The sequence below is a fragment of the Pelodiscus sinensis genome, chromosome 19 (genome assembly GCF_052426305.1).
Source record: "Pelodiscus sinensis isolate ZL-2025 chromosome 19, ASM5242630v1, whole genome shotgun sequence".
NCBI lineage: Eukaryota > Metazoa > Chordata > Testudines > Trionychidae > Pelodiscus > Pelodiscus sinensis.
In genome coordinates, this window is record NC_143070.1 from 18,206,930 (window position 1) to 18,267,027 (window position 60,098).

The 60,098-nt window shown below is 50.0% G+C and overlaps 3 protein-coding genes and 1 long non-coding RNA gene across 9 annotated transcripts; 2 read left to right on the top strand and 2 right to left on the bottom strand.

Annotated features, from left to right (window-relative positions):
• The first annotated feature begins 580 nt into the window (after positions 1 to 580).
• LOC102449902 (C-type lectin domain family 2 member E-like) lies at positions 581 to 16,299 on the top strand. 5 transcript variants are annotated; one of them, XM_075913427.2, is made up of 6 exons: positions 2,447 to 2,585; positions 3,104 to 3,392; positions 5,902 to 6,015; positions 10,479 to 10,690; positions 11,535 to 11,638; positions 15,402 to 16,299. In XM_075913427.2, exons 2-6 carry the CDS (start codon positions 3,182 to 3,184, stop codon positions 15,586 to 15,588), a joined length of 828 nt encoding a protein of 275 aa, XP_075769542.2. In that variant the 5' UTR covers positions 2,447 to 2,585; positions 3,104 to 3,181; the 3' UTR covers positions 15,589 to 16,299. The 5 variants fall into 5 exon arrangements, with proteins under 5 accessions (XP_089626784.1, XP_089626782.1, XP_089626783.1 ...); XM_075913428.2 differs by having other exon boundaries at positions 10,503 to 10,690; XM_089770656.1 differs by lacking the exon at positions 3,104 to 3,392 and having other exon boundaries at positions 1,802 to 2,585.
• Positions 16,300 to 17,588: 1,289 nt separating this feature from the next.
• LOC142823291 (killer cell lectin-like receptor subfamily B member 1B allele C) lies at positions 17,589 to 33,123 on the bottom strand. Of its 2 annotated transcripts, none has more exons than XM_075914197.2 (6): positions 32,878 to 33,117; positions 28,994 to 29,092; positions 28,128 to 28,286; positions 25,329 to 25,483; positions 22,480 to 22,592; positions 17,589 to 21,429 (listed from the first exon to the last, which is right to left on the bottom strand). In XM_075914197.2, the coding sequence occupies exons 1-6, from the start codon at positions 32,960 to 32,962 to the stop codon at positions 21,306 to 21,308; spliced, it is 735 nt and encodes a 244-aa protein (XP_075770312.2). In that variant the 5' UTR covers positions 32,963 to 33,117; the 3' UTR covers positions 17,589 to 21,305. The 2 variants fall into 2 exon arrangements, with proteins under 2 accessions (XP_075770312.2, XP_075770316.2); XM_075914201.2 differs by lacking the exon at positions 17,589 to 21,429 and adding an exon at positions 21,790 to 22,142 and having other exon boundaries at positions 32,878 to 33,123.
• Positions 33,124 to 36,828: 3,705 nt separating this feature from the next.
• Positions 36,829 to 44,201, top strand: LOC142823295 (uncharacterized). The gene is made up of 4 exons (XR_012898561.2): positions 36,829 to 37,113; positions 39,074 to 39,161; positions 41,164 to 41,301; positions 44,082 to 44,201. It is a non-coding gene; the product is annotated as an uncharacterized LOC142823295 (long non-coding RNA).
• A 5,409-nt stretch (positions 44,202 to 49,610) lies between these two features.
• LOC142823292 (C-type lectin domain family 2 member D-like) lies at positions 49,611 to 59,345 on the bottom strand. Its single transcript, XM_075914202.2, has 5 exons — positions 58,996 to 59,345; positions 58,365 to 58,454; positions 55,213 to 55,421; positions 52,812 to 52,918; positions 49,611 to 51,289 (listed from the first exon to the last, which is right to left on the bottom strand). The coding sequence occupies exons 1-5, from the start codon at positions 59,075 to 59,077 to the stop codon at positions 51,175 to 51,177; spliced, it is 603 nt and encodes a 200-aa protein (XP_075770317.2). The 5' UTR covers positions 59,078 to 59,345; the 3' UTR covers positions 49,611 to 51,174.
• Positions 59,346 to 60,098: the final 753 nt, after the last annotated feature.

Sequence of the window (60,098 nt, forward strand, 5' to 3'; positions counted from 1 at the left end):
AACTCTGGCTACTCTCCAGTGCTCATTGTGTGATCACTGCAGTTCCTTAGGTTATCCACCTCCTGTGTTGATCATGCCATTGATACCTGCTCTCTAGGGCCTGGTCTCCCCCAGATGAACCACAGAGCTGGGGTTACCACCCCACCTGAAAAGCAATGCAGACACCAAACTACTTCAGCCCTGGGCCCCAAAGAGAAACTCTCCTCAAATAAATCTGCCTCATCCTGTGCAAAGATTATACACAGAGAAAGCTCATAAGTTTAGCTCTCTTATGAGAGCTGCAGTGTTTGTTTCCCTAGGTAACAATTAAACCGTTACTTACACTGGACCTGACAAGAAACAAGTGATTTTATTAAGTTGAAAGAGTAGGATTTAAGTGGTGCAAGGGAAAACAGATCAAAGTTACTCAGTTAAAATGAACAGAAAATGCACAGCCTATTATAGTCCACTTAAAAATAATGTGTGAGATGCAAATTCTTACCCTAAACAGCTGTTCTTTCAGAAACAGGTTTCAAATCACAGCCCGACCTCTTGGGTCTATGTTAAGTTTCCTTTAAAGTTCTTTCATATCCTCTTAGAATAGGGCAAGCATTTTCAAAAGCCAGCAGAAAACAAAAGGGGCTAGTTTCCTATACTTAAACAGAGTCTCCCCTGTGGCAGGTTTCTTTTGTTTTGCAGCTTCCATTCTCCTTGAAAAATTTTCAGGTACCAGATGGATTCTAGTACCAGGTGGTGTAGTCACGTTTTCCTGAGACCAATCACAGTTTGGGCTTACTGGGACAACAGATAAACTTAAAAACAGCAACAACAACAAAAGTCTGGTCGCACTTTATATAGACTAACAAAAGATGCAGATGGTATCATGAGCTTTTGTGGCCACAGCCTACTTCTTCAGATGACCAGAGTTAAGAGTTTAAGATGTGCATGCTTTGTTAGTCTATAAAGTGCTACCAGATCTTTTGTTGTTTTTTTTAAGTTTATCCTGTACAGACTAACTCGGCTACCCCCTGAAACTTCTGGGACAAAGGAGGCTGTTTACAGATGGTTGAGTTGGTCACTGAGCCAGGTTTCCGCTGGGCAGCCAGCGGCTCTCATTAGCACATGTAGAACTATAAACAGATTCACACTTCTTGTTTCTAATGTCACCTGCCAGAATGATGCATGCACAGAAACAGTCAACACTCTCGGGTCAACATTTCAAAAGCACCCGCCTGGCAGTGCAGTGACTAGGGAGCAACACAGCCTCCCTCTTCCCACCCCGCACCTGCCCTGATCCTGGGGTACAGTCAGGGTGCAGGGACTTTGCTGCTGCTGGCAAAACCCTCTGTAACAACCACCTAGCTCACAATTGGAGGGGGAGTCAGGTTAGTCTGTAGCTGCCAAAACAACAGGAAACCACCACTGGCAAGTGAAAGTGACACAAAACAGGGTTCTCTTCTCACATTTGTCCCAGAGTGCCTGGCTCCCCCACACCCCCACTGATCCTAAGAGAGGGGCAGGCAGGTTTCCTCTCTTCCACCTCAGCTTCTGCCCTGTGCTACTGGGTCCTGGCATCAGTGGCTCTGGGGTAGGTAGGAACATGGTAGAAACACACCCCTGACCTCATATCTCTTCCCCTGCTAACACGCTGCCTGGGTGTCTCTGTGTGGCAGCAACCCCCCCCCCCCCCATCCTGGCTCCATGCTGCTGGGGGAGCTGGTGTTTAGGTTCCATGGTGCATGGTGGGGGGGGCCGGGCTGCAAGGTGCAACTCTGACCCCCAGCCCCAAGAGTGCTTTACCTCTCAGGGGCCCCTGCCCCCCCTCCCCCCAGGGGCCATGGCTGAGGGGCTGGTTCCCAGCTCTGTGTTCGCTCTGTTCCGGTCACTAGGGGGCTGCCCCCCTTTTCCTTTTTTCTTCTGCCTCCTTCAAGCCTCTCCCCCCCCCCCCCCATCACTGTGTTTGCTTCCTGCTCCACCCTTCCTTATCCCAACAGCCCCCCAAGCCCGCTCTTCGCGGAGCCTAGTCTCTGGGCGCAGGGACAAGGGCGTTCCCAGTGTCCCCGGTGTGTTTGTGTGGGAGGAGGGGGTAGCAGGCTCAAGCGGACCCTCCTCTCCCCCTCAGCTGGGACAATGCACCGTGTTTCGCTCCCCCCCCCCCCCCCCGATCCTGAGCTGGCGCCCCCAGGTCCCGCCGGGCCGTGGCGGGGGGAGAGGATTTGGGCTTTCCAAGAGCAGACGCCGTTGCACGAAGCGTTCACGGCTCAGCCCGCTCCCGCTCTTGCAGGGGAAGCTGCGTGGAAAGAAGAACCAAAATAATCCCACGCAGCTGCGCGTTTGCAGAGACCTCAGCGCGCAGGCGCAGGGGCCCGGCTCTCAGGTGCGGGGAGGTGCGGGAAAAAAAGAAAAACGAGAGGAGCAGCCGCCGCAGGCTAAAGAAACTGCAGAGCGCAGATCCTGCGCAAAGCAGCTGCGGGCGGGGGCGCAGCGCAGCATAGAACGCAGCGCAGCGCAGCGCAGCAGCTGGCGGCCCCGGGCGCAGCTGGAACTCAGCTCGGGCCCCCTGCAGCGGCCATCGGCAAAAGCTCCGCTCCCCGCGAGTCGCTGGGGTGAGAGACGCCGCTGGGGCTGGAGGGACCGAGCTGGGGATGGGGCGAGGCAGGAGGCCCCCAAGTCCTGGCTGGGGGGCGGGGCCCGGGGCGCACACCCTGCAGGAGAAGGGAGCTGGTTTTGCTGCGGGCCCCCTGACCCGTCTAGTCCCCCCCCCCCCCCCACGCGTGTGTGCGGATGGCTGGGAGCAGTACCACTTCCCCTTCGTGCTAAGACACCCCGGCTGGGCGTCGCGGTTCCAACCCCCGCGCGTTCGTCCGCTCCCTCCTGTTCCTGGGGGGGGGGAGAGTGTAGGGCTCTGCTCCCCCGTGGGAGTGTGTGTCACGCGTGGGCAGGTCCTGGCCGAGGGGAGCCGATCCAGTCCGTGAAGCCCTTTGGGGGCAGAGGGGGATGGGATTTAAGAGGGTTTAACCACCATGGCACCGCCTCCGGCAGGGGCGAGGCTGCTGGGTTGGGACCCAGACCTCCCCCAAACTCCACCTCCTCCACCCCTGATCTATTGCATCTGGGTTTCCAGCGTGGCCAGAGAGTCCAGAACAGAGTGGGACAGATCCGCATCCAGCACCTGCAGCCTGGCCATCCCTAGCCAGGGACAATGGGACAAGCAGCAAGCTCCGCTAAGCGCGACAAGCCACCCAAGGCATTTCATGAAAGTGACTCCGGGGGGAGCAGCGAAGATTCCGGCAGCCGGGCACGGGCTGGGAACGGTCTGGAGAGAGACCCTGAGTCTGTCCCGGATGGGAGCACCCAGAGCCAAGCGCCGCATATTGATACTGATGGGCACCAAAAGACGGGAGGGGAGCCAGGTAATGGGGTGTCCCTGCCTGGGACCGGGCAGGAGGGACACAGACTGACCCCAGGGGACCAGCTTCTCAGTGGCAGTAGCAGCTTCCCAGCCCCTATCCTGTGGCCAGCAGGACCTGGATCCTCCCAGGACCCCGATCCCTGGCTCCCAGCGGCTGACTGGGGCACACAGCGCTGGGCAGGGGCTGTTTGGGCTGGCGGGTCAGACCCCCTGTGACAGCCCTGATTCCTCTCGGCCTGGCTTCTTCTCCCCCTTTGGCTGCATGGTGCCCGGGTGAGACCCCGTGTGCGGGGACAGACACTGACCAAGGGTGGGGGCAGCTGATGCTGGGTAAAGGGCAGAGCGAGCATGAAGAGGGGGAGCTCCTGCCCCTGGACCAGGCGGGTCCTTATCTCTGTGCCCTGGTGCTGGTCTGAGGGGGGAGGGGCTGTTCTGCCAGCCCCAGCCTGCCTGAGCCCCCCGGGCGCCTCTCCCAGGCGGGAAGGAGGAACTGACACAGTGATGGGCGTCTTACTGCTGGGGGGGAGGGGGGGCACATGTGGTCCGTGAAACGTTTTGTTTACGTTTCCCCATGCACAAGGTTGCCACATTTCACTGATTTTTTTTCACGTGTGTCGTTTCTTCTTCTGCTGGTGTTACTAAGCACATATGGTGGGTGGGGAACCTTTATTTGGCTGGGGGCCTCTGACCTGCAGAAAAATCAGTCAGGAGCTGCTCAAAAGTGAGGGGAGGGACACTGAAACCCAAAACCTCACTGAGGTGGCCCCTGACTGAGAAGGAGAAAGACCCTCCTCACTTTCTTCTGGCACAGCAGAGCCTAGGGGGGCCCAGGCTAGTAAATTTGGGGTGCTCCAGCCCTGCAGAGAGATGAGGGCGTGGCTAGACACCAGTACTGGCTCCCCAGTGCTGGGGGTGGGGTGGGGGATCTTCAAGCCTTTCGGGGGCTGGATCCAGGCAAGCCGGGGGCCACAACCGATTCCTGGGCCTTAGGTTCCCTCTGCCCCCGACACAAAGGTGGGGCTCATGAAATGAGATGGGTGTTGATTGCGCACCCCATTGGCTGGGAGAGCCGTGTGCTCCCCCTGCATCCAGTCACAGCGTGGCCACGGTCCCCCTGCACATTCTAGGGACGCAAGCACAGGGAGCAAAACTTGGTTACGACAGTCTTGCAGCCCCACCCACTAGCCTAGCTTGCCCGTTGCTGGATGGACAGACCGGGGCGTGTTCTAGGCCAGCCCCAGCCTGGGGGCAGCCAGTGAGGTGAGAGCCTGGGCAGAGCCCAAGGGAAGAGGAAGGGCTGGGACGACCGCACAGAGTGGGCCCGCACCGGCCCCTCAAAGTCGTCCAGCAGCCGAACCAGGTGGAGCCGGCTCCTGCAGGATGCCACCGTGGCGGGCCCAGCTAAGGAGAGGGCCAGTGTCACAGCTGATGGGGGCCCGAATGTCCACAGGCGGAGGGGCCCTGCTCAGTTTGGTCTCGAAGGGGGCAGAGAGGTGATGTAGTGGGGGTGCTGTCTGCTGTTGTAATCCTATCTTCTCTCTGGTGTTGCATCCACTGTATGTCTTATGGGGTTCTATGGGATCCTACTGTCCTATGTGGCTCTGTAAGGACGCTGTGTGGTGGTGTGCCTCAGTTTCCCCAGGTCCTGCAGCATGAGGAGGGGGAGGCTGGGTGTGACTCACTGGGGAAGTATGTGCAGTCTCTCACCTCCAGAGTCCCAGGTGACAGCAGATAGTGCCTTGGACCTGGGAGGAGGACAGTGGAGGAGGCAGGGCTGCCTGGGGCCAGTGGGGGACTGTGGGGGTGAGTCCGTCTTGGTTGGGCCAGGGGGCGTGAGGATGTTTTAGACCCAGGGTGACCAACCCGCTGCTCGTGAGCCGTGTGCGGCTCTTTGATGAAAAAATTGAAGCTCGCGATTAAATGTTTGTATTAAAAAATTATCATCAGGCTGGCTGCTCCGCACAAGGCTGCTCACGGCCGGGCTGCTCTGAGCCACATTCCAGCGTGTGCTCGCGGCTGCCGCTCTGCTCAGGCTCACGTCCCCTTTCCCCCCGCCCCTCACGCTTGGCGTCCCAGCCAGCGTGTGCTCAAGGCTGGACACTTGGCGCATGTGCCCCGCGCCTGCAGAGAGAGATGTGTGGCGGTAGCTCCTGGATCCGGGCATTAGATTGGGGAGGAGGGGGGTTGGGTTGGGGGGCGGGCAGTGCCTGACTCAGGTTCCCCTTTTTTGGTGCCAGTATGCCCTGGGGCAGTGTACCAGCACTTGTTTTCCCCCGGCTGCTTTTTTTTTTTTTTTTTTCTCAACACCTCCTCCCCTTCCCCTCCGGTACATGGCTCTTCACATTCCATCCACTGCTATTTTGGCTCTTGGTCTCCAACGGGTTGGTCACCCCTGTTTTAGACCAAGGGGGGGGGGGAGCCTCTTCACACACACACACACCCCCTGCCCAAGAGGAATAAGGTTCTGCCCTGGCTCCCATGGCCCTGCCTGACAAGTCTCTCTGTTTCAGATCGTCGTGGTAACTCCTGGAAATGTGTCTCCAAGGAATGTACCATCGCCCTCACAGTGGCCCTCGCCGCCACCTTCTCAGCCTCCATCGCTAGTATCATTGCACTCCTGGCAGGTGAGTTCTCCCTGCCCCTCTGTTTGTGCTTCCCCGCCCCCTGGAGCTGCCCCCGCATCTCCTCCTGGCCTGTCTGGCTCCCACCTCTGGGACAGAGGGTCACTGGAGGATGCTCCTCCCAGAGCTTCCTCCTGCCCCCTCCCTGGGCCCTCGCTGAGTAGTTCCTGTGCGCAGATTTCTGAGCAATGTGGCTCCAGGTCGCTCTTGGTAAGGGCCATGCACAGGCAGTGATATCCCTGCAAAGTGGGGGTGGGGGATGGATGAAGGTGCAGGGCTGTTTGCCTTCTGCATGTCGTCCTGAGGTACCAGTCTGTTCGCCTTGCATCCCTGCTTCGAGCCCACAGCCGGCCTGGGAGATGCTGCCCTGTCACTGCAATGAGCCGTGGGGCGCAGCACAGACACCCTCACTAGGGATGTTATGTATCCGTTAATCGAATAGTCGAGGAACCTCATGGTTCTTATTGGTTAATCGACTGTTCTATAGTCCCCGTGGGCGGGCCCGGCAGCCAGTGCGCTCCAGTCCTGAGGAGTCCACCTGCTACTCCGCGCTGCTGCTTCTGTATCAGCGGCCGCAGCACAGGGTGCCAGGCGGGAGCTGGTCCGGGAGGGGAGCCCTTTTAAAAACCAGCTCCCCTTGTGGACCAGCTGCCTGTTGCCACACACGGCTGCTTCTGATAAAGAGGCAGCAGCGTGGGGTGGCAGCAGCCCCAGTCTAGTGGGGATCTGAGCTCCCAGACACAGCATGAGCCACAACTGAGCGCAGCTGCCTGCCCACCTGGCTCCTAACACACTTTAAATGCAGAGCCGCAGCTAGGGTAGGTCCCGGACCCATCGCCAGCCAGGACTGAGCCGGGCTGCAGGTCAGCCTGCTAAAAAACTTACTGGCAAGGGGCGGGGGAAATGTGTGTCGTCTACAGCATGAGCCAATAAGCTTTGGCTTATTGGTTAATTGACTATGCACTTACATCCCTAACCGCCACTAGCCCTGCGTGGTACCCACCGAGTGACCTGGGAAGGGCCCCGCATTGCTAGTGACTCCCCGCTGCATAGACCCTGCTTCAGAACCAGCCACAGAGTCACTGTGGTGCAACATGAACAGAAAACCTGACGTGCACAAAAATGGCTGGAGGGTTTGACGTCAGACTCCTCCGGGCCCCAGCAAGCAGACATGCAATCTCCATGCCGCTGATTGTGAGCAGGAGTGATTCAGGGGAGAGGGAGGAGGAAATCACTAATATAGGGTTGGAGTGGGTTAGCAGTTCTTGCCATAGTGACCCTAATAATCCTGCCTCTGGTTATTGACTCATTGCACAGACTTTTCTCATAGCTCTGTAGGGTGAGTTATGGGCAGGGCTTGACAAACTATGTAATCTACTCGCCCGTGGCGAGTAGGTTACATCCTGGAAGAGCCGGGTTTGGGCGATCTGCACATGCGCAGAACGCCGGACAGCTCGGCTGGAGAGCAGGGCTTGCTGCAGCTCGGTGAGCCCTGGTTATGGGTGACCCGACTAGGGTTGCCAAATGCTTTCACAAAAAATACTGAATATGGCAGGAAAAAAATTGGCTAAGCAAAACAAAAAAAGGGGGGAGGGGCAAAGTTGTTGAGCACAAAAAATCTGCAAAAAAAAAAAGAGTCACTGCATCTTTAAATCCCCTACCACCCCAGATGTGGCAGAGGAAGAATGTCCCATGTGACCTTCCGTCCAATACACGTCCGGTATTTTTCTAGTGGACAGAGGCCGCAAATACCAGACTGTCTGGGCCAATCCAGGACACCTGGCAACTCCAGACCTGACTGCTGCTCTCTCTGGTGCTGAAAGGGTTACACCACAGTGCAGGCTTCCAGGGAGTTTCCTTTTAGCAGCCGTATTTAGGGGAAGAAAGGTCTGTGTGTAGGAGGTGAATCAAGTTATCACATTTGAAAATTAGAAAAGCCAAGGTATCAAACGATCTCAGACTAGCTGGAGACATAGAGGGTACCAAGAAAACATGCTACACATGCATTGCAAGCAAGAGAAAGACCGAGGACAGGGGCAGCCTGTTACTCGGGGAAGGAGGGAACCCAGAAAAGGTGGAAATAGCAGAGGTGCTTAATGATTTCTTTGTTTTGGTTTTCATCAAGAGGGTTGGTGGCCATTGGATGTCTAACGTAGTGAATGTCCCTGAAAATGGCCCAGCTTCAGAAGCTAAAATAAAGCAAGAGCAAGTTAAAAATGACTTACACAAGTTAGATGGCTTCAAATCACCAGCGCCGGGTGAAATGCATCCTAGAGCTCCAGGGGGCTGACTGAAAAGAGAGCTGAGCCTTTAGCTACCACCTTTGACAAGGCATGGAGGACGGGAGAGATTCCAGAAGATTGAAAAAGGGCAAACACAGGGCTTATCAATTAGGGATGTTAGTGTACAGCTGTTTAAACAATTAACCAACGTGCTTAAGCTTATGGGTTAAGCCAAATGACAACGTGCACTCCCTCCCTTTGCTGCCTCTGATACAGAGGCAGCAAGTGGGAGCGAAGATGGGAGCCAGTTCCTGCAGAGCCGCCTCCCTCCCGCGGCTGCCTCGAGGGGGAAGGTGCGTGTAGTCGTTTGGATCAACCGATAAGTCTAGCCTTTAAGACAGCTCCCCCCAAGTACCGGATCCTGCGGACCCACCTGACCCCACCCCGAGCTGCTGCCTCTGATAGAGAGGCAGCAGTGTGGAGGGTGAGGGAGGCAAGTGGGAACTGGACTTGCCAGTCTCTGGAAGGGTTTGGAGTTTGTTCCTCTCCTGGGAAGCCAAACGCAGAGCAGGGGGAAATGTGTCCCCACCCTGCGGAATTCCTGTTATAGCCAAGAGTGTTAAGCTGGACATCTTACCCATGAATTATTTTCCCCATGCTGCCTCCCACAGAGGAAGCAGCATAGAGTGGCAGGGGGTTCCCTAGGAGTGGAGCTGGGACCCCGCCCCCGCCTCCAGGGAGTATTTTAGTAACCATGTAAATGCTAAACATTGTTGTGGCTACACAATTACAAAAAACCACAATATCTAACATGCCTGCTGTCGAATGGCGGGGGAGTAAACACATTAAAATGATTCCACACCTGGATGGAAGAGATTAGAGGGGACATTGGTTGCAAGTGTTTGGGGGGCAAGGGTTAAAATTCAAAATGATCTATAAAAATGGTCTGAGATGAACAGGATGAAATTCAATAAATACTCCACTTAGGAAAGAACCCTCCATTGTTAGCCTACAAAAAAGGGAAGTACCTGTCTAGGTAGGAGTACGGCAGAAAGGGATCTGGGAGTCAGTGGACCACAAGCTAAACGAGTCAACAGTGTGGCGCTGTTGCAAAAAAAGCAAACATGATTCTGGGCTGCATTAACAGGTGTGTTTTTAGAAAGACGCGAGAAGTCATTCTTCCGCTCTACTCTGCGCTGGTCAGGCCTGAACTCGAGTATTGTGTCCAGGTCCAGGCACTACATTTCAGAAAAGATGTGGAAAAACTGGAGAGGGTCTAGAGCTAGAATAATGATGAAAGGTCTAGAGAACATGTACTGTGAGGGAAGGCTGAAAGAACTGGGCTTGTTTAGTTTGGAAAGGAGAAGACTGAGAGGGGACATGATAGCGGTTTTCAAGTATCTAAAAGGATGTTATAAGGAGAAGGGGAAAAAATTGTTCTCCTTGGCCTCTGAGGACAGGACAAGAAGCAATGGGCTGAAACTGAAGCAAGTTAGACATTAGGAAAAACTTCTTGCATGTCAGGATGGTTAAACACTGGAGTAAGTTGCCTAGGGAAGTTGTGGGATTTCCACCATTAGAAACTTTTAAAAGCAGGTCAAAGAAACACCTGTTGGGGTGATGTAGATGGATGTATGGTCTTGCTGGGAGGGCAGGGGACTGGACTCAGTGACCTCTCACCGTTCCACCCAGTCCTGTGATTCTTGGCCACTCGAAGTACTCTCCCAATTAGACTGTCAATTAACTCACAATTAGGCTTTCACAGTTGTGGCTGGCTCATGTCAGCTGACTCTGGCTTATGGGGCTTGGGCCAACGGGTGAGCTGCAGGGTAGATGTTTGGTCTGGGGCAGCAAATGCCCCCATCCCTCTGTGTCTGGCTCGGCTGGCTGGTCCCAGGCAGAAGGCGCTCAGTCTCTGGACGGGTTTGGGGTTGATTCCTCTCCGGGGAAGCCAAGCGCAGAGCAGGGGGAAAGTGTCCCAGGTCTGCAGGATTCCTTGGGATAACATCCCTGGCCAAGCGTGCTACTTGAATGCCTTACCCATGAATTGTTCTCCCCTGCTGGCCCCTGGTAACTGCAGCTGGGGTAGGTCCCAGACCCATCGCCCCTGGTAACTGCTCCTCCCTCGACCGGATTCCCAGCATCCTCCTGGCTGCCTCCTGCCCTCCCAGCACCTGCTGGGGGTTGTGGTGTCTCAGGTGCCGGGGCTGATTTCCCTGTGTCCCCCTTGTGTCCCACTCTCAGCCCCTGTGACTGTCTCATTCTCAGTGCAGAGAGCTAAACCTGCCCTTGCTGACGGGTGCCCCCCGGCTGGCCCCTTGTGCCCGGACGGCTGGGTCGGGTACCGTGGGAAATGCTACTCCTTCTCCGAGGGCGAAGGGAGCTGGACCGACAGCCGGAGCAACTGCTCTGCCCTCAGCGCTTCCCTGGCTGGGATCGACACCCTGCGGGAGCTGGTGAGAGACTCATCGCCCTGGCCTGGCCTGGGCTCAGCGGCTGCAGCAGGGCCTGGGCTCAGAGCCCAGAGCCAATGGGCTTCCCAGCTGCTGAATGCCCAGCCTGGCTGGGCCCAGGGCACCTCTGGTGTCAGGGTGTGATGGCTGGTTCTCCCCCCACACACTCCACAGGGGACGGCCCCTCTCTCAGGCTGAGCTCTTGACCTGTCGAGCTGCATGGAGGGCGGGGGAGGACACAGCTCCTCTGTAGAGCAAAGAGCAGCTGGCTGAAGAGAGGGAGAAACCCTAAGCTCAGGTTGCAGTTTGATATTAGGACAAAGTATTTCCCTAGGCAGGTGGGGAAGCCCTGGGCTGGGTTCCCTAGGGAGGGGTGGAATCTCCATCCCTAGAGGTGTTTAAGTCCCGGCTTGACAAAGCCCTGGCTGGGATGATCGAGTTGGGGGTTGGTCCTGCTTTGGGCAGGGGGCTGGACTCGGTGCCTCCTGGGGGCTGGTCGAAATCTAGGTTTCATCTGGCCCCGGCCCCTCCTGGGTGACAAGGAGGGGGCGTCTTTTCTCAGTCCTGGCCTCCTCCCCCATGCAGATTGTGTGTTTCACCTTCCCCAGAGAGGGCTAGTGGGAGCCCAGGTGCTCTGTCAGGTGAGGGTTTCACACAGAGCCTGGCCCAGAATTGGGGTGGGGGGGAGCTGTCTTTGGCGGGGGAGGGCTGATACTGAATTACCCAGAGCAGAGCAAGGGCGAAGGGGAAATCCCCAGCCACCCCCTGGGAACACTCAGAGAGTTTTTGTGCATCCCTGGGGTTCCCCAGCCAGGCCCTAATGCCGCCTCCCCCTCTGCTGTTCTAGGCTTTCATGCTGCGCTACAAAGGCAAACCCGACCACTGGATCGGCCTCCGGAAGGACTCGGGGCAGCTCTGGAAATGGGCCAATGGCACCGAATTCAACTACCTGTGAGTCTTTGCCCCCCTCTCTGTGAGCTCCCTGGTGTGTGAGGTACCGAGTTCAGGCCGAGCCCCCAGCCAGGGCTGTGGGAACATCCAGAGAGCGCTCGGAGCGTGTGTGCTCGGTGTGTTCGTGATGGGTGCAAGCCAGTGTCTGCCTGAGACTTACAGCTTCTCGCAGGGCGGTGCTGGGCCTGAGCTGCCAGCCCCAGGGGTATCCTGCCCCCCTCTGTTCCTTCCCCACTGAGCTGGCCTGAGGAGCGGAGACCCTCACGGCACTGCTCTGAAGAGCTGGGCTGGGGGAATCTGGTTTCCCTTGGGGTGCTTTGGAAAGAGGGTTGGGGCCAGTCACTCAAAGGCCTCAGCGTTAACGCGGCTAAATCAGTGATCAGTGTTTGCACTAGCCTAGCTCCAAGGGAGCAGCCCCCCTTCCCCAGAGAACAGCACTGGAGGACCCTGGCTGGCTGGCCTAGCACCTCAGCTGCTTTCTGGTCGAGGTTCAGCAGCGCTGGAGTTAAGGATGTTAAAGGCTAGTCGATATCCCTCCCTCTTGCTGCCTCTATAAGATAGAGGCAGCAAAGGGGGGCGGAGGGGTACCTCAGAGTGGCAGCGCTGCCACTTTGAAACCTCAAGGCGGCTGCTGCACAGCTGCCCCTTTTAAAACACAGCCTCTGTGCAATTCAAAGAGGCAGTCGTGGAGCCTGGAGTCAGCTGGGGACTTCCCAGCTGATCCCAGGCCCCCTGCGGAATTTCTTTGGAACCCGGGTTCCACATGGTACTTCCCCGGAACCCAGGGTCAGCTGGGAACTCCCCGGCTGATCCCAGGTTCCAGGGAAGTGCCGCAGGGAGCCTGGGATCATCTGGACAGTCCCCAGCTGAGCTCCGAGCTCCACAGCCGCTGCTCCTTTGAAATGCATGGAGGCGGCGTTTTAAAGGGGCAGCCCTCCGCATAGCTGATCTGTGGATTAGCTGTGAGGCAGCTGCCCCTTTGAAACTGCCGCCTCCGTGCATTTCAAAGGGGCAGCGGAGTCTGGGGTCAGCTGTGGACTCCTAGCAGCCTGCCCTGTAGCATGGAGCCCAAAAATTTGAATCTAGCTCAGTGGAAATTTAAAGGGGACAGTCACTAGGTGAAAGGCCACAGACTGCCTGGAAATGATTTTAAAACACTATAACAAAGACTCCAATTAAGTCTATACCCTCCCATTAAAACTCTAAGCATTGCCACCATGGCTAAACAGCATCGTAAAAGTGGCACTTAGAGGCAAAAAAAAAAAAAAAGCCTTTAAAACTAGGAAGTCTAATCATAGTGAAAATGCATAAACTCTGGCAAGTCAAATATTAAAGTGTAATAACTTAGGGCAGGCCCGGCAGAATTTGAAGAGCCATAGGCTAGAGACAAACGAACAGCAATTGTTTTTATTTATAGCAGTCAGCAAAGCCACTCGACTTTTGAGGTGTTAAAGGGGCCCTCAAAACAAGGCCATTGCAGAGATGCTGTGTGAATTCTTTGTACTGGTCTTCACTATGTGGGGGAAGAGCCCCACTTCTGAGCCATTCTTTTTAGGTGTCGAATATGATTAATAGTCTCAGATTGAAGCATCAGTAAGTGAGTTTTTGGAACAATTAATAAATTAAACAGTAGTAGGTCACCAGGGTCAGATGGGATAAATCCAAGAGTTCTAAATGAACTCTGCTTTGGAACGGCATAATTACTAACTGTGGTTTTGCAACTTACAACCTTCATTAGCCTCAGTTCCATATGACTGTTTTTTGTTTTGTTTTTAAAAACACCCCAAAGACAAACCTGGAAAGTACAGGCTGCTAGATCTGACATAAATACCAGGCATATTGGCTGAAACTCTGGGAAAGAACAGAATTATCAGACACATAACTGAACAGGGTGAATTGGGGAAGTCAACAGGGCTTTTATAAAGGGGAATCACGCCTCATCAGTTTATGAGACAGCTACAAGGGCATCTGCAAACATGTGCACAAGGGAGATAGTGTCCTTAGATTTCCAGAAAGCATTTGTCAAGGTATCACTCCAAGGACTTTTAAACAAAACAAGCTGTTGTTGTGCGATAAGAGGAAAGGTCCCTCTCCTTGGAGCACTAACCAGTTAAACCAAAGGAAACAAAGATAGGAATAAACAGTCACTTTTCACATTGAAGCGGGGAATATATTGAGGTCTGCCAAGGATCTGCATAGGTATCAGCGCTATTTGACATTTCGTAAGTGATCTGGAAAGGGCATGGAGGGTGGTGATGGAGCAAAATGTGCAGAATTTCTCGAGCTAGTTAAGACCAAAGCTGACTTCAATGAGATGCAATGACAAAAGTGGCCGATGAAATTCAGCATTGAGAAGTGAAAAGTAATGCACATTGGGAAACATAGCCAATGTATACTTAGAACATGATGGGGTCTAAATTAACTATTCTCCCCCCCGAGAGAGAGGTCTTGGAGTTATTGTGGATCATTCTCTGAAAACATCCACTCAGGGTGTGTCTAGACTACAGGGTTTTGTCGACAAAACTGGACTTTTGTCGACAAAACTATACCTGCGTCCACACTGCCTTTGAGTTATGTCGACATAACGTCGACAAAACTCAGCAGTTTTGTCGACGTATGTAAACCTCATTCTACGAGGAATGACGCCTTTTTATCAACAGAGTTCTGTCGCTAGAAGGCATTATTGCATCTAATCTGTCCTTTGCGTCCGCACTGTTATATCAACAAAGCAGCTTGCTTTGTCGACAGAACTGGATGTCGTCTAGACGCTCTTTGTCAACAGAAGCTTTGTCGACAGTATCTGTCGACAAAACTTCTGTCGACAAAACCCTGTAATCTAGACATACCCTCAGTGTGCAGCAGCTGACAAAAAGCAAACAGAATGTTTAGGAATCATTAGAAAAACAATAGATTAAATAGAAAATATAATGCCAGTCTGTAAATGCACAGTCGACCCAAAACTTGAATCCCGAGTGTCGTCCTGGTTACTTTATTTCAGAAAAGATATCTTGGCATGGGAAAAGGTACAGAGAAGGGCAGCAAAAAGAGATTTAAAAGGCTATGACTGTTCCGCTTAGATAAGAGACATCTGAGGGGGTTTAATAGAGGTTTCTAAAATCAAGAGTGCCGTGGTGATATTTACTCCTTCCCATAACACAAGAACTAGGAGTCAACCAGTGAAAATAACAGGCAACAAATTTGACACAACACAAACAAAACATTTTTCACACCACACACAGTGAGCCTGGGGACAACTTGTTGCTGGGGATGTTGTGTACCTCGAAATGGTTGACATGGACCATGGGTGAAGGCTGCTGAAGCCCCGCCCCTTCTGCCCAAAGCCACACCCCTTTCCTGGAACCATGCCCCTTCACAACTTTTCACCCCGCCCTCCAGTCAAGTCCCACCCAACCCCAGATGAGGGCCAGAGCTGCCGTGCTGCATGGCCCCCAGCCTTCCCCAGATGCCGGGGAGCAGGACTGGCTGTAGCACAGTGCAGCCTCCTCCAGGGCAGTGTATGCAACTTTGGGAAGGCAATGCCTTCCTTTGCCTGCATTGCCAGCCTCTTTCATCTTGGAACCTCGCCTGGCCCTGCTGCGCCCTGGTGCCAGGAGGTGGGACCTGATGCTGGTGCAGGAAGGGGAACTGAGGGGGGCTATAATGCAGCAGCTCCCTGCCCTGTGCAAGTGTCGCCCCCTGCCTGTGATTGATGGAAAACACCCAGATCCTGCCTGACACCTGCTCCCTGGCTTCTACCCTGCAGGTTCAGGATCCGAGGAGGCGGTGACTGCGCGTATCTGAATGACGAGAACGGGGTCAGCAGCCTGCGGTGCACAAGCGAGAGGCGCTGGATCTGCAGCAAACTGGATGCATTTACAGCTGCAAAGCAGGCTGCCATGGAAGGGGCCAATCACAGGAGTGTCATGGAAATTAGCCCTGGAAAAACCTGACCGTGATCATTGTTGGCTGTCACATCTGACTCATTGCGGAACAGCAGGGACATTTTCAACAGGTTTCAATGTTCCATTTAGTTTCAATAGTGCAGCACCCGCCGAGGGAGCAGGTCTCTGTTTGAACTGTTCATGGGACGCCTAGAGCCCGGCACATGGGAGTAAGAGAAGAGATGTTTGTTCGCTCCTTTCCCGGAGCCCAGTGCAAAGAAGAAGGCAGGGATAGGATTAGATGCGACACACCGAACAGGTTTCACATCATGCCAAAGTCCCCGTGTCTGAATGGAACACGGAGAAATACAGAGCTAGGGCCGGCCTGGCTCACCTATGTGCCAAAGTAGGTATTTAATGCTGCAGCCACTCGCAAGCATTCAATAATCTCATTTCTGACATCCCTGTTCCATATTGGAGCTCTTGTGTTGGGCCTGTCTGTAACTCACCAGGCAGAAGCGCGGCAGCAACTCGGGGTCTCCAGCATTTCTGTCAGCGACTGCTTTCACACCACGAGCCCGAGAAAGGCAAGGCTTTCTAGCCATAAGCAGGAGATCCCTAACTGCTTCACCTGGGTGAGCACTCAAGGACATATATAGCGTCTGACCAGGTGTTTCTGTTACTAATTGATTTGTTGTAGCTGTATATTTGTACCTGTTTTCATCTTGTAAATAACTTTGTTTTAAATCTAGTGGGAGAGCTAACATGCAATTCACCTGGGGCAGTGCTTTTTTTTGGTAAGAAAAATGGTGCCGGTATTCTGGGGCAAACTTGTTGAACAAAAAAACCCCAAGAAAAGGTAAATTTGTTGAGCCAAAAAAAAAAAAAAATTGCTGGGGCTGAAATTCAGTCGCGGCCCCTTTAAGAACCACAGCGCTATGCTGGGAGCATTCTTCCTCGTAGAAAGAGGTTTACTGATGTCGGGGAAAAAACCCTCTGTTCTAATTTTTTTTTTTTTTAAAGAACTTGACTGCAGGGTGGACGTGTTTGTTTTTGTTTTTTTAACAGCCGTTTTTCCGAAAAAACTTTTCTGTGTAGACATACCCTCAGCTGAGTCTGCCCGGTGATCGATGGTCCCTTACAGCCAGAATCACAGCAGTGTTCAGGTTACTGCCCATCCCAAAGTCTAGAACTCACCCACCATCATCTTATTTTGTGATGGTGCTGCCCAGACCAGCATACTGTCCACAGGGTTTTCCTAGCCCACAGAAAGGGAATGGGATTTCCCCCGTGCGTATCAGCACCTCTTTTCCTGTGGCAGCTCGGCTCCTGACAGAAGCCCGTGGGCTGTGCTGGACAGTAGGTGGGCCCTGCGGCTCCCGGAGCAGGGCAGCAGTAAATGCAGCATGGGGAGCCGTAGGTCAGGGATCACCTGTACATTGAAAAGGGGTCCGTAAGCTCGAAAAGGTGGGAACCACTGCTCTAGGTCATTTATGAGTGTGTTGATCAGCACTGGCCCCAGTACAGACTCCTGTAGCGCACCCTTATTTTCCTCGCTCCATTTATTCCTACAGGTTGTTGCCTAGTTTTAAGTAGTGGAGGTGGCATTGTTTTCTTGATGGTCTAATGATCCTTCAGTTAATTGAATGACAAACCGTTTGTTATCTTAAACAAACAGGCAAAGGCGGAGCAGCCCGAACTCATCATCCCATCCCACACGCATGCTCTGGGGCCCGAAGGCTATGTCTACACTGGCGCGATCTTGCGCCAGAGCTATGCAAATGAGGTTAAGCGTGGAATAGCGCCCAGCCTCATTTGCATATCTAATGAGCCGCCATTTTTGCTCAGGGAGTTGTCTACACTGCCCCTTCTTGCGCAAGAAAAACCCTCTTGCACAATGCTGTTCTTCCTGAAAATAATCAACGTAGCGGCATTGCGCAAGAGGGTTTTTCTTGCACAAGAAGGGGCAGTGTAGACAGCTCCTTCTTGCGCAAAATGGCGGCTCATTAGATATGCAAATGAGGCTGGGCGATATTCCACGCTTAGCCTCATTTGCATAGCTCTGGCGCAAGATCATGCCAGTGTAGACATAGCCTAAGCGTTCCCTTTGGGGCGGGAGCATGTGCTTTGAGCAGATCTCGATTATGAACTTCAGGGGAGAGCTAGAGAACCTCCCACCTGACCCAACTAGCCCCCTGGTGCCATCCTTGGCAGAGGAGTCCCCGTAATCCAACCCTGTCCTAGGCCCACACACCAGACCCTGCTTTCCAGCAGACATGCCGGGGGGGCATGCCGGGCAGATCGCCCGGACAAGTGCAGGGGATGTGGGGCAAAGTCCCAGCACCTAGGAGGGGAGGTGTTCCCATGCCCTGCCATGGTGCAGGCACAGGCTCCTCCAGCTGTGGGGCTGTGGCTGAACCCTGGGTGGAACAGGGATGGAGCCATGGGAAGAAGTGGGGGAAAGGGGTCTCCCCCCTTGTTTTGGCCAGGGGCCGAGGAAACTTTAATCTGCTTCTCTCTGCCCCACTGAGGGGTACTTATATTTGGGGGGGGGGTTGTTTTTTGAAAAAGGCAAACTTTATTTAAAAAGGCTGAGAAACACTGATCTACAGCAGTGGTTCCCAACTTTTTCAAGCTTATGGACCCCTTTTTAATGTATTAAAATTTCACAGATCCCCAAGGGAGAAGGAAAAGAAAAGCAAGAAAAGAAAAAGGAAAAGTAAGGAAAGAAAAAGAAAACAAAGAAAAAGCAAAGGAGGGGAAAAATAAGGAAAGAAAAATATGGGCCCACTGCAAACATTTAAAACTTCCCATGGGCCTCCTGCAGTACCATTGCAGACCACCAGAGGGCTGTGGCTCACAGTTTGGGAACTAGTGATCTAGAGATGGGGGTGAACAGGTAGGTGGCAACATTTGCAGAGGATACAAAATTATTCAAAATAGCTAAGTCCAAAGCTGACTGCAAAGAGCTACCAAGGGATCTCGTGAAACTGGGTGACTGGGCAACGCCAGGGCAGCTGGAATGCCGTGATGAGAAATGCAAAGTGATGCACATGGCAAAATGCAATCTCCACTAGCCATACAAAATGATGGGGTATAAAATAGCTCTTACTACTCCAGAGCTCTTGGAATCCTTGTGAGTAGTTCTAAGGAAACATCTGCTCAATGTGCAGCAAGCAAACCAGTTACCAGACCATTGGGACTCATGAGGGAAGCACTAAGACAGAAAAGATTGTATAGTCTATGTCTAAATCATTGGTGCACCCACATCTTGAATACTGCATGCAGATGTGGGTGCCCCATTTAAACAAAAAGATCCTGGATTTGAGACTGGACAGCAGAAATGAGTAGGTGCCAGGAACAGCTTCCCTATGCGTGTGGACAGAAGTTGTTTGTACACACATGGACAGTTCGAAGTGTTCTGAGCCAGGGCTTACTGCAGCACTTCCCCTCTTAGCACAGAGGAGGCCAGAGAGGTCAGTCCCAGGCTGGTCTATCCAAACTAGGAAGGGTGGGGTTTTCCCTTCCTTGGGGCTGTAATCCAGAAGACAATACTTGGACATTAGTTTCCTCTAATGGAGTCTTCTGTATCTAGTATCAGACCTGAGGCTTCTCTCATATGGACTTGCTGGCTGGATGGCACAAGCGTGCCTGATTTCGGTCACAACACTGCAGTTCACAGGAAGCTGGGGTCTGCTGGGTCTGACCCAGTGAGCTCCGGATCTGGAAAGCAGGTGCCTGTAACAGAACGGATGAAGGGAGATACACCCAGCTGATGCCAGCAAGCTGCCTGCCCACTGCACTGCAGAGGAAGGTAAAACACTCCCAAGGTCCCTGGAGGAAACTGTTCTTGTGCAAGAGGCCAGTGTAGACAGGCAACGTTAATTTCTTGCGCAAGAAAGCCTGATGGCTAAAATGGCGATTGGGGCTTTCTTGCGCAAGAGAGCATCTACACTGGCACGGATGCTTTTGCGCAAAAGCACATCTCTTGCGCAAAGGCATATGCCAGTGTAGACGCTCTCTTGCGCAAATATTTTAATGCAAAAACTCTTGCGTTAAAAGTATTTGCGCAAAATCATGCCGGTGTAGACGTAGGCTGGAAGAGTATGTCAACAGGGTTGCCTAGCCCACATCCTACCAGCACAAGCAATCCCCCCCCTCACACAGTCACACTCGTAAATGTGTCCAACTCTCTTATCAATCAAACTAAGATGTTTGCTGGGAGACTGTTGCAGAAACTCCCTCCTTTGACGGTTAGAGAGATGGTAAAATCCACAGAAGCAGAAATAAGAACTTAAGAATGGCCATACTAGGTCAGACCAAAGGTCCAACTAGGCCAGTATCCTATCTGCTGACAGTGGCCAATACCAGATGCCCCAGATAATCATCACGTGATCCCTCTTCTGTCATCCATTTCCAGACAGACAGATACCATTCCTACCCATCCTGGCTAATAGCCATTGATGGACCTAACCTCCATGAATCCATCTAGCTCTTTTTTGAACCCTGTTAAAGTCCTAGTCTTCACCACATCCTCTGGCAAGGAGTTCCACAGGTTGACTGTGCGCTGAATGAAAAAAATCTACAGTAAGAAACTAAACCTGGAGTGGAGACTCTCCTGGATTGGAATAAAGACAAAGGATTCATCTGGTCTGTTTTGGAGTACAGACACACACTGGATCCTTCACCTCAGAGCCAAACTGACAGCTGAAAGAAAGGTCACAGCCAATGTTCCCTCTAATCTTTTCCATCCGTGTGCGGCGTTTTTCCATCCACATGCAGAATAAATTTTGTTATGAGGCACATGCCAATGTGCACTACCAGTAGAAAAAAAAGGCCTAGCTGGGGCACTCTACTAATTGACTGGGTGGCATCTGAATCTCCCTTGCATGGCTGCAGATGCGCACGGCTTACAGGGAACACTGGTCACAGCCTTTAAGGTGCTGCCAAGGTTTCGGGTGAGCAGCACTTGGTTAGACAGGGGACAAGCTTGTTAAATACGTCCAGGCTCTAGAACACGTTACGATTTTATTTTGTATGTAGCCATTTGTTCCCCAGAACTCCACGTGAACCTCTGCTTTGTTACACTGACCACTGATTTCACTATGCACGTATGTAAGTGCCGAGCGGACCAGTGCTCGGAGGCAGAACCGTTCCTTTGGTTGTAGTAAATATTGCAGGGGAGCACGGGAGCAGGGGCTGGACATTCCCAGAGGACACTTAGAGGGCTTGAGAGCACGATGATACTACCCTGCTGTGACTGCAAACCCAGCAATGAGAGGTAGGGGTGAGGGCGTGGGAGGCAGGCAGGAAGTTTAAGGCAGTTGTAAATTACAGCCCCAGTGAGCAGAGCCATGGCAAGAGAAGTGTAGGGGCTGGACTCCCTCTCCATCGGCACCCCAGGCTCTGCCCCCATTTTACCCCTGTTCCCTCCCCCCCCAATTCCATCCTTTTCCCCAACTCCGCTCCCCTGTTGGTCCCAAGCAATGCTGGGAGCCAGTGAGGCGTAGCATAGCAGGGCTGGTAGAATTGCTGCACTTCCCAGCCCCCATGTCCCCCCTGTGGCAGGGCAGACAGGAGTGGAGCTGGTGACATTGCTGTCAGCCCTCATGCCCCCCTGAAACGGGGCTCCCCAAAGCATGGGCCCTGCACCATCCTATAGGTGGGACGGCTCTGCCAGCGAGAAGGACCGGGGAGGGCGGAGAAGCTGAGACGGCTCAGAGCTAACACCACAATCCTGCCCTGAACACCAGTGTTTCATGTTCCAGGGATAATCCTCAGCCTGGTTATATCACGACAGCGTCTCTCTGGCAGATCCATTTGAACTCAGCATCACACGTCTCCCACTGAATCCGGCTGCCTCTGATCCCACCACAGCTGTTCCCGTCTGCAGGGCCAGAGACGGGGAAGCTGCAGAATGAACGAGCAAGTCCATGTCACTGTGGCTCCTTGTCACAAGGAAAGGCCCGTCAATGGTACCTTTTCTCCTCCCCTCTCTGATGGGACAGGCTCAGATGAAGGGCTTGGCTACACCCGAGGGCTGCGTCTAGACTGGCATGATTTTGCGGAAATACTTTTAATGGAAAAGTTTTTCCATTAAAAGTATTTCTGCAAAAGCGTGTCTAGATTGGCACGGATGCTTTTGTGCAAAAAGTGCTTTTGTGCAAAAGCATCCATGGCCAGTCTAGACGCGATTTTGCACAAGAAAGCCCCGATCGCCATTTTAGCGATCGGGGCTTTTTTGCGCAAAACAGTTCTTCCCTGTATTCTTGTGCAAGAGGGCTTTTTCCCGAGCAGGAGCATGAAAGTATTTGCACAAGAAGCACTGATTTTGTACATTACAAAGTCAGTGTTCTTGCACAAATTCAAGCGGCCAGTGTAGACAGCTGGCAAGCTTTTGCACAAAAGCAGGTGTTTTTGCACAAAATCTTGCCAGTCTAAATGCACCCAAAGTGCTGCAGTGAAGATGTTACCTGCACAATCTTCAGCCACCTGCCAGCGTGGATGTGTCTCAGAGGGAGGCAGGTTCAGTGGTTAGGGCACTGAGCTGGGTTCAGTTCCCTGTCACACGGTGGGCGTGACACTCAGGTTACAGCTGCACTGCAGCATTCTTCCAGAAAAGCCTATACAAATGAAGCCCAGAGTGGAATATTGCCATGCTTCGTTTGCATAATTAATTAGCAGCCGCTTTTGCGCAAGAGGCTTTTGCGTAGAAAGGAGCTGTGTAGACGGCGCCTTTTTGTGCAAAAACCCTCTCTTGTGCAAGAGCCGTTTTTCCTGAAAAAATGAGGGGCCTTTGCTGTGACAATAAAAATGCCCTTAATCGAAATAGCTATGGGAGTAAAACGTGCAGCTGTAGGCCAGGTCTTGGACTGATGTTGGACATTTAACATCAACACATTGTACAGCAGAAGCTTTTCTCACGCATCTCTCAGACAGGAAGCGACAGGCAGCACTCACCGGGCTGGATCTACCGGGGAGCCGTCCACCCAGGTCCAGTTCCCCCCTGGAGGCGTCACTTTAAGTCCGATCCAGGCAGCGTTTGCATCTTGTGTAACATTCTGTATGGAGTCCTGTGAGGGGCAAGCAGGGGAGGAGGGGTGAATATGGTGTAACGTGCTCTTTATTAGTGCGCCTGTGAAATGGGGCTCCAGTGGCTCTGCCCAGGCTGCCAGCTGAAGAACCCATCAGTGCCTGAGCTAACTCACTCTCACCCCTGGGCAGGCAGAATCCTAGTACCGGGGTGAGGAAATGTGACTGTACACACAGAGTAACCCCACTCTCATTCCTTAGTGTCACAGGCTGAGCGGGCCCTTTAAGGGAGCCCTGGGTTCCACCTCACCTGTGACGGTGCCCCTGGACGGAGAGGTTCAGGGGAGGGAAACAGGTGACCTGGCGCCAGGCCTGGTGGGGCTACAAGGGCAGCCTGAGTCCAGGTGAGGCAGGGAGAGGTTTTGCAGGGGAGGCGGTTTGTGTGAGGAGTTCTCTGCAGAATGGCCCTGCAACTGTTTCCAAGCCTTTCTTCTCATGACCCAGGTGAAGATAATTGTTGGCACCTGCAACCCAACATAATGTGACTAGTACATGGGCTGAGGAGGGGAGCTTTGGGGTGGAGGATGGGGCTCTGGCTTGGGGGGGGGGGGTCAGGGCTGGGGCAGGAGGGGCTTACCTTGAGCGGCTTCCTAGTCAGCGGTGCAGCCGGGGAGGGGAGGGGGCCTAAGGCAGCTTCCTGCCTCTTCTGGCATCACAGATCAGGCTGCGCCCCAGAAGTAGGCAGCAGCAGGTTCCCAGCCCATGGGAGTGCGGAGCTAAAGCTCAGGGCAGGGGTGGTGCACGGAGCCCAGGGTGTCGTCCCCCCTCCCCCCACTCCAGGGGCTGGGCCTGCTGCCAGCCGCTTCTGGAGCACAGCACAGACTGCAGTGCCAGGACAGGCAGGGAACGGCCTTAGCCCCCACTGGTCACCCTGCAGCAATGAGCCCCAGGGCCTGACATTCCACCAGCCCCCCAGCCCTGGGTCGCAACCCCTAGTCTGAAAACCACTGGCTTTCATCACGTGATCCCTCAAGGTCATGAGGGTGCAAAGGCTGTAGGATCCAGCTGGGCAGTGCGGGGCGGGGAGCTGCGGGGTTCTGGTTCCGAGCCATGTCCCCAGCAGCCAGAAGAGATGCTGATTCCCCCTGTGCCATAACTGAGGTTCTTGGAGATGTGTGTCCCGGTGGGTGCTCTGCTTTAGGGCCGGGCGCGTCCTGGCACTGCTGATCAGAGACTTTTGGGAGCAGGGCCGGATTAAGGGCGGGGGCTAGCCAGGCCGCTGCCCGGGGCGCTAACCTATGGGGGGCACCTGATTGAAGTGGTAAGGGGTGCTGCATCAGGCGCCCCCCATAGGTTGCCGCCTGGAGGCGGGGCCGTGCATGTGCCACGTGCCCGGGCACGTGGCACCTGATTGACATGTACGGGGTGCCACGCACCCAGGCGGGACTGCGCATGTGCTGTGCGCCCACTGCCCAGGGCGCAAGAATGGCTCAGGCCGGCCCTGTTTGGGAGTCGTGCCTGGTGAGGGTGCACATGAGCAGCAGCCACCTGGTATTGCTGGTACGCATCTGTCCAAATCCCCTCTCTACCGTAAAGCTCAAATAGCGAACTCCAGAACAGAGGGGAGAAGGGACCGTAGTGGAGCACACACAGGGACACACACTGCCTGGCTGAGTCACTTCCTTTGACTAAGTGCTATCCCTGCAGGTACTCCACTTTTGGTGACTCTACTGTAGGGTAAACTAAGGCAGCCCTAAAAGTGCTAGTGGGCCTCTAAACAGCATAACTCCATTCCCACAGTCAGGATAAGAACTGCAGACAGTAAAAGACCCTGGGCACCATAGCAACCACGTTCTAAAACATTCAAACAAGGTCTCAGTCGGTAACATAACACATTTTGCTTAAGATAACATTCATAAAATTTGCTTAAACTGTCTTGCTTCACTCCTAGATAATAAGCCTGAGAACCAAGTGCTGCACCAACTCAAGGCCATACCCGCCTGCTATAGCAACATCATCATCTGTGCAGACTAAAATGTTATTACTATTTTGCTAACATGTTTTGGCATTTAAACAATAACCATCTGTATATTAATTAATGAGCTGTTACTTTGCAATGGGCGGAGATATTATGTAATCTTTAGTAGTTCTATTGGCTTATGTGCTCATTTCGTCTTGCTGCTAGACCTATCAAATCATTTTTCCTCCGTCCACCTGCTAACTATATAACCTATTGTATAGTGTTAATTAACCAGTGTTCACCAGGGTAACCCCTGCGTGTCACTCCATCAGCTGGTGTAATAAATCCTCCGCTTGTTTTCATCTGCATCCAGAGTGTCCTGGTTTATTTCCAACATCTACAGAAGTGCCTCATTAGGCAAAGCTGGGGTCTGGCATAGGTTGATGATAATGTCGAGTATTGCATCGTTCTCAGAGCTTGTTGTTAGTCCATGGTGATTAGTGTATATTGAAGCCCAGCTAGCAGCCTGATAGATCTCTGATCCCTGACAGGGGTTCTAGCTTTGGTGGCAGATAACAGAGGTGGGAAGAAATCCATTTTGATACCCTGTTTCAACATGGTGGTGCCTTTCGATCCAGAATGCGCTGGCACCGAAAATGGGTCACCCACCAGGTCAGCACTCGAAGAGGAAGGGAAGAAAACTCTGCTCCCCCGCCCATTGTGGAGTTTGTGGGATAGAGTCAGGCTGGAGAAACCTGCTACCCCGGGGTTGTAACTAGCAACACACAACTCTCTCTGAGCCTGTGTTGTGCGTTACCAGCTCCTCCTGGCTCTGGAGCACGAGCAGTCGCGAGCTCTTCCCCGAACAGTCGTCCCGGCTCCCAGCCCAGTTTTTACTCCCTTTCGACAGCCAGTAGCACTTGTCCCCACGCAGCAGCCAGTCCCTGGGGCAGAGTTTGCACCCAGCGCCCCCTGCAGGGAGAGATGGCAACAGAAGTGTCGTTAATTCTGAACATTCAAATGACAGCCAGCTGAAAACTCTTGTTCAAAGTTGTTTTTTTAATGGAAAATTCCATTTGGACAAAAAATGATTTTTTAAAGTTTTGGTGTCATTTTCATTTTTTTATGAGGGGAAGGAGCTTAAACTGGAAATACTAATTTTTTTGAGAGGTAGGGGAGGATTTCATTCAGATTTGGAGGGGAAAATCAACACTCCTAACATTTCCCCCATTGGAAAAGAGGGAGAGGATTTCACTCTTCTACTCCCTTAAAAGGACACCAACATTTCTTTTCATATATTTCACGAGCCAGGTTTGCGGTGTATCAGCTCTAGTTCTGGATATTGCTGAAGTTTCCCCTACAACTGCGTAAAACTTCAGAGTTAATGTACTAGGCAGGACTTTTCTCAGGGGTCAGCATGCAAGCAGCAGGATGTGCGGTAATCCAGGCATGACGGGTGCTGGCTGAGGGTACATCTACACTGCATGGCTATTTTGTGATACTGGAGGTATCCCAAAATAGCTACCTCGCATCTTAATAAGCTGCCCCTTATTACGAAAGCGACAAGGAGTCCTGTGACACCTTATACTAACAGATTTATTGGAGCATAAGTTTTTGTGGGCAAAGACCCACTTCATCAGATGCATGTAGTGGAAATGTCCAGAGGCAGGTATAAATATGGAGGCAAGAATAAGGGTAGAGATAACGAAGCCAATTCAGTCAGGGAGGATGAGGCCCACTTCTAGCAGCTAATCTGGAGGTGTGAACACCAAGAGAAGAGAAACTGCTTTTGTATGTGGTATTCACACCTCCCAATCACCTGCTAGAAGTGGGCCTCACCCTCCCTGACTGAATTGACCTCGTTATCTCTACCCTTATTCTTGCCTGCATATTTATACCTGCCTCTGGAAATTTCCACTACATGCATCTGATGAAGTGGGTCTTTGCCTACAAAAGCTTATGCTCCAATACATCTGTTAGTCTATAAGGTGCCACAGGACTCCTTGTAGCTTTTGCAGATCCAGACTAACACAGCTACCCCTTTGATACCCTTATTACAAAATACTTTTCAAAATAATGGGTGCACTATTTCACCATCTCTGTAACCTGTTAAGGGATGTCTGGAAATAGTGCATTATTTCAAAATTAGGTGCTGTGTAGACACACCAAATATCAAAATAACCTATTCTGAAATAGAATCAAAATAAGATATACAATTGGCGTAGCACAATTTGCGTATCTTATTTCGAGTTTAGGGGTCCGTGTAGACGCACTCTGAGCTGGGAGGCCAGAGAAGAGAAAATTCACTCAAAGCCTATACACAGAGTTGCTCTCTTGCTAAAGATCTTCTGTAACTCAGTTACAAGTTCTGGACTCGACCCAGGAATCACTGTATGGGACTGTCTCTGGATTGGTGCATTAAACGTTGTTCACTGAGGTTTGGCCACAACAGCGCAGAAAAGCTTAATAGAGACAAGTTCGACATATGCACTGATGGGAGTCCTGAAGGGAAATTCTGTATGGAAACAGATAATATTGATGACTGAGACTGAGGTAGAAGGACCAAGGCAGAACTGAACCCAGCTAGCAGTAGGGGGCGCTGTACCACTGCTACTGCCATGCTTCAGCTGAGATCTAAAAGCAATGTCCCCTTGGGGTCATTAAGAACACAAGAGCTTCCCAGTTATGATGTAAACTTCGAAGAAATGTGCGAAAAGCTGCAGCACCAGAAGTCCCATTAAATAAAGTCTCATTAAATAATGGCTCATTGATGCTGTCATTAATCATTATGTCAATGATCAATAATAGTAAGTTGTACAGTTTCAGTCATGCAAATGCGAGTTTTTATAAGGCTCTATGTTGACCACTTGATCTGAGTTTTAATGCAGTTTGGCTCTTTGGTTGGAAAAGGTCCCCCCCCCCCCCCCCGCATTAGTTATAAAAAGTCCATTTGCTTAAAAATAGCCCTGTTGTCTGAACATTGTTTTCCTGCTGTCGTTACAAGGGGAATTGACAAAAATGGCCTTTTTTCAAAATGAAATTCTTTACAGGACACCTGTTTCATGTGACTTTTTCTATTTTTTGTTGAAACAGACTCCTGCCTCACATTGACTAAAAAGTGAAAGATGACTCCCTTCGTTAGGCACTGTCATTTTGGCAATGTTGCCATCTCTCATTGTTATCACATGTCCTGTGAAGTTTGGTGTTTTCTTTAAAATCCCAGCTTGTGGGGTCATGGGATTAGGGGAGAAGCTGTTTCATTACAGAAAGTTCCTGGTCCTTGTAAGTCCTACAAAAGCCTGACAGCACAACCCAAGTGCAACCTAAAGGCTCAGAAACCAGAAGGCAAATATAAAGAACCCCCAAATCATAATTTTCCTAAAATACGCCAATCTCATGATTTTTTAGGGCCTGACGCATGGTTTTTGGATGCCTGGGGACTGCTACACTGGCATAATGGATCCTCAATAGGAACGAACATCTGATCATTGTATTTCGAGCTGACAACACCCCTTGAACATAGTGACTGAATTTTCAATCATAGTGAGTGAATTTTAAATCAAACTCTTTAGGAGGGAGTGACTCTCGGCTCTGGGACATCCGGAGCTGTGCTTACCTGGGAAGCTGTGCGGCTCACATAGAATTGGTTTCAAACGGGACCGGAAATCCTCCAGGCAGGAGCTGCATTCAGTGCTGCTGATGCCGGTTTCACTATTCTCCGGTGTATTCCGAGCTCCTCCGGTCTGTCCTTCTCCAGAGCCACGCAACTGGGAAACTTCAAAAGAGCATCCGCGTCAATGAAAAGCACTTCTAGTGCAGCTGGTTAGGGATTAAAAATAACATTGGGAGGGTGTAGAAACATCACACAGTGTAGTGTCTATCACAGTGAGGGTGAGGACAGAGGAAGAGAATCTGGTTCACTACATAGCGTAAGTGCCTTTGTGACTTCCATCAGCCTGCCTTAGCTGGATCACACGAGTTTCATGCATCCAGCTCTTAACTGCCACCTTGTTCCTGTAACGTTTTGGCCTGGTGGCGATGTAATGCCCAGGGTTTAATTTGCAGACACACTGGAATCAGGAACAGAACAGCCTTAAGAATTGAGGATGAGAAGAGAATTCATGATGCACCATCAAACCCAAATGGATAAATAGATTGGCACCGGGTTGTGTGTGTGCGTGGGGGGGTGGGCAGGCCTTGCTCTGGGGCCCAGCAATTCAAAGGGGCCCAGGGCTCCTAGGTATCATCGCTGCTGCTATTGCAGTGGCCAGAGTCCTGGGCCCTTTAAAATTGACCACCTGGAGCACCATGCCCTGAGTGGGCAGCTCTGAGGACTGGGAGGGGGGCTGTGCTTTGGGCTGACTGCCCTGGCCCCTCCCCCTTTTGCCTGAGGTCCCACCCCTTGTGGGGTGCAGAACCGCCCCACCCACCTTGCTCGAGGGCCTGCACAAGCTGAGGGAGCCCCTGATGGGTGCTACTTACCCCAAACCCCCAGTGCTATCACAGCTACTGTCAGGACGACGTTCCCAGCCCATCCGGCCCCCACAGCGATGCGATGCCACCGGGGACATGGAGGGGGCCCTGTAAGACACAAAGTTTGGAGAAACACCCTCAGCCCCCAGTGTGAGAAATAGCAATGAAACTTGTTCTTCAGAGCCTATTGCAGCCTCCTGCCACGGGGCGTCCATTCCTCTGCACACACCACTAGGGGCAGCGTCAACAAGGGCAGCCTCTTCCACCCGTTTTTTCCCTCCCAGAAACATCATTGCGCCTTTTCCTACTTTGTCTCTTATGCATGGATGGCCCTCCCGGAGTCATTGTATAAAGCCACTGCTCTGCCCTGCTTCAGATCCCTTCTTATGTCCCCTGGGACCATGCCACCCGTGGTAAACTGCCTCGCAGTAACACCTAAACAAGTGGCCTGGTAAGGCAGCTGCTGAAGGGAGGGCTGTGAGGTACGTCCTCCAGTGGCCTAATAGCGAAGGCATGAGCCTCCAGAAGCTGAGGTTGTGGGTTCAAATCCCCTCCCACCTGCATGCCCATCTTGAGAGCAGCAGGGCACCCACCAGCAGCCTCCCCAGGGCTGTAGCTGGGTGGGTGGCTTGCGCTGGTCTGCGCTCAACTGCCACATAGCCTGCCCTTGCTACCTACCAGAGCCAGGCCACTGTGCAACCCCAGAAATAAGCTACCCACCCCAAGGAGCAGCCAGGCACCCACCTCCAGCTTGCTCATGGCTGGAGCTGGCAGCAGCCGAAGGTGGTAGGGAGAAGGTAGCTGCTGCAGTGGCCATGCAGGGAAGGCATCAGCCTCTAGAGTTGTGGGTTCAAGTCTTCCTCCTTGCCCTGAGATCAGCCAGGCACCCTGGACCTTCTTGCCCAGGGCTGGAGTTGGAGCTGGCAGGGTCAAGATGGGTGACCTGCTCAGGGCTGTGCTCAGCTCAGCCATCATGAAGCCTGCCCTGCCCTGATTGTGGCTGGATATGGGGTTGGGCCAGGATTGCGTCCTCCCCTCCTACCTCTTTGGGGCCCAGTCTGTGGGGCCCAGACAGCCAAGCTGAGCCTAGGACAGGGCTGTCCCAGGAGCATGACACACCTAGGGACAGACTGCAGCCATCAGATGGGGGGGACGGGGGCTGGTCAGGCTGCAGCCATCAGATGGGGGGGACGGGGGCTGGTCAGGTAGCTTGCTCTGGGGCTGTGCTGGAGCCAGGCCACCATAGCCAGATGGAGATAATCTGCCACCGCCAGCTCCTCTTCCGGCTTCGAGTGTGCCCTGGGAACATGCCCTCAGCTGGCCCCTTTCAATGAGCTGAGTCCCTCAGCCAGCTCTTTCCATGGTGCAGCTGGCTTTTACTGGGGGGTGCACGGCCACGTTGCTCCGATACCCCCCCCCCCCGATACTTTTCCCCCCCAATACTTTTGGTGAGTGTGAGGAGACTGGACCCCTGCTGCTGAGTCCCAGCCCTGCTAGTCCCCCTGTGCTGCATCAGTTGTGGGAAGAGGTGGGGTGGAGATGGACCGAGGATGGGGAAGAGGAGGGGAGAGGGTGGAGCAAAGGTAGGGAGGAGCAGAACAAAGGCAGGGCCTGGGAGAGAGGGGGCTGGTCCCAGCCCTTCCCTGTGGTGGGAGGGAGGGGGTCTCATGGCTGTTGGCCCCCTATGTGCCTCCTTACTAGTCACCCCTTCCCCGAGTCCTGCGAGTCCTGCAATTGGATTCCTGCAGGTGGATCTTGGTGTCAATTGACTTTAATGGGATTCTGTGCAGACGTAAATGAAGGTCCACCCCTAACTCTCAGATCACCGGATGGGGACCTAAGTTTCCAGTCAAGCTAGTGTCAGTCTTTAGCTTAACAACGCCAGATAAGTGCAGCTAGAGAAGCAAATCTAGCTCTTGGATACGGTGGCGTAAGATTGGAGAAACTGCATTGACTCCTAACAGAGTCCCTCTGGATTTACTCTGATGTAACATGCAGAATCTAATTGCTAAAATATTTTTCAAGAGTACATCAGATCTGTATTAAATATTTGAAAATAATATCACAAGAGCTTGGAGACAGTTTCATGATGGTTCACAACAAAAATTAAATTTTTGATGAGACAGACCCCTATTATGCTAGGTATTGTGATGTAAACGGATACCAAAGCAAGATCTCTTAGACAACGTCAACTCCTAATCACATCGTATCAGGCACTTTTGTAAAAGACTGTTTCAATGACTGTTTCAGCAAGCGCACAGCAAGAATTCTTTTAAGTATGATACATCTGTAGGTATTCTTAAAGAAGGAAAACTGATGAGATAAAAGAAGACAGAATCATTGTCAATATCCAAGTTTAATTGAAGGTAGTAACCATATAGTATGATTGATTATATCATATCACCCCTTATATTCAGCTTCATTAAATATATGGGTGATTAGAGTGGGATTGTCAGAAACACCTAAGTCACTTGGGCACTTCAGAAAAATGTACTCTTTGTGTAAATCTGTAGCCTTACTGTATATATAGAAAATAGAGTGGAGAAATAGCTATTTAATATTTACATTATTTTCCCTCAGCTTCCGAAGTATCAAGATTTTTAACTCGTAATATAATTTTTCAGGGAAATCACAAATTATTTACACTATTCAGTTTATCTCCTTTAACTTACAATTGGTTCCAGCTATTTTCAGTATTCTTGTAACACTGAGATCCCTTCACTGGACTCCCCTCGGTCACTATCTTCTCCTTGACAGACTCTCCTAACTCCATGCTTCAGTTAAACTACAGGGCAATAAGTCGCCGTCTCTTCTGCACTCGGAAACAGATCACATCCTCTCTGTCCTTGCAAAACTTTCCCGGTTTCGTGTCCATTTCAGCACCCAGTAGAAAAATCCCCTTCCTTGTCTCTTTCATTCCCACCCACCCACTGGCCATATTTTTCTCCTTTCTTTCTCTTTTCCGGTTCCTACATTCTTCAGACACTGGTCTTCTCTCTCCTACTTATATCACTACTGCATTTAGTGGACTCCTTCCTTCCTGCCCCCACATTAAAGTTGGCCCTAGACCTGACTGGCACCCCAGGCCAGGAATATCTTTGGTGCCTCTCCATTTGTAAAACTTTTGTACACCTCATTAGTAGCCATTTCACTCTATGCCCAGCACCCCCTAAACACAGCCCCCCTGAAGGCGGTCGCCTGCCCCTAAATCCAGCCATGGCCACAGTACCTACTATCTACCACCATCTTTGGGACCTGTCCGATTCCACCTCTTCAGTCCTATGTGGATTTTAACCTTCTCCCTAATAAAACAAATTCTATTCTATGAGTCTCCCTCATTCCTTGTGCTCAGCCATTCTTTCTCAGACTCAGCCAATGTACTGCTCTCTGCCCCGCAACTATAACCCACTTTTTATGGATTGTTACCTTGGTAGTTAGCTGAAATAGTTATGAACCCAGTAGGAAGGGTATCATACAAAGAACAACTAGATTCCATTGCACTTGTATTTGCACGTCAGAGACTATGAAGTTTTCTGTGACAAACTAAAGTGCCCGCTCTTTCCTTCACAGAGTCCAATTGCTGAGAAAGCGGCGAGGAGTCCTGTGGCACCTTATAGACTAACTGAAGTGCCTCTATAAGACTATAAGTTGCCACAGGACTTCTCGTCGCTTTTGCAGATTCAGACTAACACGGCTACCCCTCTGACAATTGCTGAGAGTGGCTCAGAATTTCACATTAGCTAAGTCCTATCATCCATAAAGCACACAGCTGCTTGTTGGCTTTATTTCCCTAAACAATCTGTGCTGCAAATAAAAAAAAACATTTAAAAAAGTGGCACCCTAAGCAAAGCCTGACCATACTGGTACACACAGATGAAACCTAATGCACTTACTGAGATGAGGAGATCCTTGTGGTGGCCTTGAAGAGGAACTGGCTCCAGGAATGTTTAAATCAGCATAAACTACCTCTCCAGCCATGGCAAGTACAAAGGAAGGTGTAAGCGCACAGCAGGGAGTTTGTACCTAAGAACAGTCTCAGGCGTATGTCTGCCCTCTGGTGAGCAGTAGCCTATGTCTATTCTATTCTATATAGGATTTTCTAATAGGACACCCACTCAAAGTGAAGCAGCAGTCAAAACCAAGCAAACAAAAAAAATGTTAGGAATCATTAAGAAAAAGATGCAGAATATCTTATTGCCTCTTTACAGATCCATGGGACACCCACACCTTGACTACTGTGTGCAGATGTGGTTGCCTCACCTCAAGAAAGATATATTGGAGAGGAAATGGTTCTGAAAAGAGCAACAAAAGTGACTGAGGTACAGGGTGGCTGCCATATAAGGAGATTAAAAAGACTGGGACTTTTCAGTTTGGAAAAGAGACAACTAATGTGGGATATGATAGAGGTTTATAAAATCATGACTGGCATGCAGAAAGTGAACCGGACGTGTTATTTATTCCTTCCCATAACATAAGAACAAGGGGTCACCAAATGAAATTAATAGGCAGCAGGATTAAAACAAAAAAAGGAAGTAGTTATTCACACAATGCACAGTGGAACTCCTTGCTGGAGGATATTCTGAAGACCAAGACTTTCATAGGGTTCAAAAAAGAGCTAGATGAATTCTTAGAGGACAGATCCAACAATGGGCATTAGCCAGGATGGGTAGGGAGGGTGTCCCTTGCTTCTGTCAGGGCTGGGAATGGGCTACCGGGGAGGGATCACTTGATGATTTCCTGTTCTGTTCACTCTCCCTAGGGCAGTGATCTCCAACCTTTTTAAGCACAAGATCACTTTTTGAATTGAAGTGCAATCCAGGATCTACCTCAAACCCAAACACTCTTCTCCAAGGCCCTGCCCCTGCTCACTCCATCTTCCCTCCACCATTCTCACTCACTTTTATCAGGCTGGGGGCAGGGGTTTGGGGTGCAGGATGGGTTCAGGACTGGGGCTGGGGTTCGGAATGCGGCTCCAGCTGGGTACTGCTTACCACAGGTGGCTTCTGGGTGGTGGTGGTGCAGGGGGCTAAGGTAGGCTCACCCCTACCCTGGCCCTGCACCACTGCCAAAAGCAGCCAGCAAACTCCTCCATCCCTGACCCCCTCTGCTCTGTGGAGTTGGGGTACAGGGTGGAAGGAGGGGCACCTTGACAGCAGCAGCACCCCTTCCTCTTCTTCCAGTGCCCAGTACAGCAAGCAGCAGGATCCCGGGAGTGAGGGGTACCTCCAAGGCAGAGGACAGGAGCAGCACGGCAGTGCTGAGAGGGGCAGAGGAAATGCCAGCACTTGATAGCCTCCCGGCCAAACCTGTCAGGCAGGGCTGACTTATCCATTAGGCACAGTAGCACAGTGTCTAGGGCCCACAATACTTTTAGGGGCCCATGAAAATGTTTTAATTTCTCTTAAAATCAGAAGGAAAAAAATGAACTTTTAGGGTCGAAGAAAATGTTTTAATTGTTTTCTCACATCAGAAAAAAATGAAATTTTTAGGGCCCACGAAAATCTATTAAATTTTGCCTAAAACAGAAAAAAAATGTTGAAGTATTTAAAGTTATATCAAAAATAATTTTTAATATTCATATTATTATGGTGGGAGGGACCCATGAAGGCAAAAGTGCCTAGGGCCCACGAAAGTCATAATGCGGCCCTGCTGTCAGGATCACCTGTCAAAGGTTCCAAGATCTATCAGTAGATCTTGATCTACTGGTTGGTGACCACTGCTCTAGGGCATCTGGCATGGGCCACTGTCAGAAGACAGGATACTAGGCTAGACGGACTTTTGGGCTGCCCCAATACGGGCTTTCTTACGTTTTTATCTTACATCAGAATTGACTTTCATATGCAAATTTAACACCTTCTCACTTGGTTTAAGCAAAGACTTGAATTGGTTAACATAACAACACCATCTTTCCTTACATTCAACACCCTATTGACATTAAAAGCGAAGTCCCGCCTACTCAGCTAGCCCCATTAACACCAAGACTACAAGTGACATACTTTTTTTTTCTTTCCTCTCTCCCTTCTTATTCTCTGAGGGTCCTCCCCCGCTCATTTTTTTTCCACTCAAGATCATCTCATCTGAAGAAGTGGGTTTTGCCCCCAAAAGTTCATGATACTATACATACATTTGTGTTAGTCTCTATGGTGCCACCGGCCTACTTGTGTTCTTAAAAGTTGTTTTTCAGAAGGCTAATAGGGAGCTGATGTGAGCTGTGTCACAGAAGGCAGGAGAAACTGATGGTGCGGTAGTAGTACACGGTGACCACAATGCTGGTACCACACTTGATTGTGCTGGATTAAAGATCTCGCCAGTAAAAGTGAAAACACTGGTCGTGATGGCACTTACTCCCAGAGGTCAGTACTTACAACCAGTCGGTATTGGAGGACTTTTTTAGGGCCTTTTTGTGGGGAAAAAAGAACAAGATTGTGGGGCTACGTCTACACTGCAGGCTTCTTGTGCAAGAACTGTTTTGTGTAAGAGTTCTTGCACCAAAGGTCTTGCACAAGAGCGCATCCACACTGTCATGTGCTTTTGCACAAGAGCTTTCATGGTAGTGTGGATGCTGTCTTGTGCAAGAAAGCTCTGATGGCCATTGTTGCCTGTCCACACTGCCTTCCTGCACAACAGCTCTTGCACAAGAGGGCTTATTCCTTGTGGGGAGAGGAATCACTCTTGCGCAAGAAGCCCTGTTTTCCAGTGCTTTACTGTAAATTTACTTGTGCAAGAATGCACATGCAGTGTAGACACTCTACAAGTTTTTGAGCAAGAACGGCTGTTCTTGTGCAAAAAGCCTGCAGTGTAGATGCAGCTTGACAGTTTATCAGTCTCAGCTGGTTCTAAGCACTGTGAGGAGACAGCAGGGCTACGTCTACACTGGCCCCTTTTCCAGAAGGGGCATGGTAATTTTTGAGATCGTAATAGGGAAATGCGCGGGGGATTTAAATATTCCTACTTCAAAGTAGGAATAAGATCCTCCGGAAAAGGGCTTTTTTTCCGGAGGATCGGGGCCAGTGTAGACGCTCTTTTCCAGCTTTTCTAAAAGCCGGAAAAAAGCGGCGGACATTTTTATTTAAATGCGGCGGGAGATATTTAAATCCCCCGCGCATTTCCCTATTGCGATTTCAAAAATTACCATGCCCCTTCCGGAAAAGGGGCCAGTGTAGACGTAGCCCAGGAGAGGAAAACAACTAAACAAGTGTTCCTTATCCACATCCTGTTTCAGAGGCAGGACAGCTGGAGAGCCATTCCCCATGGAGAAGCTCTCCACTCTGCAATGGTCCCAGTCTGGCTCTGAGAGACACCTCCCCTTTTCAAGAAGATGACTTTTAGGATGGAAATCCCTCTGCTTCTTTGTCCTCCTTGGAAATGAGGCGCAAATAGGAGATTTGTTCCTTACACGTCCCTCACCTAAGCAAATTAGTCAACTTTTGTGTTGGAATCTTGGTGATTTCTGCATGGCAAACTCCCCCACCTCCAAACAGCTAAATTATACTCATGTGAACTATATGCAGTAAGAGAAACTCTCGTTAAAGCGAGCTAAGCAAAGTTCATAGGCCACAGAGATCTCCAACTCTCATCATAGGAGGTAAGAAGAATCTGAGGGGTGGTTGTTAGAAAAAAACCTGCTCCCCCAGTAAAAAAGTTTGGCCAGGCCGCTCTTGCTATAGTAGGCTGCAGTACTCCTCCGGAGAAACCAGCCGCACCCTTCCTGCATACCATTGCCTTTAGAAAAAGGGAAAGTGTGAAAAGGGGAAAATAGCCTCAGACTCTCCCACCCGTCACCTTGGCGTGAGAACTGCGGAGTTTAGCTGGTCACATGAAACCTGCACAGTTTCGGCCCAACCCCTGAGACACAGACCCCCCCCCCCCACTTGGTGACCATTGGGCCATATATGGTAATATGCAAGCGCGGGAAAGCGATGTGCAGATTTGGGGATAAATACCCATCGCACAGTTCACTCAAGGGGGTCTTCGCAACACACGTACCACCGTGCGTGTGCCTTCCCGTATACTTCAAAGCGCTGCTGGCCTGATCAACCAACCAGCCACCTCCCCCAACTCTCGGGCGTAACCAAGGTCATCGCAACCGAACCGATATCTGTGAAATGTTCCATGTGCTGTTTAAGTTGGTAGGTATGATTTGATTTTCTTTGTTGTATAAGCTTAGTGTTGTAGTTGTTTTGGGTAGTACATAGAGTTTGTAGTTATCACTCTTATTTAATTAGTGTAGCTGGATATTGTTAGAATAGAGACTATTCCCCTCGCCATTCCCATCCTTATATCTCTGACACGTTTAACTAGAAATCGTAGAATAAATATAATAAATACTGTACGTTCATTAACACGGTCTATTAAAAATCATAAAATAAATACTATAAATTCATCACTGTCATAAATAAATATCCTTTATTTGCTAAAATTTTCCACCTGGTTCTGTCCTTCCCCCCTTGGGTATGCATCATCGGACCTGTGATTCTTGCAACAGAGGTGACAGCCGTGCCTCTGTATATCATTAGATCAGTGCACAAGGACAGCAGAGGTATATGCACTGACTAGTGATACTGCTGGGAAAGGTCTCTGAATTGAGTGCATTGGGTGCACATGCTCCTACAGTGGAATGTATCTGTACACAATGAGTCAAAGTAGAACTGAGTCTTTCTGTCATTGACAGGAACGATCCATTCAGTAACCAACTCATACTGCATAGAACATCAGCACCTGTTCCCATCACAATGCCAACATGCTACCACAAAATAATGTACTCCTGTTCAGGGGAGATGCTAGTGTCGGAGGAATGACAGCTGACAGAAGAGTTGTCTCAAAAAGTGAGTTAGTCTGTGAAGATGTTTGTGAACATGAACAGAGCAGTTAGTGAAAAAAACATTGTTCTGCTGGCTTTGCAAAACCATGCAGCAAATACAGGTAGCGTAATACTGGTTAACAAGTGGTAACAGGTCTTTTCAGTTAACAAATAACAATAGCTTCTCTGCAAACAACCACGCCTTACACCCAATGACAGTGTTAGGAATCCGAATGCCCTTCAGATGACTTGGTTTTTCCTGCACTAGATTTTCAAGCTTATTCTGTGTATTGTAAAAAATGCAATTGGGTTGAAGAGCTGCAGGGCCTGCGGTGTGAGAATTTTGGCATGAACAGTTTAATTGTTGAAACCCTCCATTTCCTTTCTCTGAAACCAAGCAGAGAGCTTTTCACAGCTATATTTGCTTCAGTGTGGGCTGTAACATTGTCTCATGGAAAATACTGAATGAAAGAACAGGAATAGAGAGACAAAGTCAAGATGTCCAGGCAGAAGATCAGGGGCTGAAATTACTGTAGCCAGATAAAGAACTTCAAATTTAAAATAAACATTCAGTCCTTAATTTTAAAATGGTACTACTGAAAGAATGTAGGCCCTACATTATTTTGTTCTCCTAGCACTGGTACAAAAATAAACTCCACCTATCTCTAGTACTTTAGTCATGCCTGACAATGGGAAGGAGGGGGGGAAGAGGTTGTGGATCAGGGGGACAACTGCTTGCTCAACTAACACAGTACATTCAGAAACTGGCAGTATGTATCTTGGACTGGCAGTTGCCTGTTAAATTGATTCATTGCTCTCCGACTAGCTCTGCCACAGAGCACTGGCAGACGGTGTCACTTTTAAGTTAACTGGACCCTCTCCGGAGGAAGCAGAGCCACAGGGCAGGACTAGGAAAAGGCAGGTGGGTGAACAGTATGACCCAGGGGTGTCCCAAATTTTCAGGTGCCCTACACAGCTTCATATTCTGCATATGGATAAGCCTGGCTCTGGCCTTCCCCCTTCCAGGAGCACAGAGCCACCACCCCCAATTTGCCCAAGAGATCAACAAAGCTATTAGCTCCCCTGACTGCGGTTAAAGTCTTCTTCTGACTTCTTGTTATACTACGGGGCTGCTCCAGCATATGGGCTACATATTCTTTGATGATTCTTTGGTTTAACTTTGTTTTCTGGGTACACAATATAATCTCTCGTTTTGAAGTTCTGAGGTTTCCAACCTAATTAACTGTTGCATTATCTTCTTTTTGTTTGTGTCTATGCACGGGTGTCAGCTTCCTGTGTGGTTTCTCAGCACAGACCCCTGCAGAGATGGCATCTCTGCTGTGGACCTATGCCCTGATTCGGACCCTGTCAGTACAGGTGTGTCTAACATTTCTTTCTTATCGTCAAAGCTATGCTAGGAACCAATAGAGAAAACAGAAGGAGCAGGATCATTAAACAATACTACATCTCCAACCTCCCACCTCAGAAAGAATAATTAGTGCACTCAGCACTTCGCATATTTTAAAACACTTACTAATTAGGGATGGAATTTTTATTAAGTGCATCAGTGTCCCATCATAAGGCCTGTTCTGCACAGCCTTTGGACCAGTGTAACTATTTCAGCATGGCGTGTATTTAGCCAATACAGTTAAAGCAGTGCAGGGGTAGCCAACCCATAGCTCGCAAGCCGCATACAGCTCTTCAAAAAAAAAAAAAAAATTGTGGCTCCCACACTGGTACCTGCAGCTTGTGGCTCAGAAAGGAGCAGCGTGTTTCTGTCTGCATGGAACGCCGGTGCAGACTTCAAAATGGCTGCCTTCAAAATGGCCACCTTAAAACACCTTAAAAGGCAATGCCTTCTCTGCTCTTTTTTTTTTTTTTTTTTTGCCTGACAACCTTTTTTCCCTTGGCTCTTTGCTCTGTATCCACCACTATTTTGACTTTTCATCTATAATGTGTTGGCCTCTACTGTATCACTGCAACCCTAGTATGGATGCAGCATGACCAGAGAGAAGGTGCCTTACAGTGACATAGTTTATTCCTCTTCCTGTATCAGAACAAGCTACAGTAAAACCTGCGCTATCCGGCACTTAACTATTCAGAAAACTTTAGAAACCGGCCAATTTTCTAGGAGCTTGGTGAGGCTGTGCGGTGCTTTGATTCGGCCCGGGCTGGGCGCAGCCTTGCGGCACACCGCTATGATCCAGCCAGCGGGAGCTGGGCCGGGCAACTGGTGGCCCCTGTTGGTTTTTCCTAGGTTGACGGAACCCTCAGATAACCGGAATTTTTAGATAACCGGAACGCCCTAATCCCTCAGCGTGCCAGATAACACAGGTTTTACTGTATATGTACATGAGCAGGGCTGATGAGACTTCACTAGACCCTGGGGGAAGCCAGCTCTGGGCAAAGCCGTCCCATCCATAGGATGGTTTGGGCAACTATCCTATAGACAGGACAGCCCTCCATACTGAGATAAGCCCGCAGGCTCAGGGTGGCCCAGGGTATTACATGGGGTGTCAACAGGGCTTGGTCCCATTGTGCTCATCGCAGCAGCAGGAGCCACAGGAAGTGGGGCGGCCCAGCATCCTGCCCTGTTCTGCTGCTATCTCCCAGCTGCTTTGCTCCACTTCCCTGCAGTAGGGAGAAGCACAGCGCTCTGGCCCCATCCCACTATGCTCCCTAGAGTGACGCAGGCTCGGGAGAACGGAGCACAGAGGTCTGGGGCTGAGTCGCTCCATTGCCTGACTATGGGGGAGCCTGACCCCTGCTGCTGGCCCTAAGCCTCCCAATAACCCCGCAGGTCCTGTAGCTTGGAGAAGAGGGCTTCTAAGAAGGGGTGCAATAGGTGCAGGAAGAAGAGTGGGGGGTGGAGCAGGGACAGAACAGGGGTAGGAAGAGGCGGGGGGGAATGCCTGGGGTAGACACAGATCCCACTCCCCTCTAGGAAAGGCCCTGGCTCGTGGCCCTCAGTCGGAGCAGAGTCCAGGGCAGACAGTGCTGCCAGGACTGCAGGATGTGTTTCACCTGGGGGTCCAGCAGCAATTTAAGGAGTCCAGGGCTCTGGATCTTGCCACTGTGGCGGCCGCAGCCGGGAGTCCCTGGTCCTTTTAAACCACCAGGTCTCCAGGCAGCTGCCCCCTTCCCTCCCGGGCTCCACTGCAGGCTCTAGTAGTGTAGTTACTCTAGGGGAGTCTCTCAAGTCACTGGAATCTTCCAGCTGCTGTAACACTTCTCTGTTAAACTCTGCACCAAGTGAGCTCCTGAACACCACCCAACTGTTACCTAGGCAGGGATGGGCCACCTAGAAACTGGTTAATTGCTAATGGCTGATAGCTTCATGGCATGAATGAGACATTTCTCTATCCTTTCTACTGTGCAGGGCCTGTTGGGAGCATCAGCAGCAACATCTAGTGGCCAGACAGGATAAGCACTGATGGGTATAGAGTTTAGCACTGGATTACGGTTGTTGCTTCTATAACACCGCAGGCGTGAATCACAGCATAGAATACGCACAATAGTAAGGAAATGTATTTAAGTATTTTACATCCCTATGGATCTCAGGCACTGCACAAGTGCTATACATAGGAAATGTTGTTACCTGTGGTTGCTCCAGGCACCTTCCCTGTTCTTCATATGCAGCTTTTCTACAGACAAATAAAATAAAATAAAACTAGTGAAACACCCTGTTTAGAATATTTGTATTTTTTTTGGATCACAGGCCAGAAGAGACCACTGGGTTCACCTAATCAGACTTCCTGCCTAACATAGGCCATGGAATTTCACCCATTAATTTTTTTTCATCCAGGGCAAATTAATTACTGTACCATGACTGTGCCTCCTTACATGTCACTGCAAGGCAAGCTGTTCCTGAATACATCCAGAACACTTCCTTCTCCCATCCCACAGGCTCTGTCTCCCATACTCCCTCCCCCACACCATAGCACCCATGGCGTGGCAGAAGAATTGGAGACAGTGTACCCCATTGTCCCCTTTTGGGTTGCCAGGTGTCCAGTTTTGAACCAGACAGTGGCTACGTCTAGACTGGCATGATTTTCCACAAATGCTTTTAATGGAAAAGTTTTTCCGTTAAAAGCATTTGCGGAAAAAAGCGTCTAGATTGGCACGGACACTTTTCCGCAAAAAGTGCTTTTGCGGAAAAGTGTCCGTGCCAATCTAGATGCGGTTTTGCGCAAGAAAGCCCCGATCGCCATTTTCGCCAAATCCTCCCAACGTCTCCTATTGACAATACGCCCATCCCTCACTAACAGGCCCAGTCTCTGCCACAAACGTCCCCTTTCACATCTGCCTTAGTGCCACTGCCCCTTAGCCCCTGCCCCACAGAAACTGGCTCTGCCAGCAGCTTCCCTCCCCCCGCCACTGGGACACCCAATTGCCAGGCTAACTGCCCTCCCCCACACACCCACACCTCAGACAGACCCCAGTCCCTTTCCCTTCTGTGACAAACCGCCAGTCTGTCCCCCCACAGAGCCCCCCTTTTCCAGACCCTCCCCACACATCCCTGCCAGTCTGTCCCCCACAGAGCCCCCCCTTTCCCAGACCCTCCCCCACACATCCCTGCCAGTCTGTCCCCCACAGAGCCCCCCCTTTCCCAGACCCTCCCCCACACATCCCTGCCAGTCTGTCCCCCAACCCACGTATACGCTAATTGCTCTGCTGCTTCCAGACCCATTCACACCACCCCACCTCCCTGAGTAACTGCCAGTGTGTGTCATCCCCGACCGAGCCCCCCTCTTCCCGCTGCTCTCCCCACATCCCTAACTGCTAGTCTGTCCCCCCACAAATCCCCTTCTCCCAGGCCCTCCCCCATGTCCCTGATAACTGCCAGTCTGTCCCCCTCAGACAGACCCCATCTTCCAGCCCCTCCCCCCACATTCCTAACTGCCAGTCTGTCCCCCCCAGACCCCTTCTTCCAGCTCACCCCTCCATCCCTGACTGCCAGTCTGTCCCTCAGAGCCCCCCTCTGCCAGCCCATCCCCCCACATCCCTGACAAACTGCCAGTCTCTCCCTCACAGACAGTGCCCCCCTCTTCCAGTCCCTTCCCGACATCCCTGACTGCCAGTTTGTCCCCCACAGAGCCCCCCTCTGCCAACCTATCCTCCCAAATCCCAGCCTAACTGCCAGTCTGTCCCCCCACAAAACACCCTTCTTCCAGGCCTCCCCCTACATCCCTGACTGACTGCCAGGCAGTCTCCCCTGCCTTTAACAGCTGCATTTTTATATCAAAAGCTAAGAATGGGATATTTCCAGATGAATTAATTAGCTCCTGACCTACAATTAACAGTGGATTTTTTTCAGTTATATATCTCTTGGCTTCTCTTATTTCCACTCCAGCTTATCTGATGAAGTGGATTTTGCCCACTAAAGCTCATTATACTATATATTTTTGCTAGTGTCTAACGGCACGTCTACGCTACAGCATCATTTTGAAATAACAAGGTGAGCATCCACACAGCAAGCCTGTTATTTCAAAATAATTTCAAAATAACAGAGTTCTTATTCCGGAATAATAAACCCTCTTTCTTGAGGAATAATGCTTATTTCAAAATTGCTATTTCAAGATAGTAATGAAGCATCCACACTACTGGTATCTCAAAATAGCTCCTCCCCAGACACATTCAAAGTTTTACTCCCCAATGCTTTCTGGGGTTCTAAATTGAGGTAGCACATCCACATTACAGGAGGCTGTCTCAGACTACTTTGAGGCTTCCATGTCATGTTGATGTGCTATTTTGAAATAGTTATTTCGGTAGTTATTATTTTGAAATAACTTATCTCAAAATAACCCTTGTAGTGTAGACATATCCTTAGGTACCACAGGACTACTCGATGACTCTGGGGAAGAATGACTCAACACATGGAATCTGGGAGACTTAGAGAAGTTTAACATAAATTAGGGAGAAAAGATGGGATTTGAAAATAACTATTGGCTCAGTTAGATGCAGAAGGTCCTAGAAGCAAGACCAGAAGCTGGGGGACATAGAGAAGAATATACGAGTATGTCTAGACGGTGATGCTATTTTGGGATACTGGAGGTATCCCAAAATAATTAATCCGTGTCTTTTAAATGTGCTCGTTATTTCAAAATAGATTTTGAAATAAAGGGCATGTTATTCCAACGTTAAGAGTGTTAAGGGACGTTTCGGAATAGTGCTCTCTTTCAAAATTCGGTGTTGTGTAGACAACGCCAGATTTCAAAATAAACTATTTTGAAATTAGATCAAAATAAGATACGCAATATGCTTAGCTCAAATTGTATATCTTATTTCGACCTACAGATGCAGTGTAGATACACCCTAACAAATCCAATGTCAAGACAACTAAAGAGATCAGTGTGATCCTCAGGAAATGGAGCTGAAGAAATGAATAAGAACCGGGCCATTGAGGATGATGAAGAGAACCAGAGAAAATTTATACTGGATTCTGAAATGGACAGGAGCTCACAGTAGGTTTCTCAAGACAGGGAATTTCTGAACATGGTCATGGTCACTGACGTGCAAGTCAGTCGAAGTGTAATTGATCTATGTGATAAACTATATTGAGCTGGTGATCTGAGCCTTCATATTTTCACTGTACTGACATTTAATTTCTTAAGCAAATAGCAACAGCCCAAACACTTTCTCAAGCTACTTACACACTATGTATGTAACATATTATGCTGTACATAATCCTATTTCTTTAGAGACGCTACTTCATCAGGCTGGTTTTACCATGTTCTGTTCTTTAATAGCATTTTAAAGTAATCATTTTGTATTTACAAATGCATTGTATTTGTAACACTATTTTCTTTCTACACATGCATACCAATGAATACAATGACCAGTCCTGTGGCACATTAGGCTATGTCTACATGGCGGCGTTATTTCAAAATAAAGTGTGCGTCTACACAGCAAGGCCGTTACTTAGAAATAATTTTCATTCTTGAGCTCCTTTCCTGATTTCATACTGACTGGCAGAATTCATTGCTAATGAAAATCAAAGTAGCCAGTCCAAATGCTCTTGGTTTCTGCGTAGCAGACTAGATGTGCCACACCTTTGGCCATGTCTACACTACAGATAAGATTGAAGCAGCCGCAGTAGATCTTCCACAGTTCAAATTAGTGGGTCTTGTGAAGACATGCTAAATTGCACTGAGAGGACGCTCCCATCGATGCTGGTAGTCCTGCTTCCACAAGGAATAAGGGAAGTCAAAGAGAGAGTATGTTCCTATCAATCTCCCGCAACGTGGATGGCCCCCAAATTTGAGTTAAGATACTTTGACTTAAGCTACGCAATTAACATAGCCGAAGTTGCATATCTTAATTTGGACTTATTCCACGGTATGTCTACACAGCAAAGGTATCTCGAAATAGCTACCCCGCGTCTTTTGAACGCGGCCACTATTTCAGAATATAGCGGATGCACTATTTCACCACCCTGTAAACCTCATTGTAAGAGGAGTAAGGGATGGCTCAAAATAGCCCTGTATTTTGAAATTTGGCACTGTGTAGACAGCACCCAATGACAAAATAAGCTATTTCAAATAGACGCGAAATAAGCTATGCAATTTGCATAGCACAAATTGCATATCTTATTTCAGGTTTTGGGTGCTGTGTAGACACACCCCCATAGTGTATACCAGTGGTTTATGATCTCTTTAGTTCACTTACCTTCAGTATCACTAAGTGGGGAGCAGAAGTAGCGACATCTAGTGGCCACATAGGGTAACTCCCAGTAAGTACAGTACAAACTAAATAAACTTTTTTCCGCAGTACCTTGGATCTCAAACTACTACTTAAAAAAATTATGTTGCAGATATAGGATTCTCTTCACTCACTATTAATATGCAACACCCTTTGGGGGTGAAACTTAACATTGGTTTAACAGTGCACAACAGTACACAATAGCGAAGAACCGAGGCAATTCTCATGTCATACAAACTCATGACTACAACTGTTGCTTATGAGATATATTCCAAATATATTTTCCTATGTTTTTAATTAAATTTAGCAGCTGAAAATGGAGGAGGAGACAGAATCATGAAGTGCTCAAAAAAAAATTTAACGTGCTGTCACCATTAGTGACATTTAGGGAGATTTTAAAGGGGAAAAATTTGTGACACAAGCTGATGCGAGGCCACAGGATTATTATGAACACAAGGGACTTCAGTTTTCATTTTGCACATGAAGGCAGGCATTACTAGTAGCACAGCACCAACTAGTGGTAGGTTTGGGCATTAGGTTTAATATTTCAGGCTGTCCCCACTGTAAATTACCCCGGTATATGTCGGTTCTGCACTAAAGTCATTGGTACTTGTAGGAACGGATATAAATCCTCCCATTCCCTACTTTTAAGTCACGCAAAAAAAAAAAACTACCAACAAGTTGCACAAATGGAAGTCAGCTTTAGGGAAAAAATTCCCCACTTTAAGTTGTTTCGCTGTAAGTCCAAGTTTTTTGGAACGTATCTTGGACTTATAGCGAGGACAGTCTGTAACTTAATAAGTGTGGCTTTTTCTTCTTAATTTCCAATGTCATTTAACACTTAGCACTCATGGTCTTCCTTGGAGGTCTCCCCATCCACACACTCACTACTGGTTAAGCTTAAAAAAGCTGAGGAAATACAAATCCAAGTGCTAACTTTTAATGCACCATTTTACTTTCTTCTCTGAGCAACAGCAACTGAGAGTCCAGAAACAAGTAGAACAAATGATTTAATAAGTGCTAAACTGCACCATCTGGGGTGTCGAACTTTCCAAAGAACGCAAGTTCACCAGCAAGATAGATGATGAGAACATCAGGTCTCAGTAGGGAATCAGGCTGTGTTGTGTTAATGAAAGAAATCACTGAGTTAAAAAAAAGCACAATGTACATGCACATGTGTATTATCCGTATTACTATTTAACCCAAAACATCTTCCTCCAAAAGATGTTAAGGTGCTCGGATCACTACGGAGACAACTCTGCCTCTATTTTTCTGATTTTTGAAGGCATTGAATGCACACATCCAGAAGATGCCAAAGTAAAAACATGTAGTGCCCTAAACTGTATCATATGGCTGTTCCTCGTGCCCTTATGTGCCATTATTCTCTAGGGGCACGTCTACACTAAAAAACTATTTAGAAATAACTAAATTCAACAACTCCTGATTTTACAAAATCCAGTTAGTGTGTCCAGACTACAGGGAAGCCTTGAAATGAGTCCAAGGCAGGCTCCATTAATGGGGACGTGGTACCTCAGACTTCGAGCCCCAGCAACACTGGAGAGCAATTAGTTCAAATGGCTCTGGGGGAGTAGTTATTGCAAAATAGCAGCACCGGAACATCCACACCACTGCTATTTCGAAATAGCTATTTTGAAATTAGTGTTATTCCTCGAGGAAAACAGAAGTACAGATTTTGGAAGAAGCAGCCTGTTATTTCGAAATAATGGGCTTGATAGTGTGGTTGCTGTTTATTAATTTGACCTAAGGGGGTGTTATTTTGAAATAAAGCCCTAGTGTAGACCAAGGCAAGGAAAACCTCCTGATTTCCTCCTCCTACCTTAAAAATATTCTGGAAGAAACATGAAAGACCTGGTAACTATTTTCCCCGGGTATCTTCATTTTAATCCATGGCTATGGCCCCTTGGGTAAACAAAAGTGAAGGCTCACAGAACACTTTGAGAAACAGTGGCCTATACAGAATCCTCCATGGTAAAATAATGTTAAGAGTTTCTATGTTTGTTTTAATTTTCAAGGCTTTATTATTTTAAAAGTCTACTTTCAAAACAGGATCTACTTTCCTATATCTTGGTATTTACAGAAGCAGACATTTTCTGCTTAGCATGATCTTAATGGGTGTGCACATATTTTTGGGTGTGAGCGGTTTAATTTTCAAAAGCTGTAGCAGAGGTGGGCTGAGATACCCAAGTGCTCTTTTGGTTTGTTTGAGAATTCTTCCGCCTGGGCTAAATGTTAAGAACTAGCCTCTAAGTCTGATTGCTCTGATCCAGTTCCTTTGGTCTGGTAGTTGTGTGTCCAGCTGACCAGTTAGGTGAACAAATGCCATTTAATTACCCACATCTAAGATTCTGTGCTGGAGGAAAGGGAAATCAGGTGGACAAGTTTAGAAGCAATTGTGACAGGACACCATTGAGTCAAGCAATTGTGTCAATCTCAGTCCCCCCTTTTAATCCGCATTTTGCTGAGCCAAGCCTTCCAGCCAAGTTGGGCTGAACCCAGCTGACGAAGAACAGATGCTGAGAAGAGCTTGAGGAAAACTCAGCTTAAGGGAATTTACTCCAGCAACCAAATGTTCACCCTTCCCCACTTTGGGGCACAAAACCAGTGTTCTCTGTAAGCCAGTGTTTCTTAAACTGTGTTCCGTGGCATACCAGTGTGCCACGAGGCACTCAGAGGTGTGCCACGGAGAACAGAATTCAAAATGGCCACCCTTAAAGGGGCAACTTTTTTTTGTTTTTGCTCAATAACTTTCCCCTGACCCTTTTTTCCCCCTCAATAACTTTCCACCCTGACCCTTCACCCCCCCATACACCCCTTTTTTTTGCTCTCTTCTCAACAAAAATTCCTTGCTGTTCCTCATAAAAGAAAGTTATTGTTTGGTGCTCCTCGGTCTTAAAAAGTTTAAGAAACATTGCTGTAAGCTGAGCATCTGGGCAGCCACCCAAGAGAGATTCAGGTGCCACCCAGCTCATTAGCAGAACTTCCACAGCCAGCAACATGTGTTTCTAATGGTGGTCTGCACATGGCTCAGGACACACAATTTATTCTGCACATGGAGGGGAAAAATTAGAGAGAACATTGGGCACAATCCAAAATTTAAAGGACATTCGTTTTCTTTCTCAATGTGAAAAAAACATGCCCAGCCTTTCATCTTCCTCCCGCACGCTAGAAATTACATAAACTGGGTAATATTATAAATAAGAAACAGTTTTTATTATGAAAAGGTGCATGGTAAGCAGTTAAAGTGGTAGAAAACAGAGCAAAGCAGGCACTACAAAAATACCTCAATTAAGGAAAGAGTCGCTACAAAACTGGTTACAAATAATAATTTCACACCCTAGATATTATTTCAGTGCCTTAAAGAGAAAGTCTGGCCACTGAACAAGGGGATTAGTGCCCAGCGCTTTACAGTGCTGTAAATTGCTGCATTTGGGTGTGGGTGTTTCATATCCTTGAGTGAGATAGTTGTAGCGCAACAAAGTGGCAGTTTAGACATGGCCAAAATAACAGTCATAGGGTATGTCTACACTACCACCCTAGTTCGAACTAGAGTGGTTAATGTAGTCATACGAACTTGCAAATGAAGCCCGGGATTTGAATTTCCCGGGCTTCATTTGCATGTTGCAGGGTGCCGCCATTTTTAAATGTCCGCTAGTGTGGACTCCGTGCCCGTGGCTACACGTGGCACGAACTAGCTAGTTCGGACTAGGCTTCCCATTCCGAACTAGCTGTACGCCTCGTGGCACAGAGTCCGCACTAGCGGACATTTAAAAATGGCGGCACCCGGCAACATGCAAATGAAGCCCGGGAAATTCAAATCCCGGGCTTCATTTGCAAGTTCGTATGACTACATTAACCACCCTAGTTCGAACTAGGGTGGTAGTGTAGACATACCCATACAGGGTCAAGCCAAAGTTACATCTAGTCCTGTGTCCCAACAGAGGCCAATGCCAGGTGCCCCAGAGGGAATGAACAGAATAGGGAATCAAGTGATTGCTCCCATCACTCATTCCCAGCTTTTGGCACACAAATAGAGACTAGGGACACCATTCCTACCCATCCTGGCTAATAGCCATTGGTAGATCTAACTTCCTGAATGTATCTAGGTTTGTTTTTTCGGGGATGGGGGTGGGGGTGGAGAACCCTGTTAACATCTCGGCCTTCACAACATCCTCTGGCAGGGAGTTCCACAGGTTGACTGTGCATTATGTGAAGAAATACTTCCTTTTCTTTGTTTTAAACTTGCTGCCTACTAATTCCATTGTGACTCCTAGTCCTTGTGTTATGGGAGCAAGTAAATAACTTTTCCTTATTCATTTTCTCCACACCATTCACAATTTTATTAAACTATATCACATTCGCCCCTTAGTCTCCTCTTTTCTAAGATGAAAAGTCCCAGTCTTATTATTCTCTCCTTAGATGGCAGCTGTTCCATACCCCTAATAATTTTTGTTGCCCTTTTCTTAACCTTTTCCAATGCCAGGTATCTTCTTTGAGATGGGGTGAGCACATCTGTATGCAGTATTCAAGTTGTGGATATATCATGCTTTTATATAAAGGCAATAAGATATTCTCTGTCCCTTTCTTAATGATTCCTAACATTGCGTTTGCTTTTTTGACTGTCGCTGAACACTGAGTGGATGTTTTCAGACAACTATCCACAATGACTTCAAGATCTTACTTGAGTGATAACTAATTTAGTCCCCGTCATTATATATGTATAGCTGGGATTGTTTTCTCAAATGGGCATTACTTTCCATTTATTAGCATTGAATTTCACCTGCCATTTTGTTGCCCAGTCACCTAGCTTTGGGAGCTCCTTTAGAAGCTCTTCCGTCTCCTCTAGAGCAGTTTAGTATCATCTGCAAATTTTTCCGCCTCACTGATTACCCCTTTCTCCAGATCGTTTATGAATATGTTGAATAGGATTGGTCCCAGTTTAGCAGGTTTTCTGCTTCCGATGCATTTAAAAACCATTTTGTTATTACTTTTTGAATCTTTGACTAACTGTTCTTCAAAAAGAGTTTATGCTCTTTTCTATTTTCCTCACTAGGATTTAGCTTCCACTTTTTTAAACAGTGCCTTTTTATCCCTCACTGCTTCTTTGACTTGGCTGTTAAGCCACGGTGGCACTTTTTTGGTCCTCTTTCTAAGTTTTAAACATGCAGGTACACCCCAAATTTGAGCTCCTATTATGGTGTCTTTAGAAAGTTTCCATGCAGCTTGCAGGGATTTTGCTTTTTGCCCAGTACCTTGTAATTTCTGTTTAACTAACCTCCTCATTTTTGCATAGCTCCCTTTTTGCATTTTCATATGCCCCAGCGTTGGGCTGCTGTGCTGTTTTTCCTGCATAGCATGCCCGCAAGAAGGCCTGTTCGCAATTAAATATTCTCACTGATGGGACATTAAGCTGTTCGGATGCCTATTGTAGTCCTTGAGGTAAAAGCAGCGAAAGCAACAAGAATGGAACACAAAATAAAACTCCACAGAGCCATATTCCGAAGTTTCGCTGCAAAAATGATGCCTCCATACAAACAGAGTAGTCATATTGAGTAAATGGCAATATTTAGAATCATGGGTTTGGACACACCTTGCATAAAGCATAGCCCAGTTAAGACAATCATACAAGCACACACTCATGGACTATATCACACTTGCATTTTTCCTTTCCCTATAAGTATCTGTCAGGTGTGCTGCAGATCCAGTTTCTCAACGAGGAGCAATCTGAAGAACGCACGAAGCCATGGCTCAAATAGGAGCAGTCCCCTTCCGCTCTTCCCTCAAACCTGCAAAATTAAGTCACGGAGCTGGTCAGGAGCTGAATGTTTGTTTCCCCTCCACCCGCATCAGTCAGGTGGCATTGCACATGTATTGATAGTGAAGCTGAGCTGCGGCTTTCCCAGAGTTCCCCCTTTCTGCACCAGCAGTCACTCCAAACAGGGCCGTCCTTCGGGCCCCATAAATCCTAGGCAACGCTATGAAACTGGTGCCCCATGCCCGACGGCTGCAGCAGAAGGGACATTTTGTAGAGCTGTGATTTTCTAATCTCCAGCAACACGCCAATGAAATATTTTTCAAGCAAATTTTAAACTCAGGTCCTGCTGACTCACAGGGTAGATTCAGAAACTGACAGGACAAACCTGGGGTCGGGACATGCCTGTGAAATGGCTTCGTTACCACCTGAATGGCTCTGGCACAGGTTCTGCTAATACAGTGGTTTCCAAACTTTTTGGCATCATGACCCCTTTTTGATTTTTGAGAAAGCCTCACACCCCTCTTCCCCCAATAGCAGCAACATTTGCTGAGCAAAAAAAAAACCAAAACCAAACAGACAAACAAAGGAACAGACTGAGGCCAACAAACAAATATAGCAGCAAAACTGGAAGAGGGGCTGGGTCGCCTGTGCTAATAGCTCTGGTTGTCACTTTAAGTTAACTGGATCCTCTCCGGAAGAAGCAGAGTCACAGAACAGGGCTAGGAAGAGGAGAGGGGACATTAGAATTCAGTGGTGATCCAAATTCTCTGGTGCTCTATGAAGCTAGGTATTCTGCATATGGTTAAGCATAGGTCCGACTCCAAATTCCAGTCTGGCAACCAAGGATCAGAACAGAAGGAAACATTTTAGGCAACCATTGGACATAGAGAGCAGAAACAGGCCAGCTCTTGGCAGCTCGGCCAACCAGAACTTTTCCATGGCACTGCTATATTCAGCTATTTGGGGGTGGGAAGAATTACCCTTTTTGACGGACACAAACTTGATAAATAGACACAGAGAGTAGCTAATGTAGCAATGCCTACCTGAGTTTGCAGAGCATGGAAACTCCAATGCGCCAGGACAGAGCATTATCAGACGTCTTTTTAGCACTTTCAGATAAGTAACCCAGATTCTCGCACATATTTAGACCCATAATTTCCATTCATATCAATAGAAATATTTAGGCACCAAACTCCTGAGGCTCTAGGTCAAGTGAGACCTAGGCAGGGCACCGCTCTTGCGCAAGGTAAGTGCAGCAGCTGCTCCGATCAGCGAAGAATCACAAAGAGCTTCTAGCATCACCATTTCACACCAAACATGCATCACCCGGGACCCAATCCTCCAGAGATTAACTCCTACCACAAGGGCACTGGGAACATGGACCAAGTCCAGAGGCACATGCTGCTTCTTGCCCACAGAAAAGTGAAGCCCTGTTTTCAGCACTGGGTTTAAACACTGAAAGCTATAATGCGGGAAGCTGTGGGCTTGCCCGAGCTAATATTTCCATCACTTGCGATGGATCCCTGGGAAAGCAAAGAGAAAAATGGACTCACAGCTGCTGTTTCAGTTGGGTCCCATTCACCCATGTCCGGGGCTGGCCGGATTCTCCTCGGAGGCCAATCCAGTGCTCAACATGGCCAGCGTAGCGCATCATGAAACCCTTAACAGGACAGGGCATATTAGGGTCGTATGTGCCCCATCATGTGCCGTGGGGAATTTCAGAACTTGTCTACATTGCGAAATGGGTCGACTTTAATTCAGATCGACCTAGAGCCACCCCAATCACTCAAACTGTTGGGGTCCGTGCTGCCTTCCTTCTGCCGGGGGAACACGCTGTCAGGAGGTGTGCTTGCACTGACTGAAGTGGGGCACTGAAGTCAAGTGTGGGGCAATGGTTAACATGTAGGCTTACAGCTGGTGCCCCCTCATGTAGCCTCAGCCAAAGGGGGCAGCACTTGCAGGCTCTGAGCCCCCGTGCAGCACAGGGAGACCCCTCCCCCTTCCACCTGCAGAGGCCACACAGAATGTGAACTCAGCCAGCACTGCCAGGGTCCAGTCACAGGGAGCTCACCTGAGCCCCACTGTGCTGACAACCAGGAGCCACCTGTGGTAAATGCTTCTCAGCTGCAGCCCACACCCCTATCCCCTGTGCCAGCTACCAAATTCCCTCTGTCCTGAACCAACCATTGTCCCAGCCTGGAGCCCCTTCCTGCACCCAAACTCCCTCCCAGAACATTGGGGTGCAGGAGGGAAGGAGGGGCATGGGCTCTGGGGGAGAGTTTGGGTTCAGAAAGAGGCTCCAAGCTAGGCCAAATTCCCCTCCTTGCTCCTGCACCCCAACTCTCTGCCCCAGCCTGAAGCCTCCTCCTGCACCCAAACTTCCTCCCAGAGCCTGCGTCATCACCTCCACCCCATGGCCCAGCCAGATGAAAGCGAGCAAGGGTGGGGGGAAAGCAAGCATGGGAGGTGGGGAGGGGGATGGAGTTGGCTTCGGCAAAGGTGTGAGGCAGCAGGGAAGAAGCAGGGTAAAACCCTGGGATGGCCTTAAATTCAAAAAGCGACTTTCAGCGCAGAGAGGTCACAAACCACTGGTCTATGGTGAGGCTGCCTTGTCCTACCGACTCTGACAAAAGCGCTACCCTTCCGGTGAAAGGGGAGTTATGCTGTCGGCGTACTAGGGCACTTACATCGGCATGAGCCGGGTTGTAGCGCAGGTGCATAATTAGCCTGAACCACAGCAGCTGATGTCACTCTAACCCTGCAGCTTAGGCCAAGCCTCTGCTAACTAGCCTGTCCCCACGCAAGAATTGCAACGCTTAAGTTGTACCATTATAGCGACAGCATTACAATCGCCATGAACCCGGCTGTACAGACATTGGTACGGAAGTGATTGTACACGTATGGGGAAGGGACTAAGCTAGACTGCTCCAAGGCACCTTTACACTGGTGTAACATGGCCACCAGTAGGGGGTACATCAGTGTAACTACTCTGGTAAGAAACCAAAAGGGGACACCCTTAAAAGAAATTCTACAATCCTAGAACTGGAAGGGACCTCGAGAGGTCATCGAGTATAGTCCCCGGCCCTACTAAATTACACCTTCTAGCATAGACTAGGCCTGTGGTAGCCACATGCATCTGATGTGTTGGACATTTCAGTGGTGCTCAACCTTTTCAACAGGAAAATTTTGTTGAGGAAAAAAAAAAAAAAAAGCTGGGAACATTTTGTTGCGGTCCCTTTAATTTAAAGTACCAGTCTGCTCCACTGCCACTCCTCTGCCCTCGCGGCAGGCACTGAGCTGGGGAAAAATGCCAGCTGGCCCGGATAAAAATGTTGCAACGCCCACCAGGAAGACAGCCGCGACCCCCTCGGGGCTATTTGGCCGGTTGAACGTGGCTGGTTCGCTACAGCAGTAGCCACTGTAGCTGCTACTGCTTCAGAATTGGTCAGATTCCGCAGGACTAGGCCTTAGCTTGTGTCTCAATTTCGGGGGTGATTTCTGCATTGCACTCTGGGAGCAGGGGAATCGGTCCTCTCCTCTCTGCAACAGCAGCTACTGCTCACAATCCCGCTTCTCCCAGCTCAGCCACATTGCGCTTTGCTGCCCTGTCTCCCCCACCCCCAGATTCCTTTGGGTCTCTCCGAGGTGGGGGGGAAGGGGCGGATGGAGAGACTCAGACACCAGCTCCAAGCGCCCTGGCTGGTTGCCAAGAAATCCCAAAGTTTGGCAGGGCAGCCCGAGAAGCTACAAAGTTGTAGCCATCAAAAGCCTGTGCTGATCACAGAGCTACAAGGGCAGGGATTCAAAATCACTCATTCTTTGGCCTGCGACCCAGTGACAAACACCCTCCCTCCCCCGGAGATTTCTACTCACACTGCCGGAGCAGGAATCTGCCCAGATTGCAGACCTGTTGGCCATGCCAAGCCCATTACAAAGAACCTGCCCGTGTCTCACCTTTTCCTGCAGGGTGTCGATCCCAGCCAGAGAAGCAGTGACCGAGGAGCAGAAGTGCTGGCTAGCATCCCAGTTTTTCGCTTCCTCTGAGAAATAGTAGCATTTCCCTCCGTACCCGACCCACCCCTCCAGGCAATAGGGCACAGCACGGGAGCCCGGAGAGGGGACGACACAGGAGACTAGATCTGAAGATCTTGTGAACAGAAGCACTGAAAATGAAACACCACCACAGGGTTAAGAGACGGGTGAGATACGTCTACCTGCTCTGAGAACACAAATCATAGAACTCTAGAACAGGGAGGGACCTCGACAGGTCATCGAGTGCAGTCCCCTGTCCTCACAGCAGGACCAAGCACCGTCTAGATCATGGATTCCCAAACTGGAGGGGCATGAAGAAATTCCAGAGGGGGCGCGAAGCGACCCAGTCCCCCACCCCATCAAGCCCCTCACCCTAAGTTTTGCTGCTATTTTTGTTTTTCAGCACCAGTCAGTTCCTTTTATTTTTTTACTCAAGTTTTGCTGCTATTGGGGTGGAGGGCGTGACGGTTTATCAAAAAGGAGGGGTTATGCCGACAAGTTTGGGAACCACTAGTCTAGACCATCCCTGACAGGTGTCTGTCTAACCTGCTCTTAAATAGCTCTAGGGATGGAGATTCCACAACCTCCCTAGGCAATTTATTCCAGTGTTTGACCACCCTGACAGGTAGGAGTGTAGTGTCCAACCTAAACCTCCCTGGCTGCAGTTTCAGCCCATTGCTTGTCTTGTACTCCGAGGCTAAGGAGAACAATTCCCCCCCCCTCCTCGTAACACTCTTTTAGATACTTGAAAACCACTATCACATCCTCTCAGTCTTCTTTTTTCCAAACTAAACAAGCCCAGTTCTTTCATTCTTCCCTCAAAACTCATGTTCTCTAGACCTTTCATCATTCTTGTTGCTCTTCTCTGGGCCTACTCCAATTTCTCCACATCTTTCTTGAAATGTGGTGCCCAAAACTGTGGTGCCCAGAACTGGACACAATAGTCCAGCTGAGACCTAATCAGTGCAGAGTAGAGCAGAAGAATGAATTCTTGTGTCTTGTTCACAATGCTCCTGCCAATGCATCCCAGAATCATGTTTGCTTTTTTTGCAACAGTGTCACACTGCAGACTCACATTTAGCCTGTGGTCCACTATTACCCCTAGATCCCTTTCTGCAGGACTCCTTCCTAGACAGTCACTTCCCATTCTGTGTGTGAGAAACGGATTGTTCCTTCTTAAGTGGAGCACTTCGCATTTGTCCTTATTAATCTTCATCTTATTAGATTTCTCAGACCATTTCTCCAGTTTGTCCAGATCCTTTCAAATTATGACCCTATCCTCCAATGCACCTGCAACCCCTCCCCGCTTGGTATCATCTGGAAACTTAATCAGTGCACTCTCTATAGAAACAACCTCATCAGAGCCACATCTCAGACTCCTAACAGCTGCTTAGAGGCCGTGAGGGAGCCAAGGGGCTGTAAGAAACTCAGCTAGCTATAGGGGGAAGGGGAGGAATCGACTCCTCCTCACTGTGTTGGCAAAGAACAGTGGCTCTCAACCCACAGCCCCGTGTGGCCCACGTAGCACAACACACAGCTGGACGCCAGTTATAACGGCTACAGCATCAGGCTCTGGGCTGTTCTGCAACAGGGCAGGCTCCAAGGCCACGTCTGCTCTGCTGAGCAAACTCTGCATGATGGGACCTAGGATCCAAGCTGTCCAGCCCCTTCACTAGAGGCTCTGCTTCTGGCCCTGTTCTCTAGAGAGGTCTCAGACAGGATTGCTGAGGGAGCAGGCAGGGGCTGCACTGTGGTTCTTAACCTGCAACCCATGGACCACGTATGCCGTCCACAAAAGTCTGCAGCCAGCAGAGTTTAGGACAGGCAGCAGTTCTGGTTTTTTAAAATATTAAGAACAAAAAGAATCCCGACCACAAACCTGACTGTTGTTAGTGGAATTATCAAAAGTAATGCAGAAAAGGCAGAACTGTTCAATAAATATTTGTTGTGTGTTTGGGGGGAAAACAGAGGATCTAGTCCCCTGCTATGGGATTATAACACTCTTCCCATCCCATTCGCATCTCTGGAAGATAATAAAGGGATAAACGTGGGTGAAGTAACCACGATTATTGGAACAATTCTTGTTGGGGGGAGAGAGCAGCTTTTGAGCCACAAAGACAACCAAAAAGGGTCTCCCAGCAGAATGCCAGGTGGAACAGATTGTTTAGCAGAAGTAGTTGGCATACAGAATGGCCCATAACATGTCTGCAGTCAGGGGACAGAAAGAGGGGTTAGTGGGCTCTGTGGTAATAAGCCAGGCATGCAATGGGGATTTTAAAAAGAGGTCCAAAATAAGGGATGCAAATCACAGCTGTATGGGATGGGGAAATCACGGTCCTCATCACCCCAGCACAGCTCGTGTTGGCCCCATGAGGCACTGCGAAAACCTCCCCCAAACTCCCTATGCCAGATGATGGCGAGTTGCTTGCTGGGTGCCTATTCTTCCGTGCATGGTACCCAGCTCTGTGTGGGTGCAAGCGCTGCTAGTAAGGACGCACGCTGCCAACACAAGAAGGGGAGAGGCCTTCACCTCTGTTCCTGCCGGCAAGCGCAAGTCCCAACCCTGCTCCCTAGCAGAAGCGTGGGAGCCGGACTAAAGGGTCTGACAGGCCAGATGTGGCCCGTGGGCCAAAGTTCGCCCCCTCTCTGCCTCAGAGTCATGAACTCTTATTTCATGGTCATTTTCATCCCCGGCTGCCTTCTACCTGCAAATTCTCAGGGTGACAGGCTACAGGCAGAGGGCCCAGCTCATCTCTGCCCTGCCCCCACCCCACCTCACCCCACCCTGCATGGGCATCAGTGATGGTGTTAGAGACCCAGCAATAGTCACCTAGGACCCCAAGTCCCCAGAGATGGACTGGGGGGGAGGCTAGTGTCAGTCAGACCCTCCCGCAACAGTGAGTGCCCAGGACAGGGCCTGGGAGAGGGCAGGAGGTGGCTCTGGGAGGAGCATCCCCCAGGAGACCTCTGTCCCAGGGGCAGGAGCCAGACAGGCCAGGAGGAGACGCTGTGACTGGGGCAGCCCCGGGGGGGTGGGATGTGCAGAGAGGGGCTGGGGAGGGCTGAGAACTCACCTGCCAGGACAGTACCAACCAAAGCAGAGGACACAATTGCGAGGGTAATTGTGAGGGCGACAGTATGCGTCCTGTAGTTACAGCGAGATCCTGAAACAGAGGGATCCATCAGGCCGGGACACAAAGCTGCGTCTCACTGACAGCACCAGGGCTGTGGCTGCCCCAGAACACGCCTCGTTCTGCCCCTCGCGCTTCCCTCCAGATGCTCTGGGAGAGGCACCCAAGGGCTCAGGCAGACTGGGGTTGGCAGAATAGCCCCTCCCCCCTCAGCCCAGCACCCCCTGGGCACTGCCAGCCAGGCCAGCACCAGGCCGGTGAGCTCAGGGCACAGAGATAAGGACCCACATGTTCCAGGGGCAGGTGCTTAAGCTGCCCCCACACCTGCTCCGCGCCTGTGGGGAGAAAAAGCCAGGCCAAGAGGGGCCAGGGCTGCCACAGGGGGTCTGACCCATCAGCCCAAACAGCCCCCGACCACCTCTGTGTGTGCCAGCCAGGCACTGGGAGCCAGGGATTGGGACCCGGAGAACCCCTGGGGACCCAGTCCCTGCTGCCCACCGACAGGGGTTGGGCCGTTGCTACTGGATCAGTCTGTCTATCTTCAGCCGGGTCCCAGGCAGAGACGCCCCATTACCTCGCTTCCCTCTACCCTTCAGGGGTCCCGGCTCCTGCAGCAGCCGCGCTTTGCTCTCAGCAGACCCAGCTGCTGGCTTCATGGTCTCTCTTCCCTGCACTCAGGCTGAAAGCCCCAGGAGTCCTGCGGTGGCACCTTGAAAAGACAAAACAGATTTATTTGGGCATCAGCTTCCGTGGGTCAAAACCAGACACCGCTGGAGGGGCTGGGCGTGTGTAATCCAGCAGCAGCAAAGCCGAAAGCCAAGACAGGGGCTTGGGATGATCTGGGGTTTCTCAGCCCAGCAGTTTGCAGAGCTGTTCCCTACAGGGCTGTGCGACCGAGGGACGATTTAGGTGCATCGAGCAGGCTCCGTAGCTCTGCGGAAGCCCCTGTAGCGAGCAAAACAAATTGAGAGATTTTTGAGAGATTTTTCTACCAAAGAACACATTTCCTCTGAATTTGCAACCTTAATTTGCAACCATCCAGCAAAGGTAGCAATTCCTGAGCAGTTGTACCGAATGTCATGTATGTATGACAGAAACTGTGACGGTCACAAAAACTGAGAGGTTTCACTTTTTGCCTATACACCGGCCCCCGGGGAAGACGCGTCGCTCACCGCAGCCCAGGAGCAGCCCAAGCCCCAGCAGCCGCCCTGCACTAGGCAGAGCCGGGAGCCGCCGCCAGCCCAGGGAGGAGGCGCCGCCCGCGGAAAGTCCCCCGCGGGTGGGAGGAGAAGCCGCTGGGAGAGCGGCCGCCGTGATCCCCGCCATGCTCCGGACTCTCAGCCCGCCCCGACCGACCACCGCCCCCCCGGGGCTGCTCGGGGCGTCCGGCCCCTCCCCGCTCACCACTGGAGGAGGGCTGGGGGGAGATCAGGGCGGCACCCTCGCCCCCGGGCTAGAACTGGCTCTCCTGTCTTGTCCTGCTTCTCCCCGCAGCCCCTCTGCCGCTCTGCCCTGCTCTCTGGCCTCCTCCTTCCCCTGCTTCCTCTGGGTCCCCCCCTCTAGCCTCCTACTTGCCCCCCTTTCCTGTTCTTTGCAGCTTATTCTGTGGCTTCGACAGCCCCACACCTTAGTGGGTAGGAGGGCGACCGCACATTGACAAAGCCCTCCCTCCCCACA

What these genes read in the sequence shown, in the direction of transcription:
- LOC102449902 (XM_089770656.1), top strand. Translation starts at nt 1,817, where the DNA reads ATGGCTGAGGGGCTGGTTCCCAGCTCTGTGTTCGCTCTGTTCCGGTCA. An exon ending in TATCATTGCACTCCTGGCAG is followed by an intron (nt 6,016 to 10,478) that starts GTGAGTTCTCCC and finishes TCCCACTCTCAG; the next exon opens with CCCCTGTGACTGTCTCATTC. An exon ending in GGCACCGAATTCAACTACCT is followed by an intron (nt 11,639 to 15,401) that starts GTGAGTCTTTGC and finishes TCTACCCTGCAG; the next exon opens with GTTCAGGATCCGAGGAGGCG.
- LOC142823291 (XM_075914197.2), bottom strand. Translation starts at nt 32,962, where the DNA reads ATGGCTGGAGAGGTAGTTTATGCTGATTTAAACATTCCTGGAGCCAGT. An exon ending in GATAGCACTGGGGGTTTGGG is followed by an intron (nt 28,287 to 28,993) that starts GTAAGTAGCACC and finishes GCTCTTTTGAAG; the next exon opens with TTTCCCAGTTGCGTGGCTCT. An exon ending in TCCAGAGCCAGGAGGAGCTG is followed by an intron (nt 22,593 to 25,328) that starts GTAACGCACAAC and finishes TGCCCCTCACAG; the next exon opens with GACTCCATACAGAATGTTAC.
- LOC142823292 (XM_075914202.2), bottom strand. Translation starts at nt 59,077, where the DNA reads ATGAAGCCAGCAGCTGGGTCTGCTGAGAGCAAAGCGCGGCTGCTGCAG. An exon ending in GAAGGGTAGAGGGAAGCGAG is followed by an intron (nt 58,455 to 58,995) that starts GTAATGGGGCGT and finishes CCTCTGTTTCAG; the next exon opens with GATCTCGCTGTAACTACAGG. An exon ending in TCGACACCCTGCAGGAAAAG is followed by an intron (nt 52,919 to 55,212) that starts GTGAGACACGGG and finishes TGTCCTGTTAAG; the next exon opens with GGTTTCATGATGCGCTACGC.